Here is a 72089-nt window from a genome sequence, read left to right as displayed (position 1 = left end):
CTTCACTTCTGCATCTATTCTTCCATCCACAGCAACATGTGACCCTAGATATTTAAAACAATCTACCTCCTCAAGCAACTCACCATTCAAAACTATATTCATCCCCCTACCATCTATCAACCTCGTACACTTCATCACTTTACTCTTATTCTCATTTACTTTCAATTTCCTCCTTTCACACACCCTTCCAAACTCCTCTACCAACTGTCTCAATCTCTCCTCTGAATCAGTCACCAGTGCAGTATCATCTGCAAACAGCAGCTGCTTCAGATTCCACTCTCCTCCATCAACATTTACCAGACTCAGACCTCCACCTAAAACTCTTGCATTCACCTCCCTTACAACACCATCCATGTAAATATTAAACAACCAAGGCGACATCACACATCCCTGTCGCAGCCCCACTCTCACGGGAAACCAATCACTCACAGCATTTCCCACTCTTACACACGCTCTACTATTTACATAAAAACTTTTCACCCCTTTTAGTAACCTACCATCAAGTCCATACAATCTTAAAACAGTCCACAAAGCCTCCCTATCAATTCTATCATACGCTTTCTCTAAATCCATAAATGCCCAAAACACATCCTTGCCTTTCGCTAAATACTTTTCACACACTTGTCTCACAGCAAACACCTGATCAACGCATCCCCTCCCTCTCCTAAAGCCACACTGCTCATCACTAATCACTCCCTCTGTACCCTCTCTAACTCTCATAATTAACACTCTACCATACACTTTACCTACAACACTCAACAGACTTATACCCCTAAAGCTAGTACATTCATACTTATCACCCTTGCCTTTATACAACGGGACCACACAAGCACTTGCCCAGTCAATTGGCACCATACCTTTCTCAAAGCACACATTCAATAATCTTACTAACCAGTCAACAATAGTCACTCCACCACCCTTCAGGCATTCCACAGCACACCCATCCATACCTGCAGCTTTCCCTGTTTTCATCTCCTTTACTGCCTTCTCCACTTCCTCCTTCGTGATCAAAGAATCATTCAACTCTCCCAACACATTTATTCCTTGCACCCTTCTATCTGCCACAATCTCAGCCACCCTTTCCTCCTCTACATTTAACAATCTTTCAAAATACTCTGCCCATCTCTTCCTTACTGCATCCATCTCAATTAACATCCTTCCATCCTCTGCTTTTACTCGTTCTTCCTTCCCAGACTCTCCCTTTCGCACCCTTTTCACCTCCTTCCAAAACATTTTCTTATTCTGTTGAAAATTCTCTGTCAGCCGCCTACCCCACCTCTCATCTGCTGCCACTTTAGCATCACGCACAGCCCTTCTCGCTCTATTCCTCTTTTCCTTATACCTTTCATATGACATCTCATCCTTCCTCTGCAGCCACACTTCATATACACGTCTCTTCTCAGCCACAGCCATACTTACTTCCTCGCACCACCATTCACTTCCTTTTCTTACACCACCACCCACACGTCTCACACCACACACCTCTTCTGCATGCCCCACCACAGCACTCTTAAACAACTGCCATTCCTCCTCCACACTGCCATTTTCCCGATCTTTCACTGCGTTCCACTCATCTTTCAATTTCTCCTGATACTCTATCTTTTTCTCTCTTTTATCCAACTCACTCACTTTCAAAACCTCCCTGCCACACCTAACCCTCCTAGCTCTCACCCATCTCTTACCTACTCTTAACTTTCCCTCCACCAGGTAGTGGTCAGACATACCTCCACCCTCCCCTCTCAGAACTCTCACATCCAACAATCTTCCTATTACATTCCTAGACACAACCACATAGTCCATCAAGGCTCTATCAACAACCCTTCCACCCTCCTGTCTCACCCATGTATACTTAAAAATATCTTTCTTCTCAAACAGCGTATTCCCAATCACCATCTCTCGCTCAACACACATCGCTATCATTCGTTCCCCATTTTCATTTCTTCCAGGCACACCATGCATACCAACTACGCCTTCAACTGCTACATTTCCCACTCTAGCATTCAGATCTCCCATCATTACCACATTCACATTCGCTCCAAAATTCTGCAGACACTCATCAACATCATTCCAGAAAGACTCCCTCTCTTGTTCATCCCTTTCACTACCAGGCCCATATGCACTCACAAACACCCACAACTCACGTTCAAATTTCACTTTCACCCACATCAGTCTCGATGACACCTCCTTCCATTCAATCACACACTGCTGTACTTCCGGACTCACTAACAAGGCCACACCTTCTCTTGCCCTTCCTCTATCAACACCTGACAATCTTCCATTCACACTTCCAAACATAGATTCCCCCTTCCCTTTCATCTTCGTTTCACTCAAAGCTAACACATCCAACTTTCTTCTCACAAACATTCTCCCAATCTCCTCCCTTTTAGCCTCAATTGTACTACATCCACGCACATTCATAGACCCAATCTTCAGGGTACGGGGATAACTCCATCCCCCGTCCCTTCCTCTGGGCTGTCTCTTTTTAGGAACTAAAAACAGAAGAGGGGGTCCCTAGTCCCCTCACCCCGCCCCTTTTAGTCGCCTTTTACGACACGCAGGGAATACGGTGGCAGTATTCTTCCTAACACAACCCGGCCGCAGAGTAGTAGCACCACCCCATAGTGCGGCCAGGTTGTGTCCCCCCCGCCACAGGGGGGTAAGGTAGAGGTGTCAGAAGGTCTCCAAAGCTAACGAGAGGAATGGGACTACTAATCTCACATATGAACTTACTCGAAAGCAGCCGCCAGAAGATGCAAAGGTTCACTACGTCAAACATAATGGACAGCAAATCAGTGCACATCGCCTGAAAGAAAAAGGGAGGATCACAGTTCTTGTATAAACAGTTTTGATATATAATTTTGAAGTTTTACCACCATCATCCTCTCTATCACCATCATCATCATCATCATCAGCAGCAGCAGCAGCAGCAGCAGCAAAGAACTTCATACCTCTTTGTTCGTTCTCTGCCTGACTATTCTTATTCTGTGTTGCCACTCTATTATCCTTTTCATCCAGGTGTTAGATATTCTGCAAAGAAGCTACTGACCGGTGTTCATTTTTTTTTAATTGTGGTGACTGCGTCTTCTACTTCTGTTTCTGAAGGATCATTAATCTAGCGGTGCCGTCTTTATAGGTGTCTTCTATATCAGTTGCATAGGTTCTCTCTCTACATCTTATCTTCAGTCAGCTACTAATCGCTGACATTGTTTCAGTTGAAGCAATAATACTTTCAAAAATCTCGACGGTTTCATTTTGATATTTCTGAAGACTTATTGAGAGAAAAAAGAAAAAGTTTAAAATATCCGGTGTTGTACGACGTTGACACATGCGATAGAATTACAGTTTATTTTCAACTGTAAGTGATCCAGTGGACGGTTTACGTGAAAGACAGACACAGACAGAACTGAAGTCAAAAAGACAAAATGAGTGCCATATGACAATCACAGATGCCTCACACGTGCCGTATCACTCCAAGCACCTCATATCTCGCTCTTTGCCCTCCAGTCACTTTCCGTGCCTACCATTTTACCTGCCTTCTCTTCGCTGCCAGTTCTCTGTATTCATGCTTGCTTACCCCTCCCTACCTATCATCTGTCTGCAGGCCTATCTACCCCTTCCTACCGGTCCTCTGTCTTCTTCCCCGCCTACCCTTCCCCACCTGTCGCCCGCCTGCTTGCATGCCTACCCGTCCCTACCTGTCCTGTCCACTTGCTTGTATACCCCCCTCTGCCTGTCCTCTACCTACCTAAATCTGCTGGTTGCCTTCTTTATCTCTTTTTCCTCATATACTTTCTGGTTGAAAGTCCACACACACCTGCATTACTTGAATTTGCATTGTGTTGGCTTTTTCCTTTGCAGTGTTTCCATTATTCTGTAACAGCAGGCAGGAATCCCGCCACTGCAACCACCAAAAATGTTTAGGTTGTATGGATTCCTCAACTAGTCACTAATATATCAGCTTGGAACCCCACAGCTGATCACCAATTTATATATATATATATATATATATATATATATATATATATATATATATATATATATATATATATATATATATATAGATATATCAGCTGAGTCGTGACCTCACAGTTCCAAGCAAGGTTAACTTTGCGCCTCGTCGAAGTCACTTCCGGCTGACACACTCCACCAAAACGTCTTCTCACTCACTGGAGATGGTGGAAAATCGGCATATAATCCTGTTGAAGAATTTAGAAGGTAGCGTGTGCAGGTGAACTGAAACTGAGCAGATTAAATCTCTGTTTATTGGCCACAGAAAGATACAACTGCGGCACAGAGAGAGCTCAGAATTATACGTCCTCTTGTTCAAATGATAGTGCGTTCTGCTCTAGCTGGCCGCCATCCCCTCTGGGTGTGGCGCCGAGTCAGCTAAATCAGAGGTGCTAAACCTCCACAGACAACTGGGATTTATACATGAATAGAAGCATCATAACTATACCATGTACATTATACACCTCAATAAAATAGTGTTGATTACATTAAGGTATACCAACAAGGTAAGTATTCCCCCCAAGACTTAAACAGATATACAGTTCATATTTCTCTATCACCTTCCCTTTACTCTAAGTTTTGATTAAAAGAAGATGTCTGATTGCGCATCCTATCCCAAGCCACACTTTACAGTGAAATGGCGTTTGTTTGTTTATCATTCATACTACGTTGCATATTGTTAATTATGAATAAACAACTTTATATGGAATATGCAACAATAGTGTGAAACTACAACTAGTCATGGGAAACAATATTGGCACCAGAACAATTCTTCTCTTCTAAACCCTCTCACGCACGATAAGTTTCAGTAAGTTTTCTGGCTCACGATTTTATTTGACGAAGCCGCCCGGCGCGGGAGCGCGGGCGCGGCAAATTTGGGCGAATGAAACACATTCTTTCCTTATTTTCGCCACCCAAAAATCCATTTATTCCCATCAAACCTTTCTCAAGGTAGGCAGCGATGTTTGTTCTATCTGATAAATAGGACCAAAACACAGGAAAACCAAAAAAAAAAAAAAAAAAAAAAAAAAAAAAAGTTATTAGCCCTGGAAGCATGGTAGAGTGAATCGTTTTCACTTCCCAACATCGCCGTTTGAATGTTTTCCATCATACAGGAAAATGATCATCAGCTTTCTAACGAAACAAATCCGGTTGTGATACGATGTATACTTTTCGAGAAAATGGCCAAAAACTGAAAGCCATTTTCGGAAAAAATTCACGGACCTCTGAAAGCTAAATTTTCCCAGACACCTTATGTTTTTATTACATAGTAATATGCCCAAATTCACCAGCTTTCCCCATCTCCAAGAAGAACCCCATACGCGTCATAGTTCTCGAGTAAATCGAAAGAAAGTACTAGGCACTCCGTCCGTGATTGACTTTCGTGATGCGCGCACGGCGTACGCAATGTTCCCGCCTACGTAACAACGAATTCGTATCACAAATATTACATAGTTATGTATTGTACATACGTAGAATTTACTGGTCTTTATCATGGTTCAAACGTGAAATCGATACGTCCAATAGTTTTCGAGTAATTGGTCGACAAAGTGAGAGTATTACTACGAGCGTTAATCAATGGTAACAGCCGCGAAGAGACACTCATTTCCACCGCCTTTTCTCTCACAAAACGTAACATAATGCTTACATTTTGGTATTGATCATACGTAGAATTTAGTGGTATTGATGATGGTTGTAACAGAAAATCGATAAGTCTAATAGTTTTCGAGTAATTGGCCAACAAAGTGAGAGTAGTACTCCGAGCGCTTGTCACTGATAACAAACGCGAGGGAAAAAAACATTTCCCTCGCCTTTTACCCCCCAAAACGCTACCAAAGGCTTACATTCTGGTGTTGATCATACGTAGAATTTAGTGGTATTGATGGTGGTTGTAACAGAAAATCGATAAGTCTAATAATTTTCGAGTAATTGGCTGACAAAATGATGTTATTACTCCGAGCGCTTGTCACACAACAACCGCTAGGAACAAAAACATTTCTCTCGCCTTTTACCCCCCAAAACGCTACCAAAGGCTTACATTCTGGTATTGATCTTACGTAGAATTTAGTGGTATTGATGATGGTTGTAACAGGAAATCGATAAGTCTAATAGTTTTCCAGTAATTGGCCGACAAAGTGAGGTTGCTCTTCCGATTGCTACCAACTTTTACACACACTGTTTTTTCCTTGCACACCTGTCTGAAGACTATGCTACCAACTTTTTTTCCCCCTATCTGTACAGACTGTTACATCTTCCATGGATGTTTTCCTATTGTTATAGCCTACTACACATAAACATAACTCTTCTATAGTTACTGCTGTGGAGATTTACTTTCTTTCATATGTGTAATCTGTAAGAGAAAATGGTTATTTGTCTGAAAGTTGGAGAGGTAATGGTAATAGATTATTATATATATCAACAAAATTTGCACAACTCACTTCCTCCAGGGGTGTTGATCCAGTTAGACCAGGGATTTGAAGATGAGGAGTTATGTAGTGTGTGTGTGTGTGTGTGTGTGTGTGTGTGTGTGTGTGTGTGTGTTAGTGTATGTGTGTGTGTGTGCGAGTGTGAGTGTTAGTGTGTGTGTGAGTGTGTGTGTTAGTGTGTGTGAGTGTGTAAGTATGTTAGTGTGTGTGTGTGAGTGTGTGAGTGTGTGTGTTAGTGTGTGTGTGAGTCAGCTTCTCCCTGAGAGTATGAGGCAATGCTATTTTTGGCACACACCACACTCGTTCACGGAAACGCGCAGTTTGTTTGACGTATATTTCATACAATTCCATACGCATTTACACTATCAGAATCACAATAATTCCAGCCCTAAAACACCGGTAATTCTCCCCTCCTGACTTCAGGTTTGCCCCTTCACAACACTCTGTTTCATGCCGTACGTAACGCTTGCTGGCTCCATAATTTCACCAAGCCATCCACAGTATCTTTCACACAATATATATTTATGCCTTGGCTTCATTTATATACGTATTTCCACTCACGCCATACGGCCTACGGGGGGGGCAGAGTGGCGAAACCCCGCTACACTGACCATGCGTCTGGCTCCAAGGCCCAATGATTGCTAACGGCCAGAATTGCTTTTCAATACATATATGTATGTTCCATCGACAATATCACGTCAGTATATGTTCACATACAATGTATATCTCACTGAGTCAATAGGGCCTTTGCCTCGGGCGAGAGGGGGAGAATTATGGATGATTTAAAGGGAACCACGAGCTGTCAAACATCACCACCTGACTACTCGACAAACACTGAGGTTGGAGGAAGCGGGCTGAGGTAGATAAAGCAAAGCAGCGTTGCCAATGACTTGCCTCCTGGGAGTACTGGCGGCACTATCACGCATAAAAAAATCACGCAAATCGGCCGATAACTTTTTTTCTGATGAATATTTTTGTGCTTAAACCACGCGATTCGAGTGACTGTGCTTTTTCAGCGTGCACACCACGTCACGCGAATCGCGTGACTGTGCCGGAGAGGGTAAATACCATCTCGCTTCCCTGTGAGCTGTCTGCCGTATCCCTGTTTACTTTTTAACATATGTATGTATAATGGCAACAAATTATTGTGTAGTGCTCACGTTGTGTATGTACTTCTGTGTGTGTGCATGCGTACGTGCATGTGTGTGTGTGTGTGTGTGTGTGTGTGTGTGCGCGCGCTTGTGTTTGTTGGGGGGCATGGAGGCTATGTACTGCCCCTATGTGTGCTCGTATATGAAACATCTTATCAGCCATACTTGTCTGTTTTTGGTCTGATGTCCCCAGTCTCCCACCTGCCATCTGCCTGTCTAGTGTCTACCAAGGTCTAGTGAGATGTCTACCTGCCGTCATTTATCTGTAAGTCGTTTCTGCCTTCCAGTCTGTTTTCGATCTAGCTACCAATCTGTCCAGCTTTCTATCCATCCATCTATACACCCATCTATCCATTTATCTATAAATCTATCATTCATCCATCCATCTATCTCACCATGAAGGGTGGCTCCTCAGACTCGCAGTGGTGTAGGCTCCAAACGAGGCCAGGAGGAAGAGACTATTATATAGGAGGAAGCTCTGTGGCAGACACCCGCATAGGCTGCTCCTGAAGCACATCACACAACACTGTAGATCAAATCAACATACAACACGCCCCTTTATCCATATATTTAATAATACTCTAAATTTACCTCGCCAACACATCACTGCATGGATCACTTGAACAACAAAACACCCAAAACTCAATGCATAGCTTCAGTATTATAGTATAGATCACTTCAACCCAGCACTGTATGCATAACTTAAGGAACACTATGACACAGAACACTGAATACAGTGACTCTGCATTCAGTAATTGTTAAACATCTGGATTACTCTGAAAAAATATTAAGTTACTTTAGCACACAAAACTTCATCCTAACTCAGCAACACGGGCATTTCATCAGAGTTATGTAGGTGATTTCAGAAAAAGAAAAACATGACTTCAGCAACTCACTACATCTATAAAACGTAATTGGAAAAGGTGACAAATAAACCAGCGCTGAAGAATTACAGCACAGAGGCTAATATTCATCCTTGAACTCAGATAACATGAGCTAACACCCCAATTAACACATTACTTATTCTGTCCTTACTACTCAAGCACAGGTATTAACGCATTCTTGTACCCACGTCACATTATGTAACCCACTAGACTCACAGCTTTTCATCCGAGGAAATATTTATACTAAGACACTTATATCACCCTTATTTTTTTTTTTTAATATAAACAAAATCTTCACCATGGACTCATACTTTTTCACATTTTACCGGTTGCATAGACACATCTCACACTGTGCATCACTCACATGCACTCATTGTGTTCTCATTTTATATTTGTTTACACTAATCCCCTTTAGTTCAGTTACTTTTATTTGATGGTTATTGTCACCAGAGAATGCTGTTCATTTAATGACAGACCGTCGGAGTCGTGAATTTTGAAAACAATCTTCATGAACCCTTAATAAAAAGATTGTGTTTCTTATGTTATTTTTGCTAACGCCAGACAAGTGACAAGTTTATTCATCTTAGTAGAAACATATAGAAAATAAGTTACACAATATACAACTCTATTCCCCTCACACTAGGATATCAGTCACAGTTTGTTGTCACACTTTTTTTGCTTTATGCTAACTTCTCGCACAGTACTTTATCACATCAAAGAACTAAAGCAGCTTATACCAGGGTTATTAACAAGATGGCTGGGAAGACCTTCTATTTCAAGCAACTCCCCAACATTTCAAGATTTATGCTTTGCTCTTACACCTTAGTTATTCCCTTCTTTCTTATACCTCACATACTTTATTCCTTTTACTCGCACACTTTACCATTTCTAGTTAACACAGCACATTCATTGACGCAGCACTGTCAGTAATATTATATTTCACTTTTTTTTGCATACGGATTTGTATTCCTCTCAGACACTTATCTCCCATTAGTTGTTCATACTATCATTCTCTCTCTCTCTCTCTCTCTCTCTCTCTCTCTCTCTCTCTCTCTCTCTCCGGTATTAATGCGACACCCGTAATCCTCACAGCCAGCCCCCCTCGGCATTGGTACAGTATATAGTACACCTGTATTGCACATTTCTAAGTAATAACACGGCCGTAGGTTCGTGTGGCGCTGCTTTCTTGTGTGGTGGAGACAACACGACACACCTCCCCAGCGCCCCACCCAGTACGTTCACCCCAGTACCTGCCCAGTCTATTGTTTTTAGTATATGCAGTTTCTTTGATGTTCCCATTTGTCTCTTGCCTAATATCATACTGTTTGCCTCTCATTTATTTGGGGTTTGTTCACCTTTGTTTTTTCAGATCGCTGTTTTGTCAGTACTATTTTTTTATAATATATATATAATGTGTGTGTGTGTGTGTGTGTGTGTGTGTGTGTGTGTGTGTGTGTGTGTGTGTGTGATAAAACTAATATATAGGCCTCTTCTTATTTACTTGTCTAAAAGAGATCTTCCCTTAGATGTGTAAATGTTAAACGTTCACGATTCTTTGACGTCACCGCACCAAATGTTACGGTATCTCACCAATGCACACTCTGATGCTTAGAAATGCCACCAATTAAATATCACTGGCCTCAAAACAAGGCAGGATTTACCGTCACTTCTCAATACCTGTGTAGTTACGAAATTTTTCTCCTGTAATTTTATTTACCTAACACTGTTACTTTTCCTTAGTTACGCAACACTATCAGTTCTCATGTACCATTGCCATTTAGTTATATTAATATGAATCATCTGGTCTGTAGGTACGCAGCACCTTTCAGTGCACATATAAAACGTTAATAAAGTTACAAAAATATACACCTTCAGCTCTATGAGGTACACATTAATAATCACACCTCTTGTCCCTTAAAATGGAGATTAGGTTGCAAAAATTTAAGATTCGGCTTCTCACAGATGGGCACTGACTTACAAAACCTTGGAATTCGGCTGCTTATAGATGGGTTGCATTTGCCAGCTCTTTCGTTAACCGAAGGCAAATCCACAAAACACCATACATGCATTTTCTTTTTCTTTTTTTTTTAGATTATTCATTACATTTCACTTCCTTTGTAAAACGGTGATCGTTGCGTAATTCCTCCCAGTTTTCTCATTACACTTCAGACACAGAAATTCAAAGCGATATCTCACGAATAAGATGTCTAGCCGCCGTTACCGCGAAAGCGATGCTGACTTGATCATAGCTAGGATGGTGTTGGTCGTCCCTAGCAACCCGACCCTCCGTGCTCTCCCTGGTAAGTCGAGGGTAGAGTTCTTGTCTCTCATTGTGCTCAGTCGTCAAATAATCCTCTCACTCCCCCCCCCCTCTCTCCCTTTCTCTGTGCCCTCCCTCCCTCTCCTCTTTCTCCCTTTCTCTGTGCCCTCTCTCTCTCCCTCCCTCCCTCCCTCTCCCCTTTCTCTCATTTATCTTTCCTCGACCCCCTTCTCACTTCCTCCTTTCATCTTCCTTTTTTTCTCGCTTCCTCTATCCTTTTCTCACTCTTCTTCCACTTTTCCGTTTACTTTTCTTCTTCCTTCCCTCCCTCTCTTTTTCTTTGTTCATTGCTCTCTCTCTCTCTCTCTCTCTCTCTCTCTCTCTCTCTCTCTCTCTCTCTCTCTCTCTCTCTCTCCTTCATTACCACACGTATCACCGTAGATTAAAAAGAAATAAAAATCGCTGGTGGTCTGAAGTAGAAAACCTGCAATGATGAGAGTCTGAAAACATTTAATTCTTTTCTTTTTAAAAAACCTTTTTCACTCTAGGTTTTCTTTTTTCTTTTATAATTTTCCCTTGTGGGTTGTCGGTTTCGTATTTGCAGTTATACTCGTGTGATCTTTAGAAGTGTAGTTTAACATGACATCCTCTTATTTAATGGCTTAACAAAATGACAAATGCAAGATTGTGAGAATATTAATGTGTAAAATCTGCAGACAATGGCTGACTCTGAATGTGTTTAATGGTGTGTGAGTGTGTGTTTGTAAATAAGTGAATGCTAGGATGTGTCTGTGTGCGTTTGACGGTGATTTTATGTGTTGGCAAGGGTTCCCAACCAGAGAGACATGTACCCCCAGGTGTACAATTGCACTTCTCAGGGGGTATATAGGGGTCTGAGAGAATAACTATGGTGTACAATACAAGGTGTTCTAATCAACAGTCAGATTGCACAAAATCGTGTTTTTATCAATTTCCTCATTTCAGTAAGCAAAACTTTTATTAAAATTATATCAGTGAGATGACTGTACCATTTTTTTTTTTTTTCACTGTTATGTGACTTCCCGCGGCCGGCAATCTGTATTGGACGTGAAACGATCAGGTATGTATACGGAGACTCGAGGCAGTGATACCGCCCGGTAATGTCTGAGTCACTAGTCCTGGTGAAGCTCACGGCAAGTGAAGGTGTGTCAATATTACTCGTCACCGGCACTGTTGCCGTAGCTTTGTTGCAGGTGTTGCATAAAAAGTTTACGATACATAACATGAACAATTAATGAAAAGACAAGAATTTCCAGAATTAATAAAAAGAATGTATTTTTAAAATGTATCGATATTATCCTTAAAAATACATTTCTAATTAATTTTGGAAAGTATTGTCTTTTCATTTATTGTTCTTGTTATATATGGGTAACTTCGGTCAATATTAAGGACTCGAACCACAGCTGGGACCTGAGTTCTAATGATGGTTTTGGGTTCCTATCATCATATACTTTGGGGGACTTTGATGCATGGTTGCAGAGAGTAATGGCGTGTTTTCTGAGCTCTCCTCTAGCTATAGGGCTGCCCCACCGGCATTAGTTTTTTTCTTGTCTTTCGCCACTAGGGCGTATTTTTCACTTAGGCTAGCTAGACCTCATTTTCCTCCCTTCCCTGTTTAGAGATACAATAGGTGTTTGTGTCTTTTCCTGAGTTTACCTTTGTTTACTCGCCCATGGAGGGTACCCCCCCCCAACTGACCGCTATGGGGCGTGAATAAACACGGTCGGGCCTCCCTGGAGTGGTTTGAGAGGGCAACCTCAGTCTTAGGTGTTTGGACCCGGGTCATTCGTCCCTTGTTCGTTTTTCTCCTTCTTCCCACTTCCTCCTTTAGGGGGAAGTGATAACTATGGCAAACGACCTTTCCACCTCCCCCCTCTTCAAGAGGGGAGGTGGTCCTGACGGACCCCCGACTGTCTCACTGACTGACCACCCCCAGACTAGACCTCCACTCGATATCCCTGTAAATAATGCTACCTACATAATCCTCCAAGCGACTGGTTCTACTTCATTGGCTAGTCTCAATCCTTTTCTCATCAAGAAAGTACTTGATGGCTGTGCTGGTGAAGTTGAACAGGTTAAAAAACTTGCTTCTGGAGACCTCCTCGTCAAAACACTAAACCCAGGCCAAGATAAAGATTTGCTTAAGCTAAGTAAGTTTCATTGCTACGATGTTGAGCCAAGGATCCCTCACTCCATGAATTCCTGCAAGGGAGTTATCACTTGCAGGGACCTCATGGTAATGGATGAGGACGATATTGTATGGGAACTTACTGGTCAAGATGTTATTGCTGCACGTTTTATCACAAGATTTACGGAAGGCATAAGGAAGACGACCGCAACGATTGTTTTAATTTTTGGCAGACCCTCACTTCCCTCAAATGTCAAAGTGGGATATGAAATTCTAAATGTAAGACCCTACATCTCTAATTCCCTTAGATGCTCTAAATGCCAAATTTATGGGCATGCAGAAAAGGTTTGTCGGGCTTCTCAATCAGTGTGTGGTAGGTGTGCACTTCAGGGTCATGATGCTGAACACTGCACGTCAGAGTCTGTGAGTTGCTTTCATTGTAAGGGTGCTCACTCCACTTCCTCGGGGGATTGCCCAAAGTGGAAGGAGGAGAAAGAGATCTGCACAGTAAAAGCCACAGAGGGCATATCCTATTACGATGCCAGGAAGAAGGTAAGGGAGTAGCATGTGACTCCCAAGCCTAATGTCTCCTATGCATCGGCGGTTATGTCCCGGCCTGTGATGTGCACGGTGGAGACTCAGACTGACCCAGAACCAAGCACTCCTGTCACTCACATTGCACCATCGTCTGCTCCTACTATTCATTCCGACTCTTCTTCTGACGCCCCTGCTCCATCTTCATTCTCTCAGGCCACTGCTACTTCTCTGGCAGTGTGACCTAAACAAAAGTCAGACAAACCTGAAAACACTAACTTGACAACCCTTACAAAGTCACGACCTCATGTCTTACCTGCTCATGTTCCAGTGAGGGAGAGAAAAGGTAGCTCTTCCTCGGGTGGATCTGGGAGTCTCATTATTGATGAACAAATGGAGATTTCTGTCAGCAAGCACCGGGATAGGTCCTCCGGTGGTCACTCGCCTGTTAGCGGGCGACATAAAAAGACTAAGCAGACTGGCCCCCAACATCAATCTTAAACTGCCACATTCACTGTGTTACAGTGGAATTGTAGGGGTCTTAGGAATAAACTACAAAACAGCAATCTTGCTTTCCATACACAGGCCAGACGTTGTTTGTTAACAGGAGATGCGCCCGGTGGATCACCCTGATCCTCCACAGTTCAAACACTACCACTCGTATAGAAGATATGAAGGTCACGGAGTTGCCATATACACATACAAATCACACCCACAAAACGGAAGTGATTATAAATTCTACTCTGGAAGCGGTCGCATGCAGAGTAAAATTTAATAACACGTATCTGTCTATTTGTTCTCTGTACTGTCCTCCAGATCGCCTCATTGGTAGTGATGCTTTAAATGTACTATTTGAACATCTGTCTGGAAATAAGTTAGTGTAGGGCGACTTTAACGCCCATCACTATCAATGGGGTAGCTTGAGGATCGATGGTCGTGGGGAGCAAGTAGCCAACCTAATACTACAGTCCAACCTCTGTCTTCTGAACGATGGTAGAGCGACTCGTGTAGATGATCATACTGGTAACTTTTCGGCCATTGACCTATCTCTGGCCTACCCTGGTATACATCAAGATTTCTCATGGGACCCTTATGACGACTCCTTGGGAAGTGATCATGTACCCATCTGTCTTTCTTATATATGCGACATCGTTTCAGACCCTCCACCTCCACAATTTAACTATAAGAAAGCAGATTGGGGATCCTTCTCAAGGATCGCCAATTTAGATATATCTGGGGAGACCATGGATGTTAAGGTCGAAATTTTAACCAAATCCATATTACACGCAGCTGAGGCTGCTATTCCCAAGACTTCTACAGTTCATGCGAAGCATAGAGCACATTGGTGGACTCTGGATTGCCGACAAGCATTAAGGAAACGCAACAGGAGATACAAGATTTTTGATAGTCAGCCCACTGAGGAAAATTTTATTGCATACAAACAGGCATGGGCTAAGGCAAGGAAAGCAGGGCCAAACGTGACTTCTGGCGGTCCTTTGTGTCCACGATAACTCGTACTACACCATAAAGTAAAGTCTGGTCCACCATAAGAATAATAAATAATAAAGGCCCATACTTCCCTGTTACCACCCTACAGATGAACAACACCATCTATGACAAGCCCGTGGACGTTGCTAACATCCTCGAAAGGAGTTTTTCTCATGTAAGTAGCTCAGCCATTTATGACCAGTGTTTCCAACACCATAAACGCACGGCTGAGCTACAGTTAATAGACTTTGCCACAGAAGACGTAGACTCCCCTTACAACCAAGAGTCTGTGCAAGATGAATGCCCTTAAATCCTGTAAAGACACCAGCCCTGGACCTGGCACCATCACTTATGGTATGACCCAGCATCTTAATCAGGACACCCTGATTAAGATGTTAGCATTGTACAATGAGATTTGGGTGTCTCGAATGTTCCCAAACTCATGGCACTTTGCGCACGTCATACCAATACCTAAAGAGGCTGGTCGTCTTATGAATCCCACTTCATTTCGTCCTATTGTGTTGACTTCTTGTCTCTGTAAGGTCATGGAACGTATGGTTAATAATAGGTTTCTTTTTGTTTTAGAGTCGAAGAATTTGTTAAATGATCAACAATGCGGCTTCCGTAAATACAGAAGTTCACTAGATCATTTAATGAATTTGGAGCAAGGTATTTCAGAGGTATTTGCCAATAAAGAATTCATGATAGGGGTGTTCTTGGACATCCATAAAGCCTGTTACATGACATGGCCACACGGTATACTAATGAAGCTCTATGCTTATGGTTTAAGAGGAAATTTGCCCATTTTTATTTCAAATTTCTTAAGGGACAGGACTTTTTCTGTCAAATTGCCCCATAACGTAACATTGGATATATTTATCCAGGAAAACGGGATGCTGCAGGGATGTGTGCTTAGTCCCACTTTATTTAGTATTATGATGAATGATATTCTGTCATCAGCTCCCATCCCGAGGAATCTTAAATACTCGCTCTATGCTGACGATTGTGCAATATGGCACTCTTCCCATATTGCACAATTTTCGGCTGGGCGGATTCAAGCAGCCCTTGATTCCGTCCATCAATGGGCCTTGCAGTGGGGATTCAAGTCCTCCATCCCTAAGTGTGTCGCTGTAGTTTTTACGACTCGTAACGTAGGTAATTTTTGCTTAACTTTGGATAATCAGGCAGTACCTTTTCAAAATTCTGTAAAGTTTTTGGGAGTACATTTTGATTGTCGTTTGAACTTCAAAATTCTTGTTAATAATTTGCTTGCTCATTGTGATAAACCACTAACTGTCCTGAAGTACATAGCGGGTACTACATGTGGTGCCGACAGAAAATCTTTATTAATGGTGTATAAGTCCCTTATTCGATCGAAGTTAGACTATGGCTCACAGGTGTATGGCTCGGCATCCGTTGCCATGCTGAAAGGATTGGATGTGTTGCAGAATAAATAATTGTGAATGTGTCTTGGAGCCGTCCGGTGTACCCGTGTAGCTCGTATGGAAGTGGAGGCGAATGTGCCTCCCTTCTGTAGTCACCGTGACCACCTGGCTTGGTCTTATGGACTCAGAACGTTGAGGAAAAGTAATATCGGCAATGTGGCCTGTACCCCCTTGCGTCAGTACCACCATCTTCTGCGAGGGGTGCGTCGGCCACTTGCCATTCGCCTCCACTTACTAACTCAAGAGCTTGGTGTGAACCTGAGTGACTGACAAGTTGGTGACGAAAAATATAGCGCCTTGGGAGCCACCTGGCTTTACTGTTGATGTATCATGGCTCCCAGCACCAAAGACCAAGGCACTGGATGCGGAGGTCCACCACTTGTTTCGTAACATCATTGTTCATTACTTGGGGTCCCACCAACTGTACACCGACGGCTCCAAGTCGAGTGAATGTGTGGGTGCTACTGTGTGGTCGACTGAATGTGCCCTCAGGTATCGGTTGCCGACTCATACATCTGTGTTTACCTCCGAACTTTTTGCTTTTGACAAAGCCATGGACCAGTGGTTCTTAACCTATGGGTCGCGACCCAGATTTGGGTCGCCAATCCATTTGGAGTGGGTCGCCAAGAGACAAATATATTACTGATATTATTATTGTATACTATTACTTTTTAACATATTACCGTACTTGTCGATACTTCACACTTTACATTCTCTCTCTCTCTCTCTCTCTCTCTCTCTCTCTCTCTCTCTCTCTCTCTCTCTCTCTCTCTCTCTCTCTCTCTCTCTCTCTCTCTCTCTCTCCTACAGTAGGCGATTGCATTTGGCTTAAAAAAGATTATTACCATGCAGACAACTGGGAATAGAGCACCGGTACTGTACATTTTATATTTTAAAACTTAATAGTTTTCATTTCGGAGAAATGATGCCCAGCTCATGGCTTACGTACGGTACCGCGGTCCAGAAGACATGGAAGAGGAATTTCTGTTCCGTTGGCCATTACACACAACCACAACCAGAGAAGATATTTTCAGTACTGTGGACTCATTCTTCAACGAAGAAGGGCTTCAGTGGAATCAGTGTTTTATGTCTGTTGTGATTGTGCACCAGCAATGCTGAGAGTACGTCATGGCTTCATTGCTAGAGTTAAAGAAGAAAATCCATTCGTGCTGATTGTTCACTGTCTCCTTCACCGTGAGAATCTTGCTTCTCAGGGGTTGTCACCTGAGTTACAGAGAGTGATGCAGGAAGTCATCCAGGTAGTCAGTTTCATTAATCTAGGCCTGTGCCCTCAAGGATCATCAGTCGGATGTGTTTTGATTTTGGTTCAGAACATGTACACGTGTTGTACCACTCTGAGGTTAGGTGGCTGTCACGAGGAAGGGTGCTCCAACGGTTGCCTGAAATGCGGAACGAGACTGAGATATTTCTAACAAAAAAAAATCATTCACTGGCCTCAAATGTTCTCTGATTCAAAGTAGGTGATGCAAATGGCTTATCTTGCAGATATCTTTGCTGAAATTAACGGCTTGAACATTTCAATGCAAGGTCACGATCAGACATTAGTTGGGCTGTCAGAGAAGGTAACTGCATTCAAGGGGAAACTGAAGCTGTGGAAGAGTAAAACTGAGACTGGGAAGACTGTGTCGTTCCATCTTTGAGTGAATTTCTGGAAGACGAAAAATTTTCTCTCACGCAGGTCCAAAGCATCATTGTGGAACATATCTCCAGACTAATCGAAGAGTTTTTCACTACATTCCTGAGAATGTGATGAAATATGCCTGGGTAAGAAATCCCTTCAGCATTGAAGCTGAAGACTTACCTGACGAGATTTCGAACATCAGCTACCTCCAGGAGCAGCTCATCGAGGTTCAGAATGATGAAACACTTCGTTATGATTTCAGGAAACAAAACGAATCACTGAGCTCATTCTGGATCAGAGTTTACAAAGAAAAGAAAATTCTTGGAGGTGAAGCCCTGAAAGCACTCCTTCCCTTTGCTACAACTCATCTGTGTGAGGCAGGATTTTCTGCACTCATAAAGTACAGAAACCGTCTACAACCAGAGCATGACCTAAGATGCAGTCTGTCATCTAAATCACCCCGGTTTGAGAAGCTTATTGAAACTTTTCAGTGCCAGGGATCTCACTGATTATAGTACTTTATGTCTCAGACAACATCCAAAATAGTGACTCTCTCCTTAATGGTCAGAGTAAATAGGTGTATCATGAACATGAATGAATTATTTTGATTTTCTGATCTTCGATTTATTTTTTTCCTGCCAAAATGTGTTGATATTTTAGTTCTTAGGAAGTACATATAATAAAAATGAAATTTATTTATTATGACATCAATAAAATATTGAAATATTACTTTGGTTTTAGTCACATGATATGACATATGTTTGTTTCAGTTCTGGTGCAGAGTAAGTTTACGAGGGTTTGGGTCGCCATATAGACCATCTTATGGATTTTGGGTCGCCAAGAAAAAAGGTTAAGAACCACTGCCATAGACTATGCTCTAAATTCTCAGCATGACTCATTTGTCATATTTTCAGACTCGAAATCAACGCTTCAGGCAATTGCATCTTGCACTACGGACTCGCACGAGATCCAGGGCCGCAATGTTAATAAGTTGCATTCATGCAACAAGTCATTCACGCTGATCTGGGTGCCTGGTCATTGTCGCATCTACGGGAATGAGCAGGCTGACTTACTTGCAAAGTCGGCTGTAGAGCTCGGGGAGACTTGGGACGTTCCTCGTGATCTACAGTCGAGTCTCTCACTCGGAAAGAAATCAATAAATCTTCTGTGGCAAGGTCAGTGGACCAGACTAAATATTTGAACGTATAAGCCGTACTTAGGCGACTGGGACACTGCCAACCGTCCCAGTCGTCTTGAGGAAAAAGTCTTTGCACGATTACGGCTTAATGCCACCATATTAACGCACATGAAACCTTATATGGAAAGACGATTCCCACCGCACTGTGACATCTGTGATGCAGTGTTATCTTTCAGTCATATCATCCTGCGCTGTCGGCAATTTATTCATGAACGTGTTTCACTTATAAATTACTGCGTCGCAGCAGACGTCCCCTTCACCGTTTCCACCATCGTGGGTGATGGGGACATTGTTATGACTGATAAATTGATGGCTTTCTTGAGAGAGACCGGACTGATCAGAGTGATGTGACTTTTTCCTGTATGGTTATGGTTTTTATCAACCGTAAATATGTATATATTGTACTGTTAATTAGGGTTGACAGTTGACGTATTTGAAATAGTTCCTCCTCCCACTGATCTATTTCTAATATTGATGTCCCCTACATTAAACCCCGTTCCTCTACTAACAGTCACCAGCTGATGAATGTAAGTGTGCAATATAGAAAGGTATTGGGCACTTGCAGTCGATGGTGGTCTGCTGGGCGAGGACCTTCACTTTTCGTACATATTATGTAAATATATTATAACATCTTGTTTAAGTTATTCTAATTAGGGCCGACAGTTGACGTATATGGAAATGTTCCTGACTCGTCTGGTTCTCTTTCATATATTGATGTCCCCTATACTAGGTTGTGCCTCGACTGACAGTCACCAGGTGATGAGTGCAGGTATGTAATGTAGAAAGGCATTACATATCTGCAGTCGATGGTGTTCTCTTGGTCGAGGTCTTTTTACCATTAGTGTAGGTGTAGCTATTTGTCTCTAGGATTTAGTATAGGTTAGCGATTTGTCAGTTAGGTGATTAGTTTCAGGTTCTTTGGATTAGGCATTTTTGTTTATACTGTAAGGTAAAAAATATAAAAATATAAAAAAAAATAATAAATAAAAATACAAAAAAAATAAATAAAAATTATTATATATATATTTCCGTGTGCGTGAAAGTGTGTATGTTCATATGCATGGATGTGTGTGTGTGTGTGTGTATGTATATATATATATATATATATATATATATATATAATTGCCTTAAAGACCAGGGGCTTCGGCCTCAATGGTCGATAGGCAAAAAAAAAAAAACATGCTTCACACACAAACCACAAAGCTAGCCAGGAGACAGGACGTGTGTGCTGGGCAATCCCCAGGTCCTGTCCTCCCCCCTTACTATTTTTTAACCAGCCCATACCCCACTGACCGGGCTAATGTATGGCCCGGCCTGCACTATACGTGCAGGAAATCTTTAAATAAACAACAAACGTCATATGCTTCATTGCTTTTTTTTTTTTTTCTGCCGCAAATGGATTCTTTCTAGCATTAACCTGACCAAAAACCTAACCTAACCTAACCGAACCTAACCTAACCTATATGTGTTTGGGGCTATTAGAAAGGTTAGGTTGGGTTTTGTACTTAGGTTAATGTTATATATATATATATATATATATATATATATATATATATATATATATATATATATACAGTATTATATATATAGATATATATATATCTATATATATATATATATATATATATATATATATATATATATATATATATATATATATATATATATATATATATATCATTTGCGGCGGAAAAATATATATACTCTGCACATACAGATTTCATAATACAATAATATAAAATAAATATGATTTTATATATATATATATATATATATATATATATATATATATATATATATATATATATCATTTGCGGCGGAAAAATATATATACTCTGCACATACAGATTTCATAATACAATAATATAAAATAAATATGATTTTATCAACTTTTGTTCCTTAATTTTTAGAGGTACACTGAACCTGTCAGAATGCCCAAGGAGTAGAGAGGAACGAAAAGGTTAGGAACCCCTGTGTTAGAAGTTCTAAAAATGAGAGAGAGAGAGAGAGAGAGAGAGAGAGAGAGAGAGATTGGTAAATATAAGAATTTGATCCAATAAAGATATAAATTAGTGAGCTGTGAGGTAATTATAGAAATGTGAGAACGAGAGAATTTCAGACCATAAAGAGGGGTAACAATAAAAATGTGAGCTGCGAGAAATGGTAGTGTAAGGAAGGAGGGCGAGCTGAGGGGAGAGCTTAAGGAGAGGGTGAGAGGAGGGGGGTAGTGGGAGGGTAAGGGGATGGTCACGAGATGGGAGTGAGGGAAGGAGACAATAAACGAGGAGATAGAAAGGATAAGAAAGAGGAGACGGGAGAAGAGGAAGGCAGGAAACGAAAGAAAGGGTGTGGTAGGAATGGGAATGAGGCAACGTAAGAGAGGAGGAAGACGGAGGTTTGGGAAAGGAAAGAAAGGGATTAGGAGAGGGAAGAGAATAAGAGCAGAGGAGGTAGGTATGAGGGAGATTGTGTGAGAGGAGATAAAAGGAAAGGGTGAGGAATTACTGGTACGTAAGGGAGTGATGGGACGGGGGATGAAGAGATGGGAGGGAAGGTGGAAGAAGGGATGAGGCAAGGAAGAAGAGGGGTATAGGGAAGGGAGAAAGGCGGAAGGGAGGAGGAGGAGGAGAAGGAGGAGGAGAGGGAGGAAAGGGAGGGGAAGGATAAGGGTGTGGAAGAAGGGAGAAAGGGGAGGACTGTGAGGGACAGGAAAGGTAGTGAAGGGAAAAAGAGAAAAGGTGAGGAAATGGAGAAGAACAGGGAGGGATGGAGGGAAGAGGAAGATGCAGGCATTCTCATATGAGAGGTGGGGAAAGGTAGGGATGGAAGAAGGAGAGGCGGCAGGGAACCTGAGGGATGAATGGGAGAGAGGAGGATCTAAGGGATAAGAGGGGAAACGAGTATTTGAAGGGTGACAGGACAGAAAGGAATAAGAAAAGAGGTGAAGGAAGATTGCCAATAACTAAAGCCTGGTCTTGCAATGCTAGTATAAGTCTATGCCCTGGCCTCTCCTTACGCTTCCCTCACTTTATTTGTGGTTCTCTCTCTCTCTCTCTCTCTCTCTCTCTCTCTCTCTCTCTCTCTCTCTCTCTCTCTCTCTCTCTCTCCTTATAAGTTCAACATTTTAACCGTGTAAAAATTCTTTCTACTGAATAATATTCAACAGGAGTAAGGCAGAATAAAATATGCACGTTCTGCCTCCACAGTGAATACCAAGGTAACTGCATGGATTTTCTTTTTTTTCGTAATTAAAATCACCAGGGCATAAATGAAGTTAAGTTCCAGAATGCAAATACAGGAGTGAAGTTTTAAGTAATCCCTAATCCCATTGCGGTCATGGAGAGAGAATGGGAAAAATTAACGTGGAAAGGGGAGGTGGCTGGGAGGAAAGACTGCCGCTTCCTCTCCTGGCTCTCGTCCCCTCGTCCCTGATCACATCTCCACCTCACCTTGGTAAGGACAGGTAACCTTGGTATATGGATGGGATGCCGTTAAGTATCACCATTTTTTAAAAATACATTTTGGTACTTTAAACTAAGAGAACTAAATTTATTTTCAAAAGTATGTTGCCTGATTAGAGGTCTGGACACTAGAAGGTTTTGAAACGTAAGAAGGAAAAGTAGTTGACTAGGAATAAGAAGTGCTGTCAGGTTTAAGGATATAAGGATATAATTTTATTCTGTACAAACAGGAATGTACTGTTGATATTAGTGAGCTAGTACATTACGTTAAATTCTTGTTATACATAAGTGCGTATAAAGATAAAGATGTAGATAAAGGTAGATATAAAGGTATTCTCTTGAATTTGGATGATAAGTATCTGATTAATTTGGCTTAGTATTCCATATCTTTCAGATAGCTTCTTCGTGTTTCGGGGAACCTAAGCTTGTACTTCATGTTCCAGACTTTTTGTAAATTTGCTGTGCTGTTATATGGTGCTTTCTAATTGCTGTTATAGTTATGATTAAGAGTGTCTCACTCTCTCAATTATTTAGTGTGTTCCTCACCTTTGTACGTGATTGTGAAGTCTAATTTTACTGAGTTTTCTTTGATCTCATATAACCGTTGCTTTGTGTGTGTGTGTGTGTGTGTGTGTGTGTGTATGAGTTGTTTTTTTTTGTGTGTGTATCTGTATGAGTTTTTTTTTTTTTTTTTTTTTGTGTGTGTGTGTGTGTCAATGAATTATGTGTATTAATGATATCAAAACAATTGTCACATTCACAGCAACTCAAAAAAGCACATCCTCATCATCGACCTCTCAATGGCTAGCACCTGTTTTACATTGGATCTGCCTGTCTGTCGGTCTCTTTCCATAACTTTATTTGTACCTGTTTCAATCTCTATACCTATCTGCCTGTCTTCCTTTCTCAGTCAGTCTATCTATCTGTCTGGATATCAAAATCCTAAAATAATTACATAAACTTAAGAAAAAACATACCATATTCTTCTTCAGGCTCGTAATGGCAGTAGCGGTGTTAGTGGTGATGGCTGGCCTGGCTCTCGCCACCAGTTTTCACAACACACATGTAGAAGCAAGGAAAGTCGCCCCCGTAGTGGTGACGAGGCAGGGTGTGGTGAGGGGCGTGAGGAAGTACTCGGAGAAGGGTGTCCCCCTCTTCGCCTTCTACGGCATCCCTTACGCTGAGCCGCCCTTGGGAAAACTGCGCTTTCAGGTGGGTGAGAGGAGTAGGGTTGTTTCAGTGTCTTGTTTCCTTCGTCAGACAATCTTGCCATTGTCAGCTCTTTAGTTTTTTCATATTTTGTCTTTGTCGGATTCCCGTGTGGAGCTGTTCATCTTCGTTTGGTGTTAGAGAGGAATCCCTTTAGGTGGTGGCGCCAATGTTGCCGGTTAATGGGGCTGCTGGGTTGTACAGACGTTCCTCACTTTCCTCCTTATCCTCCAAAAGAAGGATGGTGGACTGCAGAAGAAAGGCAACTTCAGCCTGCAGTCCACTGCATTCACGTCCAAATGAGACTGGGGTTGCTGGTACTACTCCTACCCCTCTTCTTTTCTTTTTGTATTCTCTTATATTTCTTCTTTCTCGTCTCATTCACTTTCTTTTCCTTATCCTTTTTTTTAGTCGCCCTTGTATACTATTCATTTTCATTCTCTTCTAGGACCCAATAGCAGCCAGACGGTGGGTGGGTGTGAGGGACGGGAGCTGGCAGCCTGATTCCTGTATCCAAGTAGCCTCCTCCGTGACCAAGGCCGACGATACGCTCGACAAGGAGGACGTGTTGGGCTCTGAGGATTGTCTCTACCTCAATGTTTTCACTCCACGGGTAATAATAATAATAATAATAATAATAATAATAATAATAATAAATACATTTAGCAGCGCGCGAGAGACGTTTGCACCTTTAAAGTTACAAGAACCTGGGATATTATTCATATATAATCCTAAATCATGTGTGGTGATGTCAGGTGATACTACAGTCCTTTTGCCTTATCCTGGGGAGATTTTCGTCCTTTTTTTTTTGGAGGGGGGGGCGAATTTCACAACGTTCAGTGGCAAAATACGATAAGGTTAGAGCTCTACGTCCTGCCTACAGTGCTTCCTTGTGACCTGTGGAATGTTCTTACGTTTGTCTCTTATAACAACTCAGCATTCAAGATGGAGAGGTGTCAGTTTATCGAAGCTGATGGGAAGGAACATAAATTATCATGTTTACCATCAGCCCAACTCGATTCCCACATAATCCCTTCAGGCCGGAATTAGTTATTACAGTATATTCTATCACTTTAACTTGGCCTAAAATTGCCATCTCTCCACTTTGAATGTAGGAAGGTATCAGTAAATCAAAACTAAAATATGGTGCTAGTCACGAGGAAGTGCTAAGGAAAGGATATGAACCCATAATATTGTTTTCTTCTGCCACTGGGCTACGTGATATAAGCTCCAAAACGACGAAAATCTTGGCCAAGTTAAGGTGAAAAGAGTACAGTAGCTTACTCTTGCCACAGTAATACGATACTTTTCAACTTTAGATGATTTTTAGTTATTTCTGTTGGTAAAGGGGCTAAAGAAGTTTGAAAAGTTTGAAAAGTTTCCTTTCGAAAAAATAAAGAAAGAAAGAAAGAAAGAATCTGGAAGTTGGCCTAGGTTAGCAAGAATTTTCCTAAATAATTTGACATCTGAGTGAAATAGTTAAAACAAGAAATGAAGTAGGATGTAAAAACAAAGGAAGATAAACCACAATAGCACGTAAATTATCAGACGGGCTATCTAGTGAAATGGGCCACATAGTTAATTTAGTCTTCAGTTCGATGACGTATTAATAATTATATTCTTGCTGTTTTCAGAGACAAATTAAACTTTGGAGAGAGTTTCCGAACTGAATGGGCTGCATATAGCCATTATTTACTCCTTTGCTACTATACAACAATCTTAAGTTTAATAAAATCATCTGCAAGAAGAAAAAATATTAGAAGATACGTCATCGGACTGATGGGGGTTAACTGCGCATCATACATCTATCTATCTATCTATCTAGAGCCCGACGCCCTAATCCCGCAAAGGGTGGCCGCAGACAAAACGCCTCCAAGTCGCTCTGTCACCCACCATTTGACTACCCTCCCCCCAACTCACCCCCCCCTCCCTCATATACCTCTCAACTCCATCCCTCCACCTCATCCTCGGTCTACCTCTCCCTCTCCCTCCCTCCACCTCACTTACATACACCCTCTTAGTCAGTCTTTCATTCTCCATTCTCTTCACATGTCCAAACCACCTCAGTGTATTTCTCCTAATCTTCTCAACCACATCCACATCCACCCCACAGCGTTCCTTCACTTCTTCATTCGTCAACCTGTCCCTCCACGTCACTCCACATGCTCCTCTCAAGTAACTCATTTCCACTGCTCTCACTCTTGACTTGTTCCCCTCTTGCAAGGTCCATGCCTCGCTTCCATACGTCAGGGTAGGGATAACAATACTATCATGCAGTGACTTCTTAACTTCCATACTCACCTCCCTAATTCTCCACACTGCTTTCAGTGTACCAACAACCTTCCTTCCCTGTTGTACCCTTTCACGTACTTCATCCCCCAAAGTTCCATCCTTACTCATCACACTACCCAAGTACTTGAATGCACTCACATTCTCCATATCCTCACCATCCAACCTCACTGCACACTCTGTGACTTCATTCCTCTCAAACACCATAATTTTACTTTTGTTTACATTAACTTTCAGATTCCTCCTCCTACACACTGTCCCAAATTCATTCACCAAACCTTGCAACTCCCATTCATCTTCACTCAACAGTACTGTATCATCAGCAAACAGCAACACTGGAAGCTTCCAAATCTCACCCTCATTCATTAGAGCCACCCCCACATCAACTGCCCTACCCTGCACCTCCTTTACAACCCCATCCATGTATATATTAAACAGCCATGGAGACATCACACAACCCTGTTTCAGTCCCACATTGAGATCAAAGAACTCACTCAGCTCACCATCCACTCGCACCGTAGCCCTAGCTCCCTCGTACATACTCTTCACAGCACTCAACAATTTCCCCTCCACTCCATATATTCTTAATACCTTTCACATACCTTGCCTATCTATTCTGTCATAAGCTTTCTCCAAGTCCATGAAGGCAGCATACACTTTCCTTCCCTTCTCTAGATACTTCTCCACTAAACAACTTAGAACAAATATCTGATCTACACACCCTTTTCCCTTCCTAAATTCCCCTTGTTCTTCTCCAACTAGCTCTTCTGTCATATGCCTAACCCTATCAATGAGTATTCTACCATATATTTTACCAGTCACACTAAGTAGGCAAATACCCCTATGGTTACCACATACTTCTCTCTCTCCTTTTCCTTTGGATAAAGGAACAATTATACCTGATTTCCAGTCCTCTGGAACCCTTCCCTCTTCCCAAGCCAATCTACACAACTTCCATATCCACTCCACAACAATCTCACCCCCATACCTAAGCATTTCACCACACACTCCATCAATTCCTGGGGCCTTTCCCAACTTAATATTCTTCATTGCTTCCACTACTTCCGCCCTACTGATCTCTTCCTCCCTCCTCTCATCTCTTCTTCTCCCAGCCATTCCCCAACCACTTATACTCGCACTGCTCTCACTCTCAACATTCAACAAATCCTCAAAGTGCTCCTTCCATCTCCTCAGTTTCTCTCTCTTCTCCACCAACAATCTATTGTTCCTATCTTTCACTCCCCTACTATTTCCCCTTTCACACTGCCTTACTTTCTTTACCTCCTTCCAAAACAATTTCTTATTCTCCCTCCATTTCACACTCAGATTCCTCCCAAACTTTTCATCCACTTTCTTTTTACTCTCCTTCACCAGTCTCTTAACCTCCCTTCTCCTGCTCACATATACCTCTCTCTTCTCTCTCTCATCTTCTCCCATACCTCTACTCGCTAACCATTCACTATATGCCTTCTTCTTTTGTTCCACAGCTCGTTTCACCTCATCATTCCACCATGCTGTCCCTTGCACACCCTTGCATCTCCTCCTCACTCCACAAACAGCCTCACACGCTGCGCCTATCTCTTCCGTGAATATCTTACATACGTCTTCCACCTCTTCCATCTGCCCTAGCCCATACCTTCCCAGTCTTTCTTCCACTATGCTCTTATACTCTGTCATTTTCTCACTATCTTGCAATTTCTCCACTCTTCTCACAGGAGTTGCTTCCTCCTGTCTTCCCCTTCGTCTCCTCAACCACTTTCTTTGCAGCTCTACCTTGGCCATCACTAAGTGATGGTCCGAGACTCCATTCCCCCACCCTCTCCACATTCTTGCATCCAACACTTGTCTTCTCATTCGCTCATCCACACACACGTAGTCTATCATTGCCTTTCGTTCAACAAGTTCACCATCCATCCTCCTCATTACTCTCCATGTATACCGGTGGATCATCTTATGCCGAAAGTAGGTGTTGGCTATTGCCAACCCCTTACAAGCACAGATGTCCACCAAAGCACTTCCATTCCCATCTACGTCAGCTGGCACACCCCACTGACCAACCACTCCATCACCTCGTACATTCCCAACTTTGCCATTCATGTCTCCAATCAACAGCACTTTCTCGCTCCTCTCAAACTTGTCCATACACGCTTCTACACTCGCCCAAAACTCATCTTTCACTCTTGCCACTCGATCCTCTGTCGGGGCATACACACATACAATCGCCCATGCTTGTATACCTACTTTCATCCTCACCCATACAATCCTTGCACCCACTGTTCCATACTCTCTTATATTCTCCTTCCACTTCTTGCTTATCATCAGACATACTCCCTCTCTTGCCCTCTCATTTTCATTGACTCCCGCACATATACCTAAACCATATTCCCATTCTCTCACCCTTTCACCTTTCCATTTAGTTTCAGTCAATCCACATATATCCACTTTTGCATCCTCAAGCACCTGAACAATCTCTCTTTCACTTCATCATTCACTCCTCTCACATTCCACGTTCCCACCCTAAGAATGTCCTTCGTCCGTTCCTTAGTCGTCAACGTATGGTCAGTCCGGGTCCGAGGCGCTTTGTTCGCTTTTTTAGTTAGTTCTTTTTACGGGGTGGGGCACTAATCCACCACCAACCTTTTTAGTCGCCTCGTACGACAAGCAGGGATACTGGGCGAGTATTCTTGAAACCCCCCTACCCCCATGGGGTATCATACATGCCTAGATAAAAGGATATTAATAAAGCCAGTGGTGGAAACTGTTAGGTAGAATAATATCACTGGAATAACGAGAGAAGTAGGTAGATAAAGCCAAGGAGTTAAATCTACTCTTATAACCATGCCCTCATCCCAGCAAGGATCCTAATAGTAGTAGTTGTAGTCCCAGGTTAATCTGGAATGTGAAGTCAGTAGACTGCAGGGTGAAGTTGCCCTTCTGCAGCACACCAATCTCCTTGTGGGGAACAGGAGAGAATGAGGGACCAGTATAATCGAGCAGTGCGACCACCCGGTTATATCAGTGCTACCACGTGAAGTTGTCACTCTCCAGCACAACCAGCAGGTACATAGATATATGTCAGTGCTAATATTCCGACATGGCGATGGTTATGTGGAAGGCTTCGCTAACATATTCCTCGACATATCTTCCTCATCTATCTCATGTAACACCATGTAATTCCATTAACATCCTGTCTAACCCCGTCTAACCATGCCCCCATCCCAGCAAATATACAAAGGAGAGATGCTTGTGCTTGTGCTTCTTCATGGTGGTGGGTATGTGCGAGATTCCGCTGGCACGTTCCCCTCACATGTCCTCCTCAACCACCTCATTTAGTATCATCTAACACCATCTAACTCTCGTCTAACCCCATCGAATCATCCTAACAGGTGCGCAGAGGAAGGATGCCTGTTCTGGTGTTCCTCCATGGGGGCTCGTTCTCGAGTGGTTCCGCAAAGCTGTACCCTCCATACGTATTCCTGAACCACCCCGTCGTCCTCGTAGTTCCGCAGTTCAGACTTGGCACTTTGGGTATGTCAGTAGACACTTTTGCTGTCGTTTGTGCAATTATATATTTCAGAAAGCTTAACTCAGAGAGATTTTCAGATTTTTGTTCATTTGACAGATATACAGTAGTGCCCTCCAGATGTAGCTAATATTCTCTCTCTCTCTCTCTCTCTCTCTCTCTCTCTCTCTCTCTCTCTCTAATTACCTCACCCAGGACGGAGTCCGGCGAGGTATTATTTTTGGTCGAGTATCTTTGTGTCTTTGTTTGTTAGCAACATCACGGAAAAACAGCTGAAGGAAATTACATGGAACTTTCAAGAAATATGGACACTGGTGAAAAGGAAATGATTAAATTTTGGAGGTAATTGAGTGACCCTGAAAGGTCAATATCAAGGTCAAGGACTTTCAGAGGGCTTGAACTTGAAACCGCTTGAAGACAGAGGTATTTCCTATTATCGACATACAGGAACTCCCATATGGGCTTTCATCTGACACGAAGACCTTTGACTGGGAGTGACGGTGAAAGGTCAAACTAAAAGTCAGGAATATCCAGGGGGCTATAACTCGTTGAAGATATGTATCTACTGTTACGAACATGTTGGAAGTCCCACATGGGTTTTTAATTGGTACCATGACCTTTGACCTTAAGTGACCTTGAAAGGTCAAACTCAAGGTCACGGATAATCAGAGGGCTATAACTCGAAACTGGATGAAGACAGCGATATTTACTATTATCGAGATATAGGAAGTCACATACGGGCAATAAGTAGGCCATAACTCTACGCATAGTGTAACTGAGTGCCTTTATTATAAGTATATCCAAATGTCTTCAAGACTGAAAGGTGAAACGCAAGGTCAAGGAGTTTCACAGGACTAGACGAAGTTAAAGTTGGGGAAATATTTACCATTATCAACACTGGAACTCGCTGTGGCATAATTTACAAATAATTAGTATTGACAGATAACAAGTCCCATTTCGTTTGTGCCGTTACCTTTGCCTTAAGTTGTTTACTGACACTAAATATCAGTACTGGTGTAGTATTTAACAGCAATATAATAACTGCTGTCAGGCGAGGTTTGTTGTGCCTGGCACCACTTTTTTTTTTTTTCTTTTTTTTTTTTTTTACAGTGGAAGGTTAATCAAACAAGGAAAATGGATTGCTAAAAAGGGGGAAGGTAATTATAATCGAGATATCTTGGCAACTCAACTGTGAGACTGATAATGCCGAGATAAGAGATTCAGCAGTAACTTAAAATATACTTTGCAGATAATAATGTTAAGAGTAACCATTACAGTAAGATGGCCTCTTTTAAATTCTACATTGAGTGGCAAACCAAATGATTTCCTGCAAACCAGGAAAGCATTTACAACGCTGGGTGGTAGCCTTATAACCAACCAACATGTGTTACCTACGTGGGTTGGCGAAGGATTAGTGCCCCTCCCCAGAAAACAACTAACAATACGAACAAGAAGCGGAAAAGGACTGACCAAAAGGTGACGACCAAGGACCGAACAAAGGACATGATACGGATGGCGACTGGGAATGTAAAGGGAGCTAATGATGAGGTGAAAGGGAGAGAGATTGTACGGGTGCTTGAGGGTGCGAAAGTGGATGTATGTGGATTAAGTGAAACTAAATGAAGAGGTGAGAGAATGGGAGTATGGATGGAATATATGTGAGCGAGTAGGTGAGAATGAGAGGGCAAAAGAAGGAGTGTGTATTATGGTGAGTAACAGATGGAAGGAGAATATAAGAGAGTATAGATCAGTTGGCTCAGGGATTGTGTATGTAAAACTGAAAGTTGGACTACAAATGTAGGAGATTGTGTGCGTGTATGTGCCAACGCAAGATCGTGCAAGCAGACTGAGAGAAGATTTCTGGACAAGTATGGAAGCTTCCATGCAGAAGTTTGAAAGGAACGAGAGAGTGTTTTTGATTGGCGATATGATTGGTAAAGTAGGGAATGTGAACGCGGATGGAGTAGTTGGTGAGTGGGGTGTGCCTGCAGAGATACATGAGAATGGCAGTGCTTTAGCGGACATTTGTGCGAGGAAGGGGTTGGTGATAGCCAGTACCCTCTTCAGGCACAAAATGATCCACAGCTATCCATGGCTAATGTTGAGAAATGTGGGTGGGGAACTGAATGAACGGAAGGCAATGACTGATTATGTGTGTGTGTATGAAAGGATGCGAAGGTGAACTGAATGAACGGAAGGCAATGATTGATTATGTGTGTATGGATGAAAGGATGCGAAGGTGTGTAATGGATGCAAGAGCATATAGAGGTTCGGGAAGTGGACTTTCTGACCACCACTTGGTGGTGGTCAGAATCTAGGTCCAAGTGAAAATGGAGAAAAAGAAGAAGGGAAGGACGGGAGAAAGTAGTATATGCAAGAAGAGTGGAATGATTACAAGAGGATGAGAAAAAGACAGACTATAAAGGAGAAATCGAGGAGTGATTGGGTAAATATGGATTGGAGCAGATGGGGGACGTGGAAGGTGTGTGCAAGATATTCACAGAAGAAATCTGTGCAGTATGTAAGGTGGTGTTTGGGATGAAGAGAAGATGAAAGGGGATGCAAGGAACAGTACGGTGGAATGAAGAGGTGAGGGAGGCTATGGCACAAAAGAAGAAACCATAAAGTGAGTGGATGAGAAACGGGTGTGTGGAAGAAGTTGAGAGACGGAAGATAGAGTTGTATGTAGAGAGGAAGACAGAGGTGAAAAGATTGGTAAGAGAGAGTAAAAAGAGAAAGGATGAGGAATTTGGTAGAAATCTGAGCGTAAAGTGGAGGGAATATAAGAAAATGTTTTGGAAAAAGGTAAAAAGAGTTAGGCAGAGTGGCAGTGAAGTTAGTCGAGGAGTGAAAGATAAAACTGGTAAATAACTAATGGAGAAGGGAGAAAAAGTGAGCAGACGGAGAGAACACTCAAAGGAATTGTTGAACATAGAGAATGAAAGTAATGCGAGTATAAGTGTCTGGGGAATGGCTGGGAGAAGGAGGGAGGCGAGAAGACACGAAGAAATCAGTAGGATGGAAGTTGTGGAAGCAATGTAGAAAGTCAAAATGGGGAAAGCCCCAGGAATTGATCGAGTGTGTGGTGAAATGCTGAAGCATGGGGGAGAGATAATGGTAGAATGGATGTGGAAGATGTGCAGATTGGCCTGGGAGGAAGGCAGAGTCCCGGAGAATTGGAAGTCAGGTATAATTATTCCCTTGTACAAGGAAAAGGGGAAAAAGAAGTGTCTGATAATCATAGGAGCATTTGTCTTCTTATTGTAATAACAAAAGTATATGGTAGGATACTTATCGACAGAGATAGGAAAATAACAGAGGAATTGGTTGGGGAAGAACAAGATTTTAGGAAGGGAAGAGGTTGTGTAGATCAGATATTCATTCTTAGATCTTTAGTGGAAAAGTTTCTAGAGAAGAGAAAGAAGGTATATGCAGCCTTCATGGATTTGGAGAAAGCATATGACTGGGTGGATAGACAAGGATTGTGGAAAGTATGAAGAATATATGGAGTATATTGGAAGTTGCTGAATGCTGTAAAGAGTATATATGAGGGTGCTAAGGCTGCAGTGCATGTGGATAGTGAACTGAGTGAATTTTTCTACCTGAAGGTTGGACTGAAACAGGGATGTGTCATGTCTCCATGGTTGTTCAATCTGTATATGGATGGGGTTATATAAGAGATACAGGGTGACCTAGAAAAAACTCCCACATTTCAAAGGGAAATGAAAAAAAAAATGAAATAATTACAATATTATTTGCACACATGAAACTTCATTCAATACAGTTTTTATTCATCATGTTTTAAAGATGACATCCTCCAAATGGTGGCCTTCATTGTCTATACACGCTTGGAGGCGATTTCTGAAGGCTGCCATGGCTCGACGGGTAATGTCTGGTGGAACAGTGGCTATCTCCTGCTGAATAGCAACCTTAAGGGCTTCAAGAGTTTGGGGTCGATGAGTATACACTCATGATTTAAGGTAGCCCCACAGAAAAAAATCACAAGGGGCAAGGTCAGTGGAATGGGTTGGCCACCCAACATCGCCACGCAACGAGATCACCCAATCCGGAAACATTTCCCTCAGCACGTGCAATGATCTTCAAGCTGTGTGTGCCGTAGCTCCATCTTGCTGAAACCACACATCGAGTTCTTCAAACTCAAGGTGTTCGAGTTGTGGCCTTAGAAAGTTTTTGAGCATATCAGTGTAACGGTCAGAAGTTACTGTAACAGTTACACCACCCTCTTCAAAGAAATAAGGACCCACGATGCCAACATCGGCAACAGCCAACCACACAGTCACTCAATCGGAGTGCAACGGTCTTTCGTGTAGAATGCGAAGGTTGTCTTCAGACCAATAGCTAAAATTCTGTTTGTTTACAGAGCCACTCAAATGAAAATGAGCTTCGTCGCTGCACAAGCGAACAGTATCTTCTGGAACACGTTGCAGAATGTTCTCACATAACTCCCTGCGGCTTATCCAGTCTCTCGCATTGAGTTTTTGCAAAAACATCATTTTATATGGATGGAAGTGAAGGTCTTTGTGTAAGATTCTCCTTGCAGTTTCCCGGGATATCCCTACAACTAAAGCATGCTTCCGTGCAGAACGTCTCGGAGACTGCACAACAGATCGCCTCAATGCTTCAATATTCTCAGGCGTACAAGCGCTCCTAGGTAGACCAGGTGATTTTCTTTTTAAAGCTGAGCCTGTTGCCCTGAAATTCTCAATCCACTGCAAGATGGTTTTCCAATCTGGAACATTTTGGTTCCGTGGAATACTGAAGCGTCTTTGAAAGGCCTTCTGCACGGCTATCTCGGAACGATTGTTTATGAAGGATGCTTCAACAGCAAGCGCACGGTGTGCTCCCGACCACGCCATGTTGGCGACTGAGGACGGTTGGGGTTGGGCTACCAACAGACCCTAGCCCCACCTCTCCCGCCTCACTACTGCCAGTGCTACAGCCTTTCGAAATGTGGGAGTTTTGGGGGGGTCACCCTGTACAAGGTAGGACAGTGGATGTTGTAGTGGCCCTAATGAGAGAGGACAGTGTTTGGAAACTCACTGTTCTGTTGTTTGCAGATGATACTGTGTTGTTAAGTGTAAACGAAGGAGAGCTGCAAGGTCTGATGGATGAGTTTGGGACAATGAGTAAGAATCGAAATCTAAAGGTGAATGTAGGGAAGAGTAAAGTTTTGGTCTTCGAGAGAAGTGAAGTCAGTGAATGCACAGTGAGGTTGGATGAGGAGGAAATGGAAAATGTGAGTGCACTTAAGTACTTGCGTAGTGTGATGAATAAGGATGGAAGTTTGGAGGGTGAAGTGCTTGAAAGGGTACAGCAAGGAAGAAAGGTTGCTGGTTCCTTGAAAGCAGTGATAAGAAACAGAGAAGCGAGCACGAAAGTGAAAAAGTTACTACATGACAGTATTGTGATAACATCTCTAACGTATAAAAGTGAAGCTTGGACGTTGTTGGAGGGACAACTCAAGAGTGAGAGCAGTGGAAATGAGTTACTTGAGAGGGGCCTGTGGAGTAACATGGAGAGACAGACTGACAAATGAGGATGTGAAGGAGTGTTGTGGTGTAGACGTGGATGTGATAGGATGCGTTATGGGAGAAGCACTGAGGTGGTTTGGCTATGTGGAAAGGATGGAGCGTGAGAGACGACGAGGAGAGTGTATGTGAGTAAGGTGGACGGGGGGAGAGGGAGGGGGAGGCTAAGAATGAGATGGAGGGATGGAGTAGAAAGGTGTATGAGAGAGGGGGGTCTGAGCTGGGAGCAGGGCAGTGAAATGGCGGGAGACAAGGCGACATGGAAGCGATTTGTTTGTGGCCGACCCTTACGGGATTGAGGCGTCTGGCAATAGATAGATAGATAGACAGTCATACCTCACGATTTTATTCATCTCAGGAGAGACTTCATAGAGTGAAGGATTAAAGATGATCGCCATTAACCCTTTCTTCATGAGAGATTATTTCTAAGTTGAATGAAATCGTTCATTTGTAACTATCCATCCATCATCCAATCCTTTCCTGCCCCATCAGGTGCATGGGGACTCGGTTTAGTATAAACCAGTATTGACATTGAAGACGTGGATGACCAAACACACTCGCCTCTAAGTGGTGTTACATAAGCAACAAATAGCTACCACCCTTCATATGTAAACACTTGCGGGTATCGTCCGTTTGGAGTGCCTTATTCCATCAGACCATTAGGCGTCATTTGATTCTATGGTTATCACCCAGCGCAGTAAATGGATCGCAGGTTGTAGAAAACCATTTGGTTTGTCATTCATTTTAGTCACCTGAAGACAGCAGTATTTGAAGTAAGCGGATGGAGAGTGCCCCTACCTAGCGCCATTTGTAGCAATGATGAAATGAAAAGGATAATGATGATGATGATGATGATGATATAGTAAGCTTAGCATGATAATGATAATGAATATAATGATGATGAAATGGGATTAGGATGATGATGAGGAGGATGAAATGAGACCACGTTGTACATAAATTTAAAAGCACAATCCTCCTTTCTTAAAACAGAGATAGGGAGAGGTTTCCTTTCCGCTGTACGGACCTGTTTGGCAGTATGCACAGCAATACCGAAATGAGAGGAGGAATGGAGAGGAGATGTATATGAAGGAGGGGGAAGTGACTTAGAGAGAAAGGGCAGCTTGATGGCAGAGAACAGGGTAACTTTGAGGTGATTTGTCTGTGACCACCCTTTTAGGGATTTAAGAGTCTGGTTATAGATAGACAGTACTTATAAAAGGATAAGACAGCTGCCACCTAACGTTGGAGTCATATATCTCGAAGGGGAGTAAACTGGATTTTGTCTGTTAACATTATTTTCACTCCCAGGGTTCCTATCCACTGAAGACGCAGCCGCTCCAGGTAACGTGGGGCTCAAGGACCAGACCCAAGCACTGAAGTGGGTGCAGGACAACATACGTCGCTTCGGCGGTGACCCCACCCGCGTCACGCTCTTCGGCGAGAGTTCTGGGGCTGCATCCACACACCTTCATGTTGTCTCACCCAAATCAGCAGGTTTTCAGATTTATGGGAATATTATTAGGATTTTCAATTCGATTACGGATTTTTAACGGGGTGGAGAGGTATATGCAAGAGGGGATTGTGAGTTGGAGAGAGGTCAGGTGGTTGGCAGAGGGCAGGGTGATATGGAGGCCATTTGTTTGTGGCCACCCTTTCCGGGATTGTGCCATCTGGCTATAGATAGATAGATATACTATTATTCTTTGCTATTCCAGGTGATTTAAGTCAGCTTAGAGAAATCAGGTTGTGAAGGGGTTATTGAAAGTAATATCCTCTCTTGCTCAAAGTCTAGCCTAAGATAAATAAAATCTTCTGGAGATCGTAAGCACTCAGCAAAAACTTAGTCTTTGAGATATGGTAATAAATCCGTTTCAGGACTCTTCTCACGAGCCATTCTACATTCCGGCACTGCCCTGAGTTCTTTTGCCCTGGGCGCGAGACACAAAGAGGTGGCGCTGGAGACTGCCCGTGCCCTGGCCTGTCCCGACACCTCAGACTCTGCAAGAATTATAGAGTGTTTGCAGGAGGCCCCAGTTCACGAATTGGCTGTCATCCCTGTTAAATATTACGTTGGTACTCTTTATCTTAGCCTCTGATAATTGCGTTCCGATTTTTCTGAACTGTTTTGGGGTTTTAACAGAATAATTTAGGTTTCATGCTAATTATTGTAAAGTTTTCTGCTTTATTTGTTCTTTCTAACTGAATACTATGAGCTTATTGGTGCAGTAGTTCGACACCTGGGTCAAGGTGCATAAGGAACCGGCTCACTCTAAGGCTACCGTCCCAGTTAATAATTAGGCTGAGCTTTTTATTAATTATTTGATACTTTTTTCCTCTTTGTTATGATACTGAAACCCCGGCTCAAAGTGCATCAGCATAACTCCCCAGCTGACATCCTAGCCCTCATCACTGCTAGATATGCTGGTACTAATTTTCAAATCTTTATAATGGTTATCATGAGGTTACTATTTGATGTTGACCTTTTTTACTACTTATTGTAAACTTGTTACTCTTATTCTGAAGATGTGTTGACCTTTTTACTATTTATTCTAAACCTGTTACTGTTATTCTGTACCTCTTATTGGTACAGTACTTTGATACCTCCCACTCTACCCAGGTCAGAAATTGTCTGTAGAATGTCTTAGCACTCGTCCTTGTTAAAATTTATGTTGCTACTGATTATTCTGAGCATTTAAGTAGTCATTAATAAGCTCTTATATTAACTGCTTTGAATTCGAGGAGTTTAATTATGTATGAATGACTGTGCCACCCGTTTCCTTGGGCGTGATGTTGATAGTTTTACTTTGTACAGTCTCCAGCAAAAACTGAGAGTTCGACAAGCAGGTTGGTATACGTGGCACAGCCGCACCCCCAGTTTCAACCCCCCCTCCCCACTCGTTCCCATTCATTCGTCTACCCTCCACCCTCCCCACATCCAAGGGCAAGAAAGTATGACCTACTCGCATTGTCTCAACCACTCTTCTGTCATCCTGTTGTCCTGGAAAATAATGGTTTTGTTATGTTAAAAAAAAAAAAAATACATAGTGCTTCACTCGATAGTATACAGTAGTTATTTATACACCACAATCTGAATGCAGGGTGATAAAAAATAGTCATATACTCGTATGATACTGAGGTTTGTAATCATACAGTTTATCATTTTGACGGTTGTATCCAGTCTGTGTGTAACATTAAACAGTCGGAAGCTATAAGTAGATGTTTGTAGTGGTCGGTGGTGTGCTCGTTCCTTTACTCGACATAATCACTGTTACTTTACAAAATGTACTGTAGTTCAGTACCATTATTTACTACTATTACCTCATGTGTGATAATAGCAAAGTGTTACTGATAAGTAAAACACATGATCAGTATTATCCTGGTTATTGATGTCTTAATACAAGATATCGGATAACGTTGGGCAACAGGGACTGGATGACAGCTTGTCTGATGGTTAAACTGCCTAAGCTGGTCAAGCTGAGGCCATGACGTGGTTGCTGGCATTACCAAATGTCAGTCATTATTTAGACGCCATTCATTGCTGCTGACAGTATTATATGTATCAAGGTCAACTTCATACACAGGACAGCCAACAGTAGAGTGAGCCGCTTGGTGTGCTGACCCCGCGCACACCATACAACCAGGGCCGGATTACCAGGTGTAGGCAAAATGGGCAACTGCCTACCAGGCTACGGCTTGTCACGGGCCATCCAGACTTCCAGAACGGAATAAATATACGCTTTGGGCGTCCAAATAAGTGTCATCACCCAGCAGGCCATCAAAAAAGGCCATTATGGGTCATGCCAACATTTCACTGTAAATAACGGAAAGAAGATATATATATATATATTGCAGGTCAACAGTCTGCATTGCCTACCAAGCCACAGCTGGGTTAATCCGGCGCTGCATACAACCAACCCCCTCCACCCCTTGCCTCAGCCATTTATCGCCACTCACTCCACCAAGAGACCCGCCACCACCTGATAACAATATCAGTAGTATATAATCTTACCTTATATAGTTATAACTGCAATAGGGTGTAATTTGCGATTCACACGTTTGTAACACGACGTATTTCAAAAAAGGTAACCAATAACTAAATTGGCTAAATGGATGATCTGCATAGTAACCAGACAAACTTGTCACAATTGCATCTTACGCTAATCAGTATTATCGTGCCATACAACAGATAATTCACTTTATTCGTTTTCAGCGAGAACGTTTTCAACAAAGGTTTGACGAGCTACAGTTCACACTGGTCAATGTTACTTATACCAACATAACAGACATAGCGGTGAGGTTAACCTTATGATTATTTGCTCTTCAACTTGTGTCCCATGTCTGTTACTACCTTCTTTTATCTCTGTGTGGCCATGGTTTTTCCCATTATCGTCGGCCGAAACGTCAATTGCCTCAGAAAGAGAAGGATGTTAAAATGGACAAACTGTTTTGGTTATGCAAATATTTTATAAGGAAGACTGACTATATGTAAGAACACATTTTAAAACGATATGAAAGAATGGGGTCAGACATTGGATTTTTATGATACTGGAATGTTGTGGGTAACTGGGGGAATGATAAGGTAACCCTGTCAACACCGAATAGGACCACCCACCACCTTTGCTATCGCCCTGTTCCAGTTGCCGTACAGTAACATGTGGTATAGTGACAATACTGAATGTTCTACTAGAGATCTGATGTTTTAGCCTGACTTACCCTGCAGAGTTAAAGGCTACATTCAAACTCTAATGTATTATAAACCGCAATTGCACTACATATCTGACGGAATAACATTTAGAAAATAATGTCTTACTGTGTACTGATCATTAAATGCTTATTTGCCATGTCGTTAAAGTATAAATATCACAATTATATGGCACAGTGGACAATATTTTACTGCACACTTCATGGTGATAATAAAGACGTGTTTATGAGCATTGGTGGAAAACACACACACACACACACACTGGTGCAGTGGTAACGCTCTCGCTTGCCAACTGGTGGACCGGAGTTCGCGCCTCGCTCAGGTTGCGAAAAGTTTCACTGACGAAGTGGATGGTTACTGTCCCCCTCGAGCAAGGGGACGGGTGTGTGCGTGTGTGAAGGTCACAGCCTTGCCCTTAGATCGGACTATATGAGCTCTCAGCTCCCTTCCGGGAGGGTAAAAGCTGACGATCACGACCATCAAGTGATCCTGACCGACCCGGTGAATTACACTATCCACCCCTGGCAGAGCGGTAGACGCCAGGTCCATCTCCCTCTCCCATCCTCCCACCACAACGTGTGACGGCCAGCTCCCCCCCCAACACACACACACACCACCGACCACTACAAGTATCTGTCCATAGCTTCCGACTGTTTAATGTTACACACTGACTGAATACAATCGTCAGAATGATTAATTGCAGACATCACTATCATAAGAATATATTACGGTACTATTATATATCACCCTGCGTTCAGATCGTCGTGTATAAATAACTATACTATGGAGTTACACTATGTAATGTGTTTTTATTCATTGTCATAACAAAACCATTATTTCCCAAGACGGATGATGGAAGAGTGGTTCAGACAACGCGAGTAGGACTTACTCTCTTGCCTTTGGATGTGGGGAGGGTGGAGGGCAGACGGATGAATGGGAACGAGGGAGGAAGGGGTGAAACTGGGGGTGCGGTGGTGCCACATATACCAACCTGCTCGTCGAGCCGGTCGCTCTACTTTTGCTAGAGACTGTACTTCCTCATCCCTTTTATCTGGATCCCACCTCATCCCAGCCGGAACAGAATATGGTGATGATGATGATGATGATGATGATGATGATTTCGGCTTTTTACTTATTATGTCGAAATTGTATCACTTATTTTGATTTTTTTTTTTTTACTGAATTAATTTCGGGAATAAAGAAACGTATCGAGAGGAGTGCTTATAACTGACTTTACTGGCAGAGATGGTTCATACTTCCAATTCCTCTGGCTCCCCGCGTCGATGGAGACTTTCTTCCCGCCGCCCCTCACTTGATGATGCGTGATGCAAGACACAACATCGTGGACCTCATGACAGGGATCACCGCTCATGACGGGGCCGTTTATGGTCATGGTTGGTTCTTCACTAATTCATGGTTGTTTCTGCACTTATTCACTGTTGGTTCTTCACTTACTCGTGACTGTTTCTTCACCTACCCATGGTTGGTTCGTCACTTATGGCTGAATCGTCACTTGATCATCGATGGTTCTTCACTTACTTATGGTTGGTTCTTCACTTACTCATGGTTGGTTCTTCTCTTACTCATGGTTGGTTCTTCACTTACTCACGCTGGTTTCTCACTTATGGTTGGTTCTTCACTTACTAACGGTTGGTGTCTCACTTACTCATGGTTGGTGTCTCACTTACTTATGGTTGGTTCTTCACCAACTCATGGTTGGTATCTCACTTACTAACTGTTGGTGTCCAATTTACTCATTGTTGGTGTCTCACTTACTTATGGTTGGTGTCTCGCTTACTAATGGTTGGTTTCTCACTTACTTATGGTTGGTTCTTCACTAACTCATGGTTGGTGTCTCATTCATTGTTGGTGTCTCACTTACTTATGGTTGGTTCTTCACTTACTCATGGTTGGTTCTTCACCAACTCATGGTTGGTGTCTCACTTATGGTAGGTTCTTCACTAATTCATGGTTGGTGTCTCATTTACTCATGGTTAGTTCTTCACTTACTTATGGTTGGTTCTTCACTAACTAATGGTTGGTTCGTCACTTACTCATGGTTGGTTCGTCACTAACTCATGGTTGGTTCGTCACTTACTCATGGTTGCTTCTTCACTTACTCATGGTTGGTTCTTCACTTACTCATGGTTGGTTCGTCACTTACTCATGGTTGGTTCTTCACTTACTCATGGTTGGTTCGTCACTTACTCATGGTGGGTTCGTCACTTACTCATGGTGGGTTCTTCACTTACTCATGGTTGGTTTTTCACTTACTCGTGATTGGTTTCTCATTTACTCATGGTTCGTTTCTCATTTACTCATGGTTGGTTTTTCACTTATTCATGGCTGGGTCTTCACTAACTCACGGTTGGGTCTTCACTTACTCATGGTTGAGTCTTCACTTACTCATGGTTAGTCTCTCACTTACTCATGGTTGGTCTCTCACTCATGGTTGGTCTCTCACTCATGGTTAGTCTCTCACTCATTGTTGGTCTCTCACTTACTCATGGTTGGTCTCTCACTTACTCATGGTTGGTCTCTCACTTACTCATGGTTAATCTTTCACTTACTCATGGTTGGTCTCTCACTTACTCATGGTTAGTCTTTCACTTACTCATGGTTGGTCTCTCACTTACTCATGGTTAGTCTTTCACTTACTCATGGTTGGTCTCTCACTTACTCATGGTTAGTCATTCACTTACTCATGGTTGGTCTCACTTACTCATGGTTGGTCTCACTTACTCATGGTTGGTCCCTCACTTACTCATGGTTGGTCTCACTTACTCATGGTTGGTCTCTCACTTACTCATGGTTGGTCTCACTTACTCATGGTTGGTCTCTCACTTACTCATGGTTGGTCTCTCACTTACTCTCCCTCATTTGTTGTTTCCTTATTTATCAGTAGTCGGACCCTTTCTTACTGATAACTGGTTCCTGCCTCACTGATGATTGCTGCCTCATTTACTCAGGGTTAGTCCCTCAATTATAACTGATTCCTCATTTACTCATGACTGGTGCCTCGTTTTTCCGTGTTTGGTCTCTCAGTCATTGTTGGTCTCTCGCTTACTGTATCACATTTGTGACCGCAAACTTCATTTATTGGTCTTCACCCTTATGTTTATTTATCATGTTAGCATGAGGGGACGGGGCATAGGACTAATATGACGATGATGATGATGATGATGATGATACAGATCATGATAATAAAGATGATAAAGATGATGATGGTGATTAATATGATGATGATAATGACGATGTTTCTTAGAGAGAATTAAAGTTGAATGTAGTTCTACCACTGTACTATCAAAATTCTCCCATAAGCTGAAGTAACTCGTCAGACAATAGCTATAATAATATAGCATAATATAACTTCCCCCCCCCTCTCTCTCTCTCTGGGTCTGCCTCTCTTTGTGAGTGACAGACGCAAAGTGCAGTAATGAGAGAAGCTGTCCTGTCTGTTTTTCTCCTTCAGTACGGTGACGTGTTTTATTGCTTTATTCTTGCTACCTTCAGTCGATTACATTCATCTTTGGAGAAACCTTTTGCTTTAAAGAGGTAAATGGATGAAGTATTTAGTCTCCCCTGTTTGAAGTCTCTCCAAAGCTGAACAAAACTGTCTTCTAATAGCGAAAAAAGAATGAAAAATATGTCGTAGGATTTAAGAGGTTTATAAGTCTCTGGTCTCCTTATCCTCATCCAACAGAGCTGTACACGAATGAGGAGACGAGAGCAGAACTGGTTAATAATTTTGAGGAGATCGGCCCCCTCAGTCTCATGCTGAATAAAACCAGTCATGCCACCATAACCAACATTACCACCACCGACTGTGCCACCACAACCAACTCTGTCAGCACCAATTCTGTCATCAACGCCTCCACCAACCTTGCCATTGCCACAGCGATCTTCCACCACTATCTTGGTGGTGTGAAAGTGGACGAGACGAACAGCGAAGAAGTAACGCAGGTAGTAAAATAAAGCAGGGTTTGACATTATTTTTCGTCACGTTCTCATTTGCTGTTTGTAACATATGACAGAGAAAAAATATCATGCCTAATAGTTGGTAACTCAGGAGAGGCCAAATGTTTCACTTATAATTTAAAAAACTTTAACTGCAATATTACTCTCTTCATTCAACATCTCTTCCTCATAATTATGGTTTTGACTCTCTTAGAAGAGAAATTTTTTGTTAGCGTCCCACCCATGATCCCGTCTATATAAAGTGAAATTCATATGCTAGTCGCTATATTCTCATTCCAATACACGCATTTTTAAATGTCTCGTTTCGCATATTTGCTATATTTAGTAATCTACTTATCCATCTTTGCACTTCTCACTTTCTTTATCCCACGTTTTAATCTCATAATATTTAGCTGTATAATACACTAATGTTGTCAGTTGTTGTTGTTCTTGTTGTTGTGCTTAAACTCGGTCTGCCTGACCAAGCAAACCCATCAACCACAGACAAGCAACTGCTTCCCAGGGGCCGTCCCACAGGTACAGCACAATACAATCACTGTGTAGGGTCCGGCGCCTCTTTGTGGTAGACAGCCCATCACCAAGAAAATATAGGGAAGTTTGGCTCTCGAGTGGACCCCGCAGCTACTTTACCCATGGACACAGCGCCAGAACTTGTGGGCTCCTCTTTAGCGCCTGACATTAGTAAAGCCTTCAAGCAGTCTCAAAGCCAGACAACAGTAATGGAATGTGGTCTTAGTTTGGCATTCCAGTATTACAAAGGAAATATTAACTGGGACTCTAAACTGGTCCTAGATGGCGCGCTGTCCATTATCTTAATTTACTTTCCAAGCTTTCGTATTTGTGACAATCTACGCACCATTTCTCTACTTTCCCGGCATTCGTATTTTTCACAATGTACGCACCTTTTCCTCTCCTATTATCTTTGTTACATTATGTAATCTCCTCCAGCTCTTTCATTGCATACTGCTACGCGCGTCTTAGATTCTGTCAGCTGTTAAAGTACGTCTTCTCACCGCCGTCACGTCTACTCCCACAGATGTACACTGACTACATCTTCGGTGTTCCAAGCGACCTCACAGCCCAGCTCCACGCACGAAACACGAACAGGAAGGTGTACGCTTTTGAGTTGACGCACAAGGGTCAGCATTCCGTGGCAGACCCGATGAAGCCCACAGTTGGCAAGCACTGTGAGTCTGTTTCCCTTCTACTTAACCATTTCAGTCCGATGACGTACTTCAGATTTCATTCATGCCATACTCAGACTTTCTATATATATATATATATATATATATATATATATATATATATATATATATATATATATATATATATATATATATATACATATATATATATAAATATATATATATACATATATATATATATATATATATATATATATATATATAGATAGATAGATAGATAGATATAGATAGATAGATACGGAGCCTCTGTGGTACAGTGGTAAAGTGTGCGTTTTCGTACACTTAGGAACGAAGGTTCGCGCCCCGCCAGGGTAATAAACTTTGGGAGCGTTCTTCTGGCCACGTACTGCATTGGTGGACACAAGGGGTGCTGTGGTTGAACCAGTGTCGCATACTATAAAGTATGCTTGCACCCAGTCGGCTTGAGCGGGCCGATTACACTTGGTTCACAGACTACACACACATCCAAAGCCACTCCAACACTACAATTACACTTACAAGCGCTTCTCACCCTACATACAATTTCAACCAGACAGCTTAAGCCACTTGATAGAGATACATTGGCTGTATCGTCCCCACTTCGGTAGGGATAGGCAGGTCCTGTAGTGGACACTCAAAACGGCTGATGATATACTGTATATATATATATATATACTGTATATATATGAGACTTTTCGAACTGGAAGGGTTAAATGTAGCAACAGATTTTTTGCCCTACATACGTGCTTCAATTTGTTTGCCTGTCCTCGTTTACTACATTTTATTTTTCTTTTACTCATTATAATTTATTTCACTCAGAATACTCACTGTGTAATATACTTGGTTACTGCTGCATGGTTAGGTTGCTTGGCCTATTTTTAGTAATCATAGTTTGTTTACCCTATACTCATTTACGATGGTTTGTTAGTGTTTGCTCTGTATTCTGTTACTATTTTTTAATCCTATACTGGTACAACAGTTTATTTTCCCTATTCCCAGTTACTGTAGCTTGTTTTTACTTAATCTATAATCATTATTGTTTGCCCTATACTTCGTTGCATTTCTGTGTGCTCTATACTCGGCTGCTTTAGTTTATAGTTTTCTCCGCATTTTTTTTTTTTTTTTCATAGTTTGTTATTGTTTGCTGTGTCTTCAGTTCGTGTAATTTCCTTGCAGGGGTGACCCACGCAGACGACCAACTGTACCTGTTCTCCGGTGGGCCTTTCTACTCCCTCTTCAACCTCACCCGCCCCGACGACCTCAAGGTTAGGGCCATCATGACGCAGCTCTGGGTCAACTTCGCCGCCACAGGGTAAGGATAAGGGCCTGAGTCTAGGTGGCATAGGAGGCTTCTTAGCACCTTTTTCTTGGCGATTTATTTTACATATTGTATTCTCTTGCTGGTTTTCTACATTCTATTGTTACAGAAGACTGTGTAGCAATTCTTACTAAGTGATTTATTTTTGTAGTTTAACTTATTTTCTCTTGCCTGTTATTCATACAATTTCAGTATCTGCATAGTTTATTTCAGTAACATGCACGAGGATACTGAGATGAAGTGTGTAAAACAAATCGCTGAGGAAGAGGTGTTAAGGAATCTCAAGCCATTTAGACTACCATCCTAAGGGGCTAGATAGATTCTTCGTCTCCTCCTCCTCCTCCTTTTCTTGTTCTTCTTCTTCTTCTTCTCTTCTTCCTCCTCCTCCTCCTCTTCCTTCTCCTCAATTACTTGTCTTTTCACTCCTTTTCACCTTTTTTTTTTTTTTTCACTTCTCTCTGTACATTTAGCCCTCCCTCTCAGTCCTAAGGCAACTCTAGTATTCTCTCGCTTTCATCATCATACTTTATTATTATTATTATTATTATTATTATTATTATTATTATTATTATTATTATTATTTTGTGGTAGTTGGGGGTGCGCACCATCAACTCACTCGATGTATTGCTGTTCTCGGGTGTCTGCCCTTCCTCTCCTCCATCCTTCTTTCTTTCCATCATTTTCTCTCTTTCCTTCATTCTTTTCCCATGCTTCTGCCTATGGGTGACTTTACACGCCCTCTTCTGTCTTCCTTTCCTTCATTCTTTCCTCTTCCTTCTACCTGAGGGTGACTATATACTGACTGACAAGCCAAATGGTTTCCTGTACACCAGGAAACCATTTACTACGCTGGGTGGTACCATGTAACCAAACTTTGGCGCCTGGTGGTTTAGTGAGTAATTACAGCGCTCCAGTCTGATTGAGCCGGTGAAGGTTTATATCCAAGGGGTGGTTGGGCTATATTGCTCATGTAATGCCACTCAGGGAGAAGTGAGGCTGGTCACTCTCAACTTAAATGTCAGGACCACCTTGCCTAGCCCCGGGCTCCTACGCTTCTCATGGGGCGACGTAGGATTGGATGATGATGATGATGATGATGATTACTCTTCATTATTATCATTACCATTTTTGCTATTATCATTATTATAATTATTATTATCATCAATCATCATCATCATCATCAACTTAATCGTTTTATTACTCTCTTCTTCCTCTGTTTCTCTCCTCATACTTAATCTCAAACATGCCTTCCCTGCCCCCAGAAACCCGACCCCCAGTGGTTCCTTTGGCTTCGAGTGGGAGGCGGTGGGTGAGGGGACGGGCCTTCCCCACCTAGACATTCAGCCGCAGCCGGTTATGAGAAATGACACGCGAAGACAGGTGAGAGAGAGAGAGAGTTATTATTAGTTAGATAATATTTTTATTGTTTTTTTATTGTTATTGTTAGTTATTATTGTTGTTATTATTAGTGTTATTATTATGATTATTGCTATTATTATGATAAATTTTCTTCTCTACACAGGTGCGAAAGTTTCTGAGATCACTCCTGCCAATTCATCAGCTCCTGAGCAGTGAGGATTAAGAAAAATATAACACATCGAGGAGTCTTACCGTGTCGAAGTCCTCTTGTCTACCTATCTACTGTCTATCTATCTATCTATCTATCACGCCTGTGTTGGAGGGGAACATCTTCACGTGGTGACACCAATATGGCCAGGTGGTGCAGTCCAGTTATACAAAAGTCTTTCATTCCCCTCCCAATCCCCTGTAAGGAGGATCGTGAGCTGTGAGTGGAGGACAGCTTCAGCCTGCAGTCCACTTGTCTCACGTTCAGATAAGCCTGAGGTGGCAGCTGCAACTTCTATTGTCTATCTTTTTATCTATCTGTATCTATCTTCTCTCTCTCTCTCTCTCTCTCTCTCTCTCTCTCTCTCTCTCTCTCTCTCTCTCTCTCTCTCTCTCTCTCTCTCTCTCTCTCTCTCGATCTATCTATCTTTATTTCTTTCTTTGTACCAATAGCTATGCGCCCTAATCTTGGAAGAGGAGTCCACAAACGAATGGTAGTCATGTTTGGGGATGTTAGTACAGTAGTAATCTAGAAATGCATTTTACTTTATTGGCAAAGTTATGTAGACAAGACTGTTCAACATTTCAATTTTTTTTTATGTTGCCTTGTTTATTTTTTCTACATACAGTACACACACACACTCAGGACAAGACTACAACACACAGAGGGAGTCAGTCTGTACCACGCCATTCCCACCATCCCCTCACCCCCCCAACTGGCCCCTCAACCCCACCCCACCCCTTCCCTCCTCATCTCCTTGGTGTGGGGTCAGGGGAGAGGGTAGGGGAGTGGGGGGAGATAACAGGGGGCGGGAAGGAGGGAAGAGAGGTAGGGTAGGTTGGCAGGGTACAAGTGTGTGCCCTAGATTAGGTAAACTATGTGAAATCTTTTACTCGTTCATAATGATTAATGTCTATTTTTGCCAGAGATACAGATAACAATGGAAGATAATTATCTTTTTTATACATATATTCATCGGTAATTATTATCTGACCTTTAAATGTAAATGAATCCTTATGTAGTGTACTCCATGAGTATCTGTGTGACAGTCACTCGCAAAAACATTTTGACAAGACTCTTAACATTCAATGAGTATAGGATATATATATATATATATATATATATATATATATATATATATATATATATATATATATATATATATATATATACCGTGACTCCTGATGCTGGGACAGTGATCTAAACTCACTATTTCTTGAACAGATTTGATGCTGTACTTTGTCTAGTCACAAGTAAGTGTTTGTTCTTTAAAAGATTCAAATCACAGTATCAGGTATCCAATACATCCAAGTTCAGCTGGCTGTATAAGAACCTGAGACAGCATCAATGTGTAGCAGAGGTCTGCTATTTGCTATACTTTATAACCATGTATTCTCTTGCTTGTTAGAGGCATTAACATGAATGAAGAGGACTGTTAAATATTACATGAAGTGACCTAGTAACAATGATGCTTGAACGTCGGAAGTTGTTGCAAGACCTCCGCATTACACAGGCACTGTTCCTGGCTCATGCGTGGCCAAGTGCACACTCGTCAGCCATAGTTTCTGTGCACTCTTATTCTCATCCCAGATGTAGTAGAAAATCGTAACTACGGCTTCATGTCAAAGAAAGACCTGTTGTTGGCACCGTGAAGCTTTTCTAGTCCTATAACGCGTCTGACACCAACCCCCATGTTGATCACGTGATCACTCCGTGTGTATGGATGCGGGCCTGTAGCCCGCTCCAGTACCTTCCTCCCTCGTGTTGCTCTTATAGGGGAAGGTCATGTCGGTCCGCTATCTCCACATGTTTCTTCGATAGGCCTATTTTCGGTCTCACAGACCCAACGTTTGTATTTGAGTATATATATATATATATATATATATATATATATATATATATATATATATATATATATATATATATATATATATATGTGTGTGTGTGTGTGTGTGTGTGTGTGTGTGTGTGTGCGTGATTTTAGTGAATACTGCCCTCCAAAGTGAGTTATAGTGAAATTATGAAATCTAGAGATGATAAGTGTTACTGATGACCTTCGTGAGTGGTGAGGGTGATGAACTAATGTGTTTTTCTTTGCAGGTACTGAATAATCTTTTCTAGGGGTATAGCCTTATGGAGGAACAAACATCTTTTATTGTGCATTTACAGGTGTAAATAATCATTAAAAAAATATGATTCATTCCGTGTATGTCCATTTACGACTGAAAAAACTAAGTAATGATGCTTTGGAAAGTAGTAAATTAAAAAAATAAATAAATCGGGTTGGAAATCAAGGGGTATAGCCTTAGGGAGAAATAAACATCATTTATTGTGCATTTACAGATGTAAGTAATCATAAAAAATATATATATATATTATTCCATGGATGTCCATTTATGACAAAAAACTAAGTAATGATGCTTTGGAAAGTAGTCAGTAAATTAAAAAATAAAATCGGGTTGGAAATCAAGGGGTATAGCCTTAGGGAGGAATAAAAATCGTATAGTGTGCATTTACAGGGGTACATAACTATAAAATAACTAATTGCATGTACATTATTATTTGACTCTAAAAAAAAGTACCCCTTTTTTGTCAATCTCCATTACAATGAGCTGTTGTGCCAGAGGGTTGTACCTGCCCCAGCTGATGGTCCAGGGACCTGGGAGAGTGTGAGCATAAGGACAAGTCCTTAGCTTTCATTTAACAAGTTTATCGTTTGGTAATCTTTGAACATGTAATAATTATTGCCATTTTACGTGTTTAATTTTAAAGTCACCCCAGAAGTGTTAAGTTTTCTTTTGATTATGGTATTTGGGTGATGAAAATAAAGTAGAAAGGGTATATTTTCCGTGTGTATTTTTGAATTTATTAAATTTTGATTGCAAATGTGATTTTTTATTTTTCCAAAAATGGGTCTGTCACACTCGACGTTTGTGTTAAATGGAGTAACACTGGACGTTTGTGTTCTAGGGCTAGGCTGCACGAGTGTCACTGCAAAACGATTCTTCTTGCACGCTAACAAAGGTTCATAGTTAACACTGGAAAACATGTCATCGTTCGGTGTGAGCTCCTGGTTGTCTCCTTCCAGTCAGAGTACGATAAGCGGTGGGCAAAAACTTTAACTCCTTAGTGTACCAGTCACTGTACTCTAGGACGTATTCCAGATGGAACTGGAGACTTTGTAGCACCTCGTCCTGAGCGATTTATACTGCATATGGTCTACCTTAACAAATTCTTGTATGTAACTTGCATCTTTTTAATACTGACCCAGTCTGCATCAGTGACATAAAAGAGGATACTTGGGTGCAGCGTGAAGGATAAATCATCAAGGAGGTATTAGACAGCCTCTACAAGTCTATAAGAACACAACCTTCAGAACTACATAAAGAAAGAACACTTATTCACAACTAGGAAAAGTACAGCGTGGAATTCCGGCCGGGAAATAAAGACTTAGGATCACTGTACATTACTGTGATCCCGGTGTGAGCGCCAGGCCTGTAGTCTCGTATGCTTACGATATCCCCTGGCTCATTTTCTTACCGGTTTATTCCTAGGTATGAAGCAGTAATATTCTCCTGTATGTCATGTGCAAATTATATAGATGTTATGTATGTACTGTGGCGGTGGGCTTGTGCAAGCCTGACATGCTCCGCTGTCCATATATGAACGGTATTTTATGGGTCCTGAAGGGCAAATTATCGGTAGGGCTGAGATGTGTCTCCCCCCCACCCAATGCACCACACATGGGCACAAGGTACATGAGTGGAACGATTTTGGAGTGAGAGGTGCATGTCAGACTCTATACTCTAACGGCCCTATTAGCAAAACAACTGAGTCAGCCGAGGTGTAAGGGGCAACCTCCTTATTTTTAACGGTGGCTGGAACACCTGTGATGGTTAGGTGTTACCCACCTGCATCCCACATAACAGCACATTCAGAGACGATGCATAAGGTCAGGCATGCTCTATTATCATCACGTTTCAATAAATATCGTCAAAAATTGGGGTTTGTCCAAACTTTCGCGCAATCAGTTTTAACCTAACAGTCCAATGACGTACTTTGTATTTCATTCTTGCTACCACTAAGCGATCTGAGTCAGCTTACGGCAAGAAATTAGTTTGTGGATAGATTAATGAGGACCGTTTCTAAACTCGTCACTAAAAATGTAATCAGCTCTTCCGAGCTTAACAGTATCGTCCGGATGTAACAAGATAAATATAAAGCTTAAGTCTTTGAGCCGAATGGGTCAGAAATACGGCCCTAAACCCTTAAAATGACTAGACATTGCACTCATCCGACCCTGCCGCCACCACCCTCACACCCTGCCAAGACAAGGTGCGGACAGGGACACCAGGAGGGGGCGAGCGGCATTGTTATAAAACCCAGGGCGATCCACGGGGACGCCTGGGGACCAACGAAACAAGAACTAAGGTTCTTTAAACGTTATTTAAGTGACTTCGCGACTCACCATCAGTTGCGACACACTTCACTTCCACTTCACTTCATGTTACTTCACATCAGACACACGGCTATAGCAAGTGACCTCCACATCACACTATGTACACATTCATACGTTAAGTCCACCTTTGCTGCTCCCTTACCTCTCGTCGTCACCTCGACGAATTTTTTCTGAAAATTTTATACATTGCACGAAGAAATATCTCCTCTGTGGGAAGCAAGAGACCAGGAAACGACAAAACACTCACTCCCGACAAACCAGAAGCGACCACCGACCACCAGACGCAGGGTACGATACACACAGATGCCTGGGGTTATGATGGTCATTACAATCACACACACGCTTGCTTAAAACACAACTTGGATTTCACTATACAGCAAGAACACTGCTTACTTTAAATAACCTATTTGCTTCGCGGCGCATGCCCACGAAGTTTCCAAGCATCGCCTCCGTCCGGTAGATAAGGTCGCCCCGATAACCCGTTTGACCTTTTATCTTTGCCTATCGAGGCGTCCTAGGGTTAGACGGTGGCGAAACTCACAAGTATGTACAGTATCTCCTAAGTCTTTGATATGTTGCTACGATACGTCACTGTAGCGTTATCAAACACCGCCACCAATATTTTGTAACGTCAAATAAATTAACAAAAACACATAATAATAATATAATAATAATAATAATAATAATAATAATAACAGTAATAGTAATAGTAAAAATCATAATAGTAATAATAATGTGATAATAGTAAAAATCTATAGAGCTAAAAATTATTTATTTACACCAACAGCGGCAAAATATTATGATGTGAGTACGTGCACATTGTTGTTCTGTTGCAAATTTCCGAGTCTGTGAGGCGTTGAGGGGTGCGTGATGTGATGTGATGTGGCCCCCACTGGGACACTGTAACGCTTGGCTCGTTAGCTCGGGATAACTATATTCATTTATTTGTCTTACTAATCCAGACTAAGCGTTATTTTGGCCGTATTATCTCTGGTTAAGGAGGGGTCCCTACCACCTTTTTCGCAGCGATTCAGTTTGCTAACTAAACCTTGCCATCTTCTGGTATGTTATTTGCAACTTATCAATATAGGTTAGATTAATATCAACAGAATATTATCATGCCATATACAGAACTAGCCTGATAAGGAAGAGGTATTCAGTGGCCTCTATATAGAAGGTTCGTAGCACTTCTTCCTTCCCTGTTTATCTCTTATATATGTCGTTATTACTCTCTTATGTGTATTGATGCAGTTTATATCTATATACAACAAATGACACAAGAAGATACCAAGGCATACTAAACAATATAAACCTCCTTGGAAAATGTGCTAAGGAGTAATCTTAACCGACGAGAACTAGGGCCATTTATAAGAAGCCCTTGTGAAGCCTGTGGTCGGTGCTCGTGCTCAGTCGCCGAGCTCCAAATTGGCCCCGTTTTACATGGTGTTCTGCCACACACGACCGTCGCGTCTGTGGGTGGATTTGGAGAAAGGCGGAGAGTAATCTTCTAACATTTCACCATGATGGCGAGTTAGGAGACGAGTAAGGGTATCATGGGTTAATTTTCTAACATATCATCATGATGCCAGTGAGTTAGAAGAGGAATACATTATGACTGGTTAATTTTCTAACATTTCACCATGATGATAGCGAGTTAGGAAACGAACAGGGTATTATAGATTCATTATCTAATATTTCACAATGATGCAAGCGAGTTAGAAGACGAGAATAGTATCGTACACGTGTAGGAAATACGGCGAGAGTATTATGTCATAAAACAGCCCATTAATAATTATATATTTCCAGGTTACAAGTGGTAAAAGCTGAAGGGAATGATACAGCATTCCCGACATTGATGAGATTCACGAAAGATTTATGGTCTTCAGAGTAATGTAGAGGAGACGATGGCATGAGGAATGGGATCGCACAGTGGAACATGAAAATCCCTACCTCATACTGTCTTACAGCGTATATGAGAGATGATAAGGGGAATGGAGAAGAGAGGATATGGAAGACAGGGGGTATACGACTACTGAGAAGTTAGCTCTTTGGCGGTAGTTGAGGTTGTGTTGAGAACACCAAGAAAAATTAAGAAATGCATAACAGGGAGTATGTGATGGAACCGAGCTATGAACAATACACAGAAGAATAAAATAAGAGAGCGAGATGGGTGGAGACAAGAACTAGTAGGGGAAGGAGTGTGGTGGTCTGAACCAATCACGTTACACTGAGACGTATTTTAGGTGGTTTAGGAGACGTCGTAGCACCTCTTCCTTGGCGATTAATTTTGCATATTATACCTTAACACTTTCTTGTATGTTACTGTATTTGTCATTTTAATATAGACATAGTCCGCAACAATAACATATAGGATCATGCTGAGGAGTAATGTGTACAGTAGAATAAATTACTAACGAAGAAGTATTGATAATCCGCAAAGCCACTTAAAATATGATTCCTTGTCTACTGGACAGATCCACAAAACTTTAACTTGTCATGATCAGCTTTTGAACATCTAGTAATTATCGTTACTGAATACTTTAATATATTCATACATGCTACATAAGTATTCGGTAACGGCTCATTCCCAATGAATGAGCCATAACAGCCTTATTTACGTTGGGTGGTTATACAGGAGGGAAGCATCCACTGGTTAAGAGAAGAAATGAGCGAGGAATGTCTTATGCATGCGTTTTAATCTACTTTTAAACAAAAACAACATTACATACTTATCGTACTTTGGGTCACTCATTTCATAAAGTTTCCCGGCAGTGAGTCACGGGCCTGCAGATGTCTGAAATTCTTTCCCTGCCCCATTTCGTGTGGGTGAGGCAGGGTACTTATCATGGTAAGGGACCCATGAATCGGGTTGCCCTCCACGATGAGGAAATAAGAATTCTTCTGCAGGTGGCAGAATTTCCATCAATGTGGATGCCTCCCTAGTTTCCAGACTTTTCTTCATGTTTCATGTTCTGCATAATTTGGTGAGACAACAACTACAAGGAACTGTTCCACTGTGGTATGAGGTGACGGGGTAGAGTAGCTGCAGGCGCCGCTCAGCACACCGACACACGACACTACAAGGAAGTTTGCCGCACCTTATACTTCAACACCAGAGCTAGAGAGACGCGGTCCTGTGCTTTGAAAGTGTCTTCAAATAACTTGGCCTTTGGCTCGACATAACAATACGGAGTTAAGCACTACAATACATCATGTACTAGTCCATATTAATCTTACTATTATGTAATATTTCCGTCAGTCTTTATTAAACTGTTCTTTTTAATTATGCTATGCACTTATAATAGTAACTTTCAACAACCACCAGTGAATATCATACATTGGTTGAATATGTCTAACTCAGTTGACCATGATTCATAAGACATCTTCGCTGTAGCAGCAGTAGTATACCAAGCAGACACTATCTAGAGGTAGATTCATTCGCTAGCTACAGCATTGGGACCCTGTATATTAGTGAGGGGGTAAAGTGTTGGGTGAGTGAAGGAAACGTGTCCTCGGTCACGACGAATCATCACTGCTGAACTTGTTGTTTTGTTGCTGTTGCTACTCCTGTTGCTTGCGCGCTGCCTCCTCCTTCGCCAGCGTCTTGGAATCCTTGACGGTGGCAGCCACGTAGTCAGCTGGATCAGTACCTGACAAAAACTCCATCTCCACACAGTGCTCATGACAGGCTAGATATCTGATGTATTTCTCAGGTAGATCCTCACTTGTTACTGATACGGATCGCATGAGACAATGGCTGACGGTCGTGCCCGGGATTGTGAACCCCAGGTGGCAGTATTTATCCAGCGATGCTGGCATCTGGTCGTAGGCCGTCAGGTTCATTCGGCAGCTGAAGGTGTGGTTCGTGTAGGCGCCCTGGCCCTCCTTCGGTAGTCGTGACATCCTTCACACGATGGCACGGTGTTGGTGTTCGTACTTGTCCTGGCCCGATGTCACTTCCATGAGAGCTGCTTCGGCCGTCTCCACCGGCCCCATAAGCCTCCCGATGCCTTTCACTTTGCCGGTTCTGTCAAGGGAGATTGGTTGTGTCACAGGGATCTAGGCCACATATATATAAAATTGTGCTAAAATAATGACATGACGAGTAACATACACAAAATCCAGAATTATGTACTTATATCTTTCTTTTCAGTCACAGAAATCCTACCTAACAGGCTTTATATATATGCAATCCAAATCTGGGAAAGAAATAAGGCACGACGAACAGCTTACACGTATGTATTCTCATGAGAATGTTTAAATCATACTATGACTGAGTTGCATCATGTAATAATGTAAAAAAAAAGAAGCACTTTTCTTTACTTCTTCAAATCATAGAATGATATTATGAGAAGCAAAACATACAGGAGAGGGTGGGGGGAGAAAATGGATGAGATGAAAGTACGAGGTGGAAAGGCATATAAATAAGGGTGGTGTAAATTGGAGGGACGGCAGCTTGATGACCGAGGGTACAAGGTGGCGATTTGCTCGTGGCCACCCTCTCCAGAATTAAAGCGTCTGGCATTAAATGGATAAGCAGATAGAACTTTCAGGGAGTAATGGTGAATAAGAATCAGCACGCACCTCCTGTGAGCAGACTTGACGGATCCATATCTGAAGTGCTTCTCGACTCTGAACATGTAGATCCAACATTCAGGCAGGGGGAACCTCACCACCACGTCCTCATACGGGACCTGACAAAGCGAGGCCATCACCAGTTTGAGGTACTATTCTCGTTCGCACAGAATCTTTCCTGTCAACTCCTTCCCAGCGATTTATTTCGCCTGGTTCACTTTAATGCCTTTGATTAATGCATAATATATCAATGTTAGTCAAATATTATCACACAAGATCATATTATTGTGTAACATGCAAAATAATTCGCTAGGGAAGCAGTGTTGCGACTTTCTCATGCAAACAAAATACGGGTTATAATCTCTGCACTCGCGTTATCATACTGAAGGACTCTCTCTCTCTCTCTCTCTCTCTCTCTCTCTCTCTCTCTCTCTCTCTCTCTCTCTCTCTCTCTCTGTTTTAGTCTGTACCGCTCATCCGACACCTGGAATGTCGGCAGGCAACAAACATCCTAGATAGTCTACTGTGCATTGTTTAGCACTGTTTTTCTCTAATTAATTCAACCAGGTGAGAATCCCAACCCACCAGAGAGGAAGCCAAGGAAGATCTTGACTCTGGCTATCATGCGGTGGACGACGCCCTTCATGTCCTGCTCCACGTAGATCTCATCCACCGCCGTCAGCTGCACCTCCTCGCTCTTGTAGTTGAGGGCGCGGTCTCGGTGCATCATCAGGGAAAACAGCTGCTCCTCTATTAACGACGAGAACAGCTGCCAGAACACGAGTTACATAATATCTTAACATGGGAATAGATAAGGATTTTGATACATAATTAGTCTGGATTGTTTGGCAATGTTTGTGCTTTTATTTTCTTCAGAACATTGCTGATTGATACATTCTAAACGATGACATATGTTTTAAGCAATGCTTTGTATCCCCAGACGAATAAATTCAAATCAAGAAAGACTTTTCGAACTAGAGAAGGTAAATACAGTCTTTATTAAATCCTTTACTATTAGAACACCATCCTGTGTTGAATAAAGAATCCGCTAAGGTAGTAACATGAACTGAAACACAATACTCTGTTATGTCTTCTGGTTGAGTTAATAAGGCTTTCTTATCTTCATCACCTAAGGGATAGGAATTTATACGTACACTTCTGTTAGCCTGTCTTACTGCCCAGATAATTGAAAAACTAATGGGAAGAATGTAATGACAATATGTGAGGTAACTGCTAATGAGTAACGAACGAAATAATTGAATTTTGATAATAATTCGTCAGAATAAACAACACAATTGTGTTTCTAATAAAGAGTTCAGGATCCTACAATGAAATATCGAGATTGGTCTCCAGAGAGAACAATGTAGATATGAGATACGAGCTGCCCCTGTGACTAGCTGGCTGCCATTTTACTTGTCACAGTGTTTGCCTGTGGTACTTAAAAGGCTTTCTTATGTATTGAATTTGAAATGAAGAGTCATCACTATTCATCATTCTGTCTTTTTATTGTCTGAACTATCTTCGCTGATTTTATTTTATTTTATTTTATTTTTTTTTAATACTGACTTTGAGTACTGACTAGAAACGTTGCTCCCTGAGGTTCAGGCGTCCTCCTACTCCCACCAGTTTGCGCTACACACAATCACATATCCTGCTTGGCCACTAAGGCACTAATAACAGCACTGTTCATGCTGTACACACGATACAGCTGTCATATTCAGGCCTGGTGTGATGATATGAGTATTTTTATGACATGTTAGTGGATCATGTGGGGGATCAGTTAAGACTCTTTTTAACTAAACTGAATACTCATACTGACCCCTGACCCATTTAGGATCGAGGTCTCTCTGTGAGCAGTCCACTCCTCTACGATTTAACCACAACCTCCCTGTCATTTCCTGCCTATCCTTGCTCTCCCTCTTCTTGTCTTTGCCTTCCCTGCGTTCATTGTCCTTCTTTGCCTCTCTTTGCCCTTCCCTGCCTATTCCCGCTCCACCCCCTGCTTCTCCTCTCTCTCCCTGCCCTCCCATTCCTCTACCTCATTCCACCTACCTCACCGTCATTCTCTTCCTTTACCGTCTCTCCTTGCCTCTATCTGTCCCCTTTTGCCTTTCCCTACCTTCCCCGACCTTCCTGTCTCACTCTACCTCTTCCTGCCTCTCCTCTCCTCTCCCAAGCCCACACCCACCTTCAGATCCTCATAGTTCTGCGTGCCAAGCTTAAGCAACTGCGATATCTGCGGGGCGTGCTCGACCGGCATACCCAGCTTCCACACGTCGCTGGCAAACTCCTTCACGTGCTCGTAGTCCCCGGCGATGCCATGCTGGGCGAACTTGGAGATCTTGGTCGTGAGTCGTTCCGCGTCGGACACCTGGCCCGGTCGTACTCCCGGTCGTTCCTTGTAGAATATGTACTGGACTAAGACCGTGAAGACCTTGCCGAACTGGTCGAACTGTTGCGCTCCTGCGACGGGGAGAAAGAAAAATGTTCAAAGGAAAGCAAACATAATTCAGAAGTTAAGTTGTTGTAAAGGCTGAGAACGGAAAATTTGAACATCATGTACAAGTTCAAAAATCGATAAGATCGAGGAGAGAGAGAGAGAGAGAGAGAGAGAGAGAGAGAGAGAGAGAGAGAGAGAGAGAGCAATCGTCTCTGGCCGATCGTCGGTGAATGTTTGATTATTATTATTCCTGCCACCCAGAGTCGCTTGTCAAAAGGTTAATGTGCCTTACTTATGAGATAAGAATGGGTCTCCTTGGTTACTAGTAAAATCGACATTTTAAACTAACCGAGCTCATAGGGGTAAGGAAATTTCGGTAAGGCAACAGAGTAGTATCAGTGGTTGCAACCCCTGGCTCATCTGACTGTGAACGCAGCTGAAGTTACCCTTGTCCTGCAGTCCACCATCCTCCTTTTAGGGGATAGGGAGAGAACTAAGGGACGTTTGTATGACCAGGCAGCGGAACCACCCGGTCATACTGGTGCCACCGAGTGAAGGCATTCCTCTCTAGGTCAGAGTAAATGCGGGCTATACAACTAACATCCAGACCCATATTGCCCCTGTGAGCTGTAGGTGCTCGAGGTAAGTTAACCTTTTTTTTCTCCCTAGTGGCATCATATTATCGGGGGAAAGGAAAAACCTCGGAAATAAAATGCAGTGAAGGGAAGCAGTCAGTGGGGAAATCTGGGACAGAATAAAACTAAATTACGCGATCGATTACTAGCACCTTTAACCCGAGGACGTAATCTATACATTTTTTCTTCTTGCTGCCTCCAAACGATGCTGTTAAGCTTTGGAGAGACCATTAGTAGCGACGGGGGTAGAGACAGCCCCATTAATTTCTCCAGAACCTTATTTCTCTTCCTAATCTAAACAAAGTCTTCTCAAGGTAGTAAGAACAAAACGGAAAGTACGTCATTAGATTTAAGAGACTATGCTTGATGATGATTCTTGGTTCGTAAGATAACTAAAAAAACAGTAACCAAGTCTCCAGATGTTAAAAGACTGTCTTTTTTTAGCATTCATTAAGTTGAATGAAAAATTGTTCGATAGCAGTAAGAGCGAAGAAGAAAGTATACTCAAACAGTCTTACCAGCAACTTAAGCTAAGGAGGGTTTATAAATATAGTCCCAGATCGTGTGGCGAGGCAAACCAAACCGCTATCTGAGATCGAACAACGACCGAGCAAAGAGGCAACCCGAATCACTGCCTTTGTACGACCCGGAGAGGAGAATATTAGTATTTGTTGTTATTTGCCGCACGTACAGTACCCCTCCTTCATCATCGTCTTGGGATGTAATCGTGTCTCAGTGAAATTAAGGGCAAGTTTGTGCTGGCAAAATGGCTACAGAGGTGGCGTTTGTAGTGGTAAATATAAGTAGTTGAAAAGAACAGAAGCAATGTTGTAAGAGACGTGCTGCAAGTGAAATTCAGGGATGTATTTTGAGTGTGTGAAATTGTAACACATCTTCTTTAGCGAATTATTTTCTATATTACACCCAAACATTGTCTTGTATGTTATGTATATCCTTTTAATATCAAACAAGTTTGTCAACAGCATACAAGAGAATGTGGAGGAGCAATTGGCATTATAAATCGGTAAGGAAGAAGTGATACGATATCTCCTATGTCACTTAGAAGACGATCCGTATGTAAGAACTCTCGTGGACATACAGTACAGGGAAACTGATGCTGTTTGGTGAGGAAGTGTGGTGTAAAAAAGGATTCGGTAACAAAGGGTTGCTATAGTGCATTTCTGTGACTGATAATGATAACTAAGGAGATGGAAATACTTTCGAACATTAATGGAAAGTAACCAAAATAAGGAGGCAAGTCGTGAGAAGCAGTGAACCAGAAAAGGAAAAACTGACAGCGAACCAATAGTGAATGAGTTAAAAGCCAGTGTGTCAGCAAAACAGTGGAGTGTTAAACGAAGGACAGTATTAGTAACATTTTATCTTGTCACGACGAGGGCAAAGGTGCAAAGATGAAATGTAGAAAGTGAGTACGAAAAGTAAAGAAGTGTGAAAAGGTATGACTTGTGAGATATATCGAGAAATGGTGTGAGAAAGAATAATGATATCTCAAGGGGGATAAGAGAAAGAATAAAGATATATGAAGAAAGATCTCTGGAAAACACGAAAAAATAGGGTAAACATTATGGACGATGGATGAAAATTTAAAACTAACAAAAGTTTGCTGGAAAACTTCAAAAACGAACAGAAAAAGACTGAGGTGGAATAAAATATCGAAAGAAGGCAGCGCTATCGGAGACAAAGTTTGATGGATGAATATTTAACAACTAATGAAAAGATACATGGAAAATATGCACAATGAACAGAAAATTAGAAAAAAAAGTGCTTAGAAACGAGCCGATGTCCACGACAATAACAATATAATAACTTATGAAGAAAAGTCTTCTTCTTCTTCTCCTTTCGGCGCTCCCCCTAGGGGTCGCCACAGCGGATCACCCGTCTCCATCTTACTGTCTTCTGCATCTTCTTCTTTTACACCTACCACCCGCATGTCCTCCATCCCTGCATCCATAAACCTTCTCTTTGGCCTTCCTCTCTTTTTCCTGCCTGGTAACTCCATTTCCAGCATCCTCCTCCCGACATACTCCTCATCCCTCCTTCGCACATGTCCAAACCATCTCAGTCTCGCCTCTCTAGCTTTGTCCTCAGACTGACTTACGTGCGCTGTCCCCCTAATATGTTCATTTCTAATTTTGTCCAACCTCGTCACTCCTAGTGAAAAACGCAACATCTTCAATTCTGCTACCTCCAACTGTGCCTCCTGTCTTTTTGTCAGTGGTACTGCCCCCATTCCGTACAACTTATGAAGAAAAGTACATTGGGGGGGGAGGGGAGTGCAAAATGGACAGCAAACACAGAACTAGAAAAAATTTCTGAAACATAAAAAAAAAAGTGATTGGCAGGTACGTGGAAAACAAAACTCGCAAAATGAGTAAGAGAAAATGGCTGGAAAAAATGACTAGAAAATATACCTATATCGGAGACAGAGTAGCAAGCCTGAAATGGGAGTCGCTGGAACGGATCCTTGTCGTCCTTGTTGTTGAAGAGTTGGAATGCCGACTCCTCCGTCAGGTGCACGAACACCTTCTTCCAGAACCTGTGGATAAGACGGGAGAATGCGTGAAGGTAGGTGGATGTCTTTGAGGGCCTATGCGTTAAAAGGCTTCCTTGCACCTCTTCCTTAGAAGATTTATTTTGCTTACTACACCTTTCCTTTCTGCTCTGACGTATGTGGCTTGTTTCCTTAATACCAGCACAGATTGCATACATCAAACAGAAGTGAACGTGAACGTGCTGTATACAGGAAAAAACTGCTTACAAAGAGGTGATAGGAAGTTCCAATGACCGACGAGAATACACCCTTAGTCAGAGTAAAGAGTATTTGTACAGAGGTAGGTGAGTGTGGGTGGTGTGCGGGCATGGGGTCCTGGGTCTGTCTGGTATGTGTAGGGGTACTTAGGCAGCGTAGTTGGTACGTGGCCAGTGGATGGTGGTTTTTTTTTTCTTATGCAAGGAAGAAGGAACCAAAGGCCATGACCCGCAATAACAGTTCCCTCCAAGAGAAAAACAAAATACAAGAGAGAGCCAAATTCAAGATCCAATCATTTCGAGATGCCTGAAAATACAGACAAGGGGAGACAGTTCCAGAGTTGACCTGTTGCATAGATGAAGGACTGGGAGTAACGGTTAACTCTTGCATTAGAGAGTTGGACAGAAAAGGGATGAGAATTTGCTGCTAGACGGGTGCTACGCGCCCGTCGTAGAGGTGGAGGAATGCATGCACAGTTCAGAGGAGCAGTGACCATTAAAGTAGCGATAGAAAAGAGATAAAGATGCAACACTGCGGCGAAGAGACAAAGGTTGAAGGGAGTCAGTAAGAGGAGGAGAGTTTATAAGACGAAAAGCCTTTGACTCCACCCTACTGAGAAGAGCTGTATGTAGGAGCCTCCCCACACACGAGAGTTGTACTCCACACAGGGGCAGATAAAACCCCTGCATGGAGTCAACAATTGTGCAGGGGTAAAGAAAGAACGGAGTCGGCTTAGCACACCTAATCTCTTGGAAGCAGATTTTACAAGCAATGTAATATGATCTTTCCAAGATAAGTCCCGAGTAAATGAAACCCCAAGCATGTTCAAGAATGATGCAGGATTGAGCTGAATCTTATTAAAAATTAGTGGGTATACCTGTGGATGATTTTGTCGGGTTGATAGGTGTAAGAACTGAGTCTTAGATGCATTAAAAACCAGATTATTATTATTTTTATTCATTTATTTATTTTTTTTTTGTGCAAGAGTAGGTGGGTGAAGGTGGTATGGAGGCACTGGGTCGTGAGTGTGATTGCTGGATAATCTTTCAGAGTTTGCTTATAATCACAAACCACTTTTTTTTGTTTTTTATTATCATATCGAATGGGGAGGGTGTCCATGATATCACATATATTTTCTTCACAAATCTTCGTTTAGTATTTAGGGAGGGACTGTTGGGACTCACTTCTAAAGCCCTTAGCTCTGTCCTGTATCGCAGCTCCGTTAAAAATAGGATACGTTAACTTAGGTTCGAGATGGTTAGGTTAGCTTATGTTAATGAAGATGCAATAGCAAAGGGGTTTATGAGCTGGAGAAAACTACTCATATTCTAAATGAAAAACGAAGTATTTACCACGGAAATGCTGACGAAGAACCCACCCCCTTCCGTTAGGCTAGACAGCGCAGAATAAAAAAAAATCGTATATGGTTATGCACACAGCAAAACATTTTACCATTTGGTGTGTGTACACGAGTTGAGGTACGATGATATAGATGGTGTTTGCACAGTGGTGGCTAGGTGAGGATGGTATGAAAGTAGTGAGTGACTGGTGTATATACAGTGGAGTAAGGATGTTGGTGTTATAAGGTCAGAGATTATATATATATATATATATGGAGCCTCTGTGGTACAGTGGTAAAGTGTGCGTTTTCATACACTGGAGAGCGAGGTTTCGGGCCCTCCAGGGTGAAAAACTTTGGGAGCGTTCTCCTGGCCACGTACTGCTTTGCGGACATCAGGGGTGCTGTGGCTTAACCAGTGTCGCATACTATAAAGTATGCTTGCACCCACTCGGCTTGCGTGGGCCGATTACACTTGGTTCACAGACTACACACACATCCAAAGCCACTCCAACACTACAATTACACTTACAAGCACTTCACACCCTACATACAGTCTCTAAAAGACAGCCTAAGCCACTTGGTACATTGGTACATTGGTTGTATCGTCCCTACTTTGGTTGGGATAGGCCGGTCCTGCAGATTAGCTCAGTCAAGGAAATCGTGGAGAAGGCTGGGGAGGGAGTTGTTCAGCAGTGGACTTTGTAGTGGCTGCTGTTGCTGCTATATACATACATACATATATATATATATATATATATATATATATATATATATATATATATATATATATATATATATATATATATATATATATATATACAGTGTAGCAGCAGCTGCAGCCACTACAAAGTCCACTGCTGAACAAAGGCCTCCCCAAACTTCTCCACGATTTCCTTGACTGAGCTATAGTCTGATTCCCGCCCGCTTGCGGCTTAGGTGTGGCCCGCAACTGTGGACAATGGTGCCACGTTTCCCCAACTTGCGATGTGAAACGGAAGCTATTTATGTACAAGGCATCACAAATTCGATAAATTCAGATGAATAAAACTTACACTTGTGTATTTTGATGGATGAATCAACAGTAATCTTATTATGCATAAAATATTTATACAGTCACACACAAACATGGCATACATATTGTACAGTGTTGCTAAAAGATATTGTAGTCACTTTTAATGGTTTTTAGCGTAGTTTTTGGGTGGGTAATAATATCACAGTTATGGATATAAGATAATGAGCCTGAAAAAAGAAGAAATATGCCAATATCCAAAGTAAAAGAAATAATTCATGTAATTCTTGTGAGTGGCAATACTTACACACCCATCTGGCCTAAAATAAAGTACCGTAGACCCAACCATAGCTTGTACAGATGTTGCTTGGGAAAAATGCTCACATTTACTGGCTTTTACCATAATTTTAAGGGCGAGGAATAATCACATTTATAATCATAAGCTAATATGTAGGACAAAATAGTAGGCATATGCCAATACCCAAGTAAAAAAAAAAAAAATTATTCATTCGCGAGCGGCAACACTTCCACACCCAGTCGGTGGCGTTGACAGAGAGAGAGAGAGAGAGAGAGATAACGGTATAGAAAACGTGGCAACACTGTACACAGACGCGGGCCACACCACAGTACCAAACGTGCGCGAGGAGGACTATAATCTCCGCCACGTTTTCCCTGCAGATTTCTCTATCTCATCTCTCCACATCCTGTCTGGCCTTTTTCTGCTACGCTCACAGTCTCTTGGTGTCCAGTCAGTCAGCTTCTTGCTCCATCGGTTGTCCCTTATTCATGTTACATGGCCTGCTCACAACCATTTCTGTTCTTTTATAACTTCAATTGTTAGGACTCCATATTATATTATAACTACAATTAATTATATGTAATTTTTTTTCCATCCCTGTCATTAAGGTATGGTGTTATGAAATACGCCTTTTGTTTATGTCCTAACTAAATAGATGAGTAAATGAGTTGTAATAAATGATATATAGTGAGTGTATAAGCGTATATATAAAAAAAAAATACAAAGAAGAATGACCCATGATATAGATGTATGGCATACCAGTAGCATTATCTTTAAATGAAATATTAATAACTCTTACCATAATCTTAATTTTAAACTTTTTTTCTTGCTTGTATGCATTTCACTACAATAACCCATGTACACACTGTATTACAGTTAAATAGTTTACCTTTAGTGCATTTATTCAAATATGTATACAACTTGTTTAAAATGTAATATTACTAGATCATTGCAATTTTCTATGAATATTATATGTATACAATATTATAATCAATATTATGTACTAATAGATTAGCATATGTCAATGATAATTACTGTCGGAGGACCTCCAGCGTGTGACCGAGCAATGTTAGGACTCCATATTATAAATACAATTAATTATAGAAAACATGATAGATAGATAGACAGATAGATAGACAGAGCACCAGGCAAGCCTGGGAACGGGAAATGATCTTGCAAGTGTAACTGAGGAAATGTTGACAATACACTGGAAGCAGCAAGTCAGGGGATGATATAGGTAGTGTGTCAGTGAAATAGCATATGAGCAATGCCTAGTGACCATACACACACATACTCACACACAGGTTTCTAGAACATTCAAACAACAGTGTAATACACGTGACACGACCCCTGCTACACCAGAATTTAGGAAGCAGAGCTCAGAAGGAGGCTAGCTATGGAACCGACAGGTAGTGGACAGAGTGAACAAGAAGAGGGGTCCAACTAGACTTACTTAGTGTATTCAGTCTCTGTAATACATACACTGCTCAACTTAAGATTTTCTCTGAAGATAATAAATCAAGATCAACTCCCTGTATTCATCTTTAACTCCTACTACAAGAATCGAGAGTCACACAATAACATCTACGACTTTAGTCTGCTCTCTCACCCAAGCTGATTTTTTTTTCTTGTCTATTAATGATATTCCCAACACTGACCTTTCCATTGCTCTCCGAGAACAGATTAATTTATTTTCCATCGATTTTGTCAGTTTCCAGGTCTCACAACTATACGTCATAGCTGGAATTACACATTCGTTATATACTTTTCGATTCATACTGATTGGCAAGCTGCTTTTCATAATGTCTATGTTTATCGAAAAGTCTACCTGGATTTACTCGCATTTTTCTCGTGGTCTGGGAGGTGGTGGTGGTGGTGGTGGTGGTGTGTGTGTGTGTGTGTGTGTGTGTGTGTGTGTGTGTGTGTGTGTGTGTGTGTGTGTGTGTGTGTGTGTGTGTGTGTGTGTGTGTGTGCATTTCATCACACCTAATCCATCTAAACACTGAGATAATAAAGTCTAATATATCACCACTCTCTTCAAAGGCACTCTAATCCCCATCTCTTCCCTGCAACGTTTCACCATCATTTATTTCTTACTCTCTTGAAGAGTCTCACCACAAACCCACCAAAATAAACAGAGTACACCACATCAAACATTCGTCCACAAAACATTCTCATTATCCCCATTCTTTGGTCGGAAAATGGTGATTAAGTATTCCTTTCTCAAAACATCATATTACTAAAACATGAAGTAAACGCACCGCATCAAATATTTAGGTAGATCTTATTCACATTATGCCAACTCTGAAATGATAGAACATACATGACTTTCTCTGCCTCAAAACGTATCATTTTAATCCTATAAAACTCCGTATAAAAAATGCTTATACTTTTCCTTTCTCCAAACACATCCCCTTTGGGGCTAAGATGCGAATGAATGTGTTTGAATGGATAAGTAAATGGGGAGTATGTCGTCCTGTCTCGGCTACCTCCTTTTCCTTGGGGGAAGCAGCCTAGGTATATAGATAGATAGATAGAATAGTACATACGGTACCAACTCACACATTTATGCAAACCCACACACACACACACACACACACACACACACACACGCATCCAAACTTTTCGTGTCTTTCAACATACGAGTTCAAACCTAATATATCACTTACAGTACTTACCACATCAAGCATTTCAGCAACACCCATTGACACCCGAGAAAATTTGCTCAACATTTCGTTTCCCTAAACGCATCACTGCAAGCCCACATCACGACTTAAAAAGAAAGCCTTAAAGTTTCCCTGTCTCTAAACGCATCATTCATACCTAAAACACACAATAAATACTCGAGCTTCCCTTTCTCCAAGCGTATCACTCCTACCTAAAACACACCCTCGCTAAAAATGGCTCTTCCTCCTCCGTTCCGACGGTCCGTCTTTTTAACGTGTTCAGTGCAAGCATCTCGCGTTAAAAGGATTGTGTTGTTATCCTCTTTGCTTCTTTCACTTTGCCATCGACAATACTGGTGGGTACTTATGCCTGGGTGATTTTTGTCTCTCACTGGAAATATATATACGACTTTCTCTCGGCACGTCTGTTTCTCTCTCTCTCTCTCTCTCTCTCTCTCTAACACACACACACACACACACACACACACACACACGCGTACGTTAACATGCAGCTTTAGTGTTGTACACACACACACACACACACACACACACACACACACACACACACACACACACACACACACACACACACACACACACACACACACACACACACACACACACACACACATCCTCGGCTGGGATCCCCACACTATGTAAACCAGGCCAGTCAACACATAAACGCGCTCCTAGACGAGACTGACGAGATCCCACTCCTCAACGACCCCAGCGAACCCACCCACCTACAAGGAGGACGCCTCGACTTAACATTCACGTCCACAACCATCGCCCCCACTGCTCAATGGAACATACGCCCGACCCTCTCATCCGATCATCACGCCATCCTCATCTCTCTCGCCTGCGCCCCACTACCAAAACCCCAGAGACCATCCTCAAGGTATAACACAAAGAAGGTGGACTGGATTCTCTTCCGTTTCTTCCTCGAAAAAAATATTAACCACACTACAGCCCTCACAACACCTTGACGAACATGAGGCACAAATTACCTCAGCCATTCAAGTTGCAGCAGACATATCCATCCCGCTAACCTCCAACTGTCACCGCCATTACAAGGACCACTGGTTCTATTGTGACAGGGTAAAAACTAAATCAGTCTTAATAGGGCAAAGAGATTGTACAGAGCCAACCCCACTCCTGAAGGAAGGCAATACTTTGAAGCAGTCGCCCGCCTCACCACCACGGAGAAAAACAGAATAAAAGAAAGTAAATGGATCGAGTGGTGCCGCACCCTAGGAGCACACACTAGCTATAGTCACACTATGGAAAAAATTCCGTGCAGTTTCGCCCCTCCTCCCTCAGCCAGGTCCCCCACCCACCCTGACCCCCAAGACAAGCTCACACATCCCCAAGGAATCTGCCACGGACCACCAGAGCACGACAGGATGCCCTACGCCAAGGACGCACAATATCGATTATCACTGCAAAAACTCAGCCTAACACAACAGACCACCCATTCACCATCCACGAGCTCAAGGAATCTCTCAAAGCAAGCACAGACACAGCACCAGGCCTGGACAGAATCATAGATGATATCCAACACTGACCCTATTGCTCGAGAAGTCAACCTTGGGTTGCTGAACCACTCCTTGAATGAAGGGCGGTTCCTCACAGCATGGCAAAAGACGGCTATCCAACCTGTCCTCAAGCCCAAGACAATAATGCCTATAGACCCATCTCTCTCTTAAGCTGCCTCAGCAAAACTGCAGAACGAATGGTCTTACTCCGCCTTCAGTTGATCACGGGTGCCCCACACGACCACCTCTTTGCATACATCAAAGGGAGAGGCTCCGCAGAGTGCTCCGCTACCTTCCTCACAAAGCTACGAGGAGGACGGGAACTGACCCGTCTTCCTGGACCTTGAAAAAGCAATCGAGCTTGCCTGCCCTGAAGCCATCCTTGCCACCCTCACTCGCAAAGGAGTAAGTGGACGTCTCTGGGAGGCGCTAATCCACTTCCAAGGACGATCATCCTCTTTCCACAAACACTTGAACGGCACACCACAGGCCAGCACCATCAGTGAAACCCTCTTCAACACCCTAATGGAGAGCCTCCTGCACTTAAATCTTGGAACATTATATAGAGGGCCTTACCACTCCCGAGGCTGATCTCGGCCTCAAAGTCAATACCCAGAAGACCAAAGCCCTTCCATTCGGAATGGTCACCCCCCCACAGCGTCTATGCCTTGGTGACACACCGACTGAATATATAGACTCACCTGTATTCCTGGGCATATGGTTCGACACAAGGCGTACCTCTTGGGAAGATGTCAATCACCTAAGAGAATGAACAAAACTCCAGCTCTGTGCCCTTCGAGCATTAGCAGGTAAGGGTAACGGAGCTTCCTACCAGATACTAAGTCTCTTCTACATCCAAGCCATTAGATCCATCATTGACTCAGGTGCACCAGCTCCATCCATAATTGATGCTTCCCTCAGCACCAAGCTCGAAGTCGTCCAAAATGAGGCACTTCGCATCATCACAGGCTCTCCCCGATAGACTTGCCTCTGCAATCTCTGTATGGAATGCGAGGTCGAATCTGCAACACCGCGTGCTGGCAAGAACCGCAGGGCTAGCAACCAGACTGACGTACAAAGCTTCCCCACTCTCCCCCCCCCTGTACCATGTAAAGGCCCCACTCAGCAGACACCCTGACCAACTCGCAAAAAAACTGGGTCCACTGCACCATCCGAGGAATCAGAACCCTAGACCAGGCGCCATTTGGTTATATGATTACCACCCAGCTTGGTAAATGGTCTGGATTACAGGAAACATTAGCCTTGTCACTCAGTATATAGTCACCTGGAAATGAGAGAAAGAGAGAGAGAGAGTAGTGAATCGATGGCCGAACGGATGGATGAATGGATACATATTTATATATAGATAGATAGATGGATCGAAAGATAGATAAGTGGATAGACGGGTGAGTGGATGGACTGATAGATACAGATAGATAGAGAAGCAGATGGATAGATGGATGGGTGAATGGATGAATATTTAGACACACAGACAGGTAAACAGGTAGATAAGTAGACAGATACATAAACAGATGGATGGCTTCTGTATTAACCGTATAATTTGTATCTAAAGCCCAATAACGAACCTATTATTTTATTCCTGCTATATCTATACCACTGATGAGGGTTTACACACTCGTACTGTATTCAGTAATATCATTATTTCTATATTACCTTCACCTTAACATGGCCTAGATTTTCGTCCTTTTGGACTTATGTCACGTAGCCCAGTTCAAGAAAACAATACTACGCGGGCTTTACATCCTCTCCAAAGCGCTTCTTCGTGACTACCATCGTATTCTAGCATAATCTCTTGTTTCAACTCATCGGTCAAGATGGAGAGATGGCAATTTTAGGCCAGATTAGAGAAAACAGCCATTAGTAAAGTACATACTAACACTAATACAGAATTACACAGCTACATAATTGCGTAAGTACTGTATATAGCCTATAATTCCACACTGTGGTGGACATTGTTACGGGTTTTATTACATCATCATCATCATCATCATCCTGCCCTCATTTCCCACCTTAGGGCAGGGTGAGGAGTAGCAATGTCCAGACAGTCCAAATTTGCCCAGTCCAATGGGCCACGCTTCCATTCGCTCACCATTCAAGCCCCCGGAATCCTGTCTCTATCTGATACGCCAAAAACATTCACCACGTTCTGTAGTTTCACATAAACGTATCCGACAGAGTCAATCCGGACGCTGCCACGTTAAATGGGTTTTATTACACATTGGAAATTCTCTTATTGTGGTGGAACACTTTTAGTCTGATCCCTCCCAGTGAACCTGCCTAGTATGGTTGCACCTGACTAGTATAGCTTCACTGATCACTGGGATACACAAGCTTCTTCGCCACGGCAAGGCAGTGT

At 42.2% G+C, this 72089-nt stretch overlaps 1 protein-coding gene and 1 pseudogene across 1 annotated transcript; one reads left to right on the top strand and one right to left on the bottom strand.

Annotated features, from left to right (window-relative positions):
- The window catches only part of LOC145398961 (uncharacterized), a 12218-nt pseudogene extending 1418 nt beyond the window's left edge, over nucleotides 1-10800 (bottom strand).
- An 11732-nt stretch (nucleotides 10801-22532) lies between these two features.
- LOC145398959 (juvenile hormone esterase-like) lies at nucleotides 22533-48009 on the top strand. Its single transcript, XM_080271693.1, has 11 exons — nucleotides 22533-22656; nucleotides 23657-23876; nucleotides 24322-24486; nucleotides 29549-29690; nucleotides 36543-36728; nucleotides 37110-37202; nucleotides 43640-43899; nucleotides 44481-44630; nucleotides 44951-45101; nucleotides 46275-46410; nucleotides 47939-48009. The coding sequence occupies exons 2-11, from the start codon at nucleotides 23664-23666 to the stop codon at nucleotides 47952-47954; spliced, it is 1512 nt and encodes a 503-aa protein (XP_080127819.1). The 5' UTR covers nucleotides 22533-22656; nucleotides 23657-23663; the 3' UTR covers nucleotides 47955-48009.
- The last annotated feature ends 24080 nt before the right edge of the window (nucleotides 48010-72089 follow it).

Source organism: Coenobita brevimanus, chromosome 47, assembly GCF_032717465.1.
Source record: "Coenobita brevimanus isolate Jiangsu-jjx chromosome 47, ASM3271746v2, whole genome shotgun sequence".
NCBI classification, from domain to species: domain Eukaryota; kingdom Metazoa; phylum Arthropoda; class Malacostraca; order Decapoda; family Coenobitidae; genus Coenobita; species Coenobita brevimanus.
This window is presented reverse-complemented; position numbering and strand designations above follow the sequence as displayed.

Bases quoted from the DNA above. Each gene is read 5' to 3' on its own strand.
- LOC145398959 (XM_080271693.1), top strand. From the start codon at position 23,664: ATGGCAGTAGCGGTGTTAGTGGTGATGGCTGGCCTGGCTCTCGCCACC. The intron at 23,877-24,321 runs GTGGGTGAGAGG...ATTCTCTTCTAG, and splicing joins TGGGAAAACTGCGCTTTCAG to GACCCAATAGCAGCCAGACG. The intron at 29,691-36,542 runs GTATGTCAGTAG...TTTCACTCCCAG, and splicing joins GTTCAGACTTGGCACTTTGG to GGTTCCTATCCACTGAAGAC.